The sequence below is a fragment of the Cyprinodon tularosa genome, unplaced genomic scaffold (assembly GCF_016077235.1).
Source record: "Cyprinodon tularosa strain WSP-4 unplaced genomic scaffold, ASM1607723v1 ctg362, whole genome shotgun sequence".
Lineage (NCBI taxonomy): Eukaryota > Metazoa > Chordata > Actinopteri > Cyprinodontiformes > Cyprinodontidae > Cyprinodon > Cyprinodon tularosa.
The window spans coordinates 1,280-65,000 of NW_024039077.1; the positions used below are offsets into that span (position 1 = coordinate 1,280).

General features: G+C 39.1%; 1 protein-coding gene across 1 annotated transcript; it reads left to right on the forward strand.

Annotated features, from left to right (window-relative positions):
- Positions 1–13,100: 13,100 nt before the first annotated feature.
- Positions 13,101–60,616, forward strand: xirp2a (xin actin binding repeat containing 2a). Its single transcript, XM_038295884.1, has 9 exons — positions 13,101–13,267; positions 26,854–26,993; positions 36,840–36,977; positions 42,891–42,971; positions 43,116–43,185; positions 43,542–43,645; positions 48,285–57,516; positions 60,238–60,371; positions 60,474–60,616. Exons 2-8 carry the CDS (start codon positions 26,940–26,942, stop codon positions 60,330–60,332), a joined length of 9,774 nt encoding a protein of 3,257 aa, XP_038151812.1. The 5' UTR covers positions 13,101–13,267; positions 26,854–26,939; the 3' UTR covers positions 60,333–60,371; positions 60,474–60,616.
- The last annotated feature ends 3,105 nt before the right edge of the window (positions 60,617–63,721 follow it).

The window sequence follows — 63,721 nt, forward strand, 5'->3', positions numbered from 1 at the left end:
TAACATAGAAACACAGATGGGGTTAAGGTAAGGTAAGTTCCACCATGTCCGATCCTGCAGCCTAACAAAAGGGAGCATCTTAACACATCATTGAACAGCAGCCGCCTTTGTTCACGTGCATCAGTGGAGAAACCAGCAAGATGTTCAAGATACACTTTCCTCCTGCTGTCGGTCATACTTAAGCTACATGGGCGCTATCAGAGAGAGACCTGTTGAGCATTTATAAACACTTCATATCTACACTCACCGGTCACTTTATTAGGTACACCTGTCCAACTGCTTGTTAACACTTAATTTCTAAGCAGCCAATCACATGGCGGCAACTCAGTGCATTTAGGCATGTAGACATGGTCAAGACAATCTCCTGCAGTTCAAACCGAGCATCAGTATGGGGAAGAAAGGTGATTTGAGTGACTTTGAACGTGGCATGATTGTTGGTGCCAGAAGGGCTGGTCTGAGTATTTCAGAAACTGCTGATCTACTGGGATTTTCACGCACAACCATCTCTAGGGTTTACAGAGAATGGTCCGAAAAAGAAAAAACATCCAGTGAGCGGCAGTTCTGGGGGCAGAAATGCCTTGTTGATGCCAGAGGTCAGAGGAGAATGGCCAGACTGGTTCGAGCTGATAGAAGGGCAACAGTGACTCAAATAACCACCCGTTACAACCAAGGTGGGCAGAAGAGCATCTCTGAACGCACAGTACGTCGAACTTTGAGGCAGATGGGCTACAACAGCAGAAGACCACACCGGGTGCCACTCCTTTCAGCTAAGAACAGGAAACTGAGGCTACAATTTGCACAAGCTCATCGAAATTGGACAATAGAAGATTCGAAGAGTCTCGATTTCTGCTGCGACATTCAGATGGTAGGGTCAGAATTTGGCGTCTACAACATGAAAGCATGGATCCATCCTGCCTTGTATCAACGGTTCAGGCTGGTGGTGGTGGTGTCATGGTGTGGGGAATATTTTCTTGGCACTCTTTGGGCCCCTTGGTACCAATTGAGCATTGTTGCAACGCCACAGCCTACCTGAGTATTGTTGCTGACCATGTCCATCCCTTTATGACCACAATGTACCCAACTTCTGATGGCTACTTTCAGCAGGATAATGCGCCATGTCATAAAGCTGGAATCATCTCAGACTGGTTTCTTGAACATGACAATGAGTTCACTGTACTCAAATGGCCTCCACAGTCACCAGATCTCAATCCAATAGAGCATCTTTGGGATGTGGTGGAACGGGAGATTCGCATCATGGATGTGCAGCCGACAAATCTGCGGCAACTGTGTGATGCCATCATGTCAATATGGACCAAACTCCCTGAGGAATGCTTCCAGCACCTTGTTGAATCTATGCCACCAAGAATTGAGGCAGTTCTGAAGGCAAAAGGGGGTCCAACCCGTTACTAGCATGGGGTACCCAATAAAGTGGCCGGTGAGTGTACATTCATATTTTATTAGATATTTTTATTTGGCATAAATCTAAATTAGTTAGACAGGGAAGAGGAATCTAATCGCTCTCAGAGAGGGGCGACACCAAAGTGGACTTCTCCATCTCCAGTATCAAAAACTCCTTATGGTAGAAAAAAAAACTCAACTCTGCCACTTAAAAATCAAGTTGTAAAACAAAAACAGAACAGAACAGAACTGACTTGGATTAATCCTCTAAAAACGTGTTAATCCGGGAAATCCAGTGAATTTTTGGATTAAACTGATATAATACGGCTCTGATCAGATATTATATATATATATATTTCTCTGTCATTTCTTCTGTTCCTTTATTTTCTAGTGATATTTGCTATACAGTAAAGACCAGCTCTTTCTGCTTGCTATATCTGGAGTATTTTTAACAAAATGCTCACCCCTAAATGTATGTCGAAGTATGATGAGTTTTTAGGTCTGGCTTTTATAGATTAGAGGAAAAGAAGAAATAGATGCATAAAATTCTTGGTTTGTTTGATGCACGGGAAATTGCCTGCTGAGCTTTCAGCCTGTATTGAATTGAAAGTCTTCCTGCTGAGGGAAAACTTAAATATTTCCTTTTAAAGAACCATAACTTTGCTCTGGAAGTGAATCGAAGCTTTGGGTTGAGCAGCAAGGCTTCGCTGAAGGCAGGGATATAATTTCAGTTTTAATTAACACTGAGAAGGGAACTTACAACACAGCTCACATGTATCCTGCTGACTACAGCTAGAAATGCACCAAATATACACAGGATAGATAGATTGTGCTCTACTTTTACACATCAGGCCATACTTCCAAGCATATTGTGGACTTTAAATATGAATGTGACAATTAATATGAAATCAGAAGGATTTTCTTAAAATAATTTAACCTTTATATCTCTATTTATAAAATCTGCAGGTGGAATGATAGGGAAAAATAAAGATGTATATATCACCATAGTAGAGAAATTTGTTCATTGTTCAATGTGGTTTATTTCATACCTCCATGAAAACCCTACCAGATAACATAAAAATCATCAGCTAAATGCTTCATGCAGTTTGGACATATGTTAGTAAGAAAAAAAATCAATTTAGAGCATCATCTATCATTTCGTAGTATGTTCTATGAAGGATTTTCTATTATAATCTGACGGTCGGCATTTTCATTCATTCTAAGAGGGGCTTCAAATGGTTTGAATTCATCGTGCATAGGAAGGAAGATTTTTTTAAATTTAATTCTTAGAGTTTCATGTAAGTTTATGAGAGTGAACTTGGCAGTTAAACTATAGGGAAGCAACAGAGGTTATCACAAGAGGAAGTTCTATATTTTATATGTAACAATGCTGCATGTGTTTGTGGAGGCTATGGACTAAAGCTGCAACAGCACCAGAATAGAAACATGGTGGTAAAATGATCATTTAAATAAACAAACTAATGAAATTGAAGGAAAGAGGAACCAGGAGGACAGAGAACAGAGAAAAGAACAAATAGAAACCTAAATACAAATGGGAAGGGATGGGCTACATGGAAAACAGCTGTGGATTATGACCGTAACCCTCTGAGGGTGGATAATAGATTCCCCAATGAGTTCATTAAAAACAAGTGAGAAAAATAAAATAGATGCACTGATCCAGTTTTTTAGGATTCAATGGGATGGGCTGATATCTGATCCAACTATGGAATAAATGAACCACACGTCTTGCCATGTGAGTGAAGGATTTAGCCTTGACATAAACATTGTTAAAAAAGGGAACAATTTAGCAGACATATAAATATAATTTTTATTGATTGACTTTATTGATCTCACAGTGGAGAAATGAACTTGTTACATCAGCTCAAATAGTCATAGGATATATACTGTACATATAGTGCATCCATAGATTTTTTTTATAGTAAGATTATTCTACAGGGTTATTGCATAGGGTGTTAACATGGGTATATATATATATATATATATATATATATATATATATATATATATATATATATATATATATATATATATATATATATATATATAATTTATGCACTGGGTGTCAAATATAGACAAACAGGTTATTGCACAGGGTATCAAATAGTAAATGCACATTATACATTGCACAATTTATTGCTGTTATAGTGTTGCATTGTAGAGTCTGGTTGCAGCAGGGATGAATGACCTGCAGTAGCGCTCCTTTTTACAAACGGGGTGTAAAAGACTTCCACTAAAGGAGCTGCTCAGCTCCTCTACAGTCTGGTGCAGAGGGTGGAAGGTGTCCGTGATGGATGGAAGCTTGGTCAGCATCCTCCTCTCAGCCACTTCCTCCACTGAGTCCAGAGCGCAGCCTAGGACAGAAGCGGCCTTTCTCACCAGTCTGTTCAGTCTCTTTCTGTCCCGCTCTGCGCTGCCAGGGACCCAGCAGACGACAGCGTAGAGGAGGGCTGATGCCACCACAGAGTCATAGAGGTATTAAGGAGGGGACTGCTCACTCCATAGGACCTCAGCATCATCAGGAGGCTCTGGCCCTTGACATGAACACCAAGGTATTTGAAACGTATAAACAAAAAAAGTGTACATTAACATAAAAACTAAATAAATAAAAAGAAATAACAGGTCCATGTAAAGCGCATTGGATTGCCGATATCCAATTCAGCTGATCAGTCACTAGTAGAGCCGATATCCGATCCATGAATCTCTAAGAAAACCAAAAAGACCAACCCACACTTTCACATTTCATTTCATTTGCCCAGAAACAATTTTTACTTGCCCAGTATAATGTTTGATAAATATAGTTCCTATTATTCATTTTTGTATATATATCAATGAAACATGTTTGTTTTTTAAATGTTTTTTTGTAATTCAGTATTTTTTAAGTTTACAGGTTCCTGGTGTGTATATGCATGCCTCAGATAATGAACTCAAGCCTTCATTACTGTGTTAACATGCTTTTCAATCCTTCCTGCACATTCTTTTCAAACTAAATTTGCTTTAAACTGTTGTATGCTTGGAAAAATATAAATTGTAATGTTAAAAATCTAAAAAAAACTTGACAGGTTAGAAACTTAAGGTAAATCACAAGATAGAAGTCAATTTCACAAATGAATAACTTTTATTTTAGAGTCACGGTATGTTTATACAAGATAAAACTATTAATATAATGTGACTTTTCTAGAGAATCATTATACATAGTTATTTTATACAGGGTTTCCATAGTCTTACATCATTTCAGAATTCCCTGACTTTTAACTGACTCAGGATTAGTTTTCCCTGACAAAATAAATGCAGCCGCTTGTCGTTTTCGTAACTACATCAAAATTACCGCTAGGTGGACAAAAATCTGCGATCTGGTAGAAAATCACCCGGCTTTTTCAAATCACGTGCCTTTTTCAAATCACGCGAGTATGTGTACGAAACAGCAAAAATGGCGCCGACAACGCTTCTGGGTCGTTTTTATACAATGTCTGTGATTTTAAAGTAATTTTGAGTGATAAATAATTTTTTTTTGCGATAATTGCACTTGCCCGGCGGGCAAATGCAATGAAATTTGTACTCTCCCAACAATAAAAACTACTTGCCCCGGGAGATCGGGCAATGGTTAAGCTGATGAGTTTAGGACTGGAATATATGGTGGGATTAACGTGAACATCATCAGATATGTGTGTGCTAAGCAATAGAGATGCATCTTCGCTCCTTTCGGAAGAAGCCTGCCCCCTAGTGCAGACCAGAGATATAGCAGTTGTAATATGTTAAAAGTGATTTAGGAAAAATCATGCGCAGTATCTGTCAAGGTCATGGCGTCATTGTCTTAATCTTTTTAGGACGTACCTTTGTGGTCATAAGGACATTCTGAAAGGAAGTGTAGAAAGGCAACCCTGCAGGTGAAAGGTCAAACCTGTGGCATTCCCAATACTAGTTTCTCAATTTCACAGTGTGAAATATAAATGAAATAAGAACAATTCTGAGGATAAGAATGTGAAATATTGACATATTGATGAGTCTTAATTCCACACCTGAACCCATAGTTATGAATTCAACCAGTTATAAAGGCATTTATCATATTTATACATACTGGCTGGTCTCCTTCTCATCTGCCTGGGATCCATTAAGCCCTCTTGTAGCCCTCCCCGACTCCAAACCCAAACTACCATCTAAAATTAGAGCTCATTGATGATCCCCAGCCTTGTCCTGACTGAGCGACAGCTTTCGTCTTGCCTGACGAGCCGACAGGGAAAACAGTGTGTAATCTCTACCAGGCGGGAATGACTGACAGGAAAAGCAGAGGATCGGAGCAGTACAGAGCTGCTTTCATCAGACCCACAACGTTTAAATAAAGCACCAGTGTGGAGTAACTGCACTTTAAACAGATGCAAAGCTCAATCCTAAATCTCCGTGCTGTGGCTCCTTCATAGCGGGCGTCCTTGTTTACATGCTTCTGCTCGCTTTACACCAGAATAACAGCATGAAACCATAGCCGGCTTTGTGGCAACCTCTGCTGCACCATGTAAATCTAATTTTGTTTATTCTATCATTTAGGAGTTATTAGTTTTTTTTTCCTCCTAAACAATTTTTCAGTGTCTGGAATCTGACAGTTGGAGACAGATTTGCCAAGTGGCTGTTTCTGTTTTGATTAATTTCCTGCCAGACTGACCTGCCAAATGATGATGTCTTTTTAACATGGATCCTGGGGAAAACAATGATTTTTATGGCTGCTAATTTCAGACATGATCCTCTTAGAAGCTTTTATGGGATATAAATGATCCCATTGCAAATAAAGGTTTGGAAATTGAAAATTGACTTCATTGTGTGTCGATGCGAGGCTGCAAAATGTTTGCATGTTGTCTTATTTGAGTCTCACAATCAGGGCCGGCTGGTGGAGTTTTCTCCAGGGGGATTATAATTTAAAATTAGATATTTACCAACAAACAATAAAATCTATACTAAGTTATCACACAAGTTTATTTATATGAATACCAGCAACAAAAAAACATTATAAACATACTTTATGAAAACAAAACATAATTTTATATACAGGTTTACTTTTTGTACAAATCTGGGTTTAGTTTAATAATGGAGAAGCTATTATCCAGCTTTATATTTTCATTTGTATATTTATAAATGTATTTTATATATTGTCGGGTTCATAAAATGTAGGTTTTTGCAAAAAAAGAACTGAAATACACAATTATGGATAAAATTTCTGCAGAAAGGAGAGACAGTTGAACCCCAGACTGAAACACACTGTCCTGTGACTGTGACGACTGAACCTCCTCCACAGAGCATTTTATTAACAGAACATGATACATGGTTACAAACAGAGTATTGTTCTGACGGAACAATTGATCAGTTCATGAAGACAGAATGCTCCATCAGAATGACAAGGCAGGATGGTCTCCTGACAGAATCATGACACAGGAGTGGAGCATCCCCTCGCACAAATGTTTCATAAACACACATTGATTTTATAATCATCATTGAATAAACCTAACATATATATATATATATATATATATATATATATATATATTTAAAAAAATGTAGAACTGTAAATTTACAGTAATTTTTTACTATTTTTCAAGGCTGCACTTTAAAAAAAAACAAATTGTCCAGTGAACTGTTTCCAAACAAAATTTATTTTTGTTTTACACATGTGTAAACAAAATGACAAATAAAATCTGTCTAAAGTCTAAAGTCATATGTAAAAACTATTTTCTGAGAACGTGTTTATTTAAGAGCAACTATATAATTAACAAAAATCTAGAAAAAGTGCATTATATATATATTATATTATTTTCCATGTAAATCCCAGATTGTTCATTCTTCTTTGCCTTTTCTAAAAAGTGCTTTAAATCAGTCCTACGTGTCTTTATCCTTGCTGGGTCCGATCCTGACGTTCGGAAAAGGAGGCAGCGTAAGCAGAATAAAGCGTTAGCCTTGCTGCATGCAGTTAGCCGAGCCTTGTAGCTAAACCAGGTCATGGGAAAAGACCAAGTGTACCGTCTCCATCTGTCTTTGGACTGCTGGTTAATTTTGATGCTGATCAGGTCCAAACATTTTCACCTCCATCTTCTCTTGGTAAGTTTGCTTTAAGGGACTTCACTTGCGCCATTTGTCTCTCTCTCCCACAGTCGTCTCAAACTTCCCCAATCCCCCAATCGACCTGTCAATCAGCCGCACTACGACTTTGACGACAATTCCCGTCAGTACTGGGCGTAGCTCTCCTGCGCCCTGGGATCTCATGTCCTTATTCATTGCAGAGGAGCTGATGCGCATGTACAACTTTTAACGAGAGTCACTGGCCAAAGATTTCTGCACGGTAGTGGGGAAACACGTCACCAATCTGACGACGAACAAAACAAAACGACGATTAAATATTTATTTTGCACATCTAAAGAATATATTAATATATAATTTAATATTTAAATTTAAAATTCAATTTTTAATTGTTTATTTATGTCTTAATCAAGGTCATTGGGTGGTTGGAGCGGCGCCCTAGCGCCCTCTATTGGACAGCCGCCACTGCCTACAAGACCAGTAAATGGGAGGGAAAGTCTTGATGACTTGGAGTATAACTTGCTGTCATAGCCATAAACTACAGCCTCTGCTTTAATATTGAGCATTTCTAACAGCAAGTATTTGAATTCTTACTTTAAAAGACAAAAAAATGTCTTAACACAGAAAGCTTAGGTGTAAATACAACATATTTTGATGCATTTTTATTCATTATCTTTTACTATTTTAACCTAACTATAACTCATTGCCTCTATGGGTTATAAAAACAGAAACCCAACCTTCAGGGCACAGCAACCTTTTTAAGGCTGAGAGCTTCCTCATGGGTACCGAGTCATAGAAAGGGCTACAAATACTGACATATCAATAGAGGAGTCAGTGTTCACCCAAACGTCCCGCATAATAAACATATTTTAATTGTTCTTATTATTATTATTATTAATAATAAGAACTTATTATTGTTAATATTTTAATTTTTCAAATCTCCATAAATGCCTAAATGCTCTCTATAATTGGTGTGATGACAATCTTTATAAATGATAACAAAAAGAGCAGCAGAATGAAATAACATTTCAAACTTGGCCCACTTGTGAGACGCTAAGGGCCTCCCATGTGGACCTTGAGGGCCCCTTGGTGACCCCTGATTTAAACATCTTATGGAGCGCAGTTAAGTCAAATTTTTCAAAGAGTATAAAACAACGGCAGCCCAAGAGAACATTAATCTGAGAAGCACAAAGATGTGCATTAAAACTCTGGAGGAGCTGCAGAGAGCCATCACTCAGGCAGGACGACTGGTAGTCATGTACTCCACAGATCTGACTTTTCTTCACGAAGAAAGTTACTAAAATAAAAGAGCGTGACTTGTTTGAATCTGGACAGCAGAAAATGAAATGGCTTGGATGCGTTTCTCTACTGAGCAAAATCAGATCAGCTTTAATGTGAGAAATGTGAGTATTTCACCGCATTAAACATGCAGATCTTAGTCATTGATTTTCCGAGATATTCCGTAAAATCCGAATCTCTGTATCTTAACTTAGGGATCTCAACAAACCCTTTCATGAAAAATTGTTTTGAGAAAATGTATTTTCCCCTTAGGAGAAGCAGATCAATGCTAAATTTCAGTGGAGCGATCAACATAGGGCGGCTGCCTCTATAATGGCTCAATATCCACATTTTTCTCTCTTCATGGAGCTTTGACAGGTTCTCTATGTGGGGTGGGGGCTTATAGACAATTCATGAGACAAGTTTGACATATAGAACATATGAACATTACATTTAATTGTTCAGAGAAGTCTCTCTAGATGGAAAGGATCAAATAAACTAGACAATACCCAGGGAGGATCTGATTTATTGCTGTTTGCCTTAGGGCGGTGTGTTCAAAATCCGTTTCAATTTTCTGATATATAGTTGTTTTTTTCTTTTTCTGTCTCTGAGACATGTTTAAAGACCATTTGATCGTAGAACGTAGAAAGATTTCACCTCCAGAGGTTCACGATTCATGCTGTCAAAAGTTTTAAATAATTAACTGCAGTCAAATATTTCAGGCTTGACAAGCTTGTATAAGCAGTAAATATTTGAGCATGCCAACCATTGAATTAATATTGATATTAATTGAATAATTTTCATTTAGGAAACAACATGTTTTAGACGCTGACCATACAGGCGTCCATATTAATGCTTTATGGCTAGTCCAAATTGGTGAGTTCATGTCTTAATATGCAGTGGGCAGCCATATTGAATTTTTCGCTTAGTTTTGATAATTGATTAACTTAAATTCAAGATTTTTTTAAAAATAAAAAATGGAAAACTGCATGCCTTTGGATAGTATTGCAGAAATCAGTCGATAGAGAAAGAGAATCAGCAGAAAGTAACCTTTGAGTCTGTTTTTCATTGATAGTTCTTTAATCGCATTAATATGTTTCTGGCATGCCGCTTTAGATTGATGTTGTCATGAAAAGATGAGTATTTTTTAGTCAAAAGAAAAAAAAAGATTGAAACTTTTTATGATTTTATAAAAATATTTTGGTTTTAGTTCATATGGATGTGGTCAACAAACTGCATTCTACATGAAAAGGTCAGCTGAGCTTCCTATCATCTGGAAACAGTGGATTAAACTTCACAGTGATATATTTATCAGGAAAATCTTTTAAATTGTTTTTCTTTAGGTGGATACCTACATTTTAACCAGAGAGAGAGGGAGACTAATGTTAAGAAAAATATAATTTTTTACCTTTGTTCATTAATCTAGGTTATCCCATGACTGGTACAGTAGTAGCCATTTAAAATTTCCCCACTTTGCTTTATTGGCCCTTGGATGGTCCTTTGTAATTCCTTTTTAAACATTTTTTCCACTAAAATATTTTTTCTGTCATGATTTGTGGACATTAAGACCTAAAGGGAAGCGTCATCCTCTGGTAAGATCCTGTAATTCAGTGAAAGGGTGGAGTCAGATTAAAAAAAATGCCAGAGGCTGGAAGTTGGAGGGGATTTTGCTGGAAGCTGCAGGGAAGTGGGCTGAAATTCGGCTGGTGTTCGACTGGAAAAGGCTGCTACTGTAAGCACACTTTTCTAATCTAATATATAATCATAGCAGAAAGTGGACTTTGAGATATTTACATCCTGCTGTAACTCCCGTGTCTTAACTTTCCATACAATGTTTACCTTTCTAGTTCTGGCTAATCTTGTAATCAAAGTCTTATAATTAGATTCTTCAGCTCAAAAAGCTCAATAGCAAAATCAATACCAGAGATGCATCTGTATGATAACTATGGAACTAGCAGCAATTTAGCCCACTTTAGTAAACTAAGGGGATAGAAAAAAAACAAATTCTATTATAGAAATTGAAATTTTGCAGTGATTTATCCAGAGAAACCAATTTATGATGGGAAACAAGACTAGAAGTTGTAAATCTTGATAGATGGCATAAAGATTTATGTACAGCGAACCACATTACAGAGAAGTTAATTTGTGCTGTGAGACACACAAATGAATGGGGTGGAAGCAGGCTCGGACTGGGAACGATTTTCGGCCCTGGCATTTTTCCGCGTATGCCCCCCCTCCTGAAAAAAAAATAGAAGCACAGTCATACACGTGCGTCTCAAATGTGAAACACAATACAAATACACATTGTGGATTAACTGACCTATCTTCAAGCATCACACGACAACCATCACCAAGACTTCTATAATGCGGTTTTACTGGCTTTGGTTATTAACACAGACGTGACAGTGACTGCTGTTACATAACGCCCACACTCACCACATCAGCAGGGTTGTCAGATGTCACTGACTCATGTTTTCCAGCTCAAAAAGTGTTCGTAAACCACCTGGATATACGAAATTGCGCCCAATTTGCACCAAAGTCTTTAGATATCTTAGGCCATAGATCTAAAGAAAAACATTTTTTTACCTATAAACGGTCATCCTAAACTGCCGGATTGGGAAACATCCCAACCTGGCAACAATGCACGTAAGACGGTAATCGTTAGCCTTTAGATGCAAAACTCAGCAACATATTTTTGCAAAATATTCAAACATAAAGTCGCCAAATATAAGAGGAACATCATAGTTTGGTTTAAAGAAAGCATTTAAGTTTTATTATAATTTAGTCTGTTGAAAGGATTTTACTGTTTGAAGAAATAGAAAATGACACCATATGCCAACTGTCACAAGGATGTGCATGACAAGGAAGGGCTATATCATGCACCATGAATCAGTTAGGTAGTTAACATTGTATTAGTTCTTAAGCTCCTTGGGTTATTTACTGTCACAGGTAGGAGCTTCGGCCTGAGAGTAAGTGTTGGGGACGGTGTGATTTAAGGAGGGACGGCCCTCGCACGCTGAGATTAAGACCGACCCACCAGGCAAATGCCCGCTATCACAGATTACCAGTCCCAGCCTGGGTGGAAATCAGATTTTATTTTAATTCTAAATAAAAGTTTCAGTCAGGATAAAGGTCTCAGAACTTTAATTACTTCCAGCGTAATATGCCGTGATATCCTTAAATTACAATCATTAAAAGATTGCCACAAAACCTCCAGCAAGCAGTTTGTCTGGCGCTGTTACCCTGGATACAGTAATGCTGGGTGGAGGTAGCATTATCCTGAGGGGACAAGGCAATTCAAGAAGAAAAGATTTGAAGCCATAGATTAGAGACTAGAGCAGAGGTGGTACTACTATTATAAAATGACCTAGTCAAAGTGTAGGCCTAGTGTCAGTTGGTAATATATTTCCCATATCAGTTAGTCTTGACACAGATCCGATTTATTGCAGCCTGTATCTGGTCTATTAATGACAGTCTGAGCAACACAGATCTGATTATTTCAAATGCGACTCAGGCCACTTGGTTATGTAGTCCTAATTCCGATACGTTTCATTCATCCGACCGAAACATCATTAAAACTCAACTTCCTATTCTGCATTTTGCAACACAGAAACGGGAAGAAAAACAACCCATAGCGGACGATAATACTGAGGGCATTCTTTATTTTGTACCTTCGTGAAAAGATTGTTAATGCGCTGGCTTCAGTTGGAAAAGAAATGAAAGATGGCTAGATGCACTCAAGCACTACCTTCCATGTTTACCTCCGTAAACATAGAGCAAACTCGCTACTTGCGACGTCATTGCATCTTCTAGTGCGCAAGTAAGTCACTTAAGTCGTATGAATAAAATTCACTGAAGAGATCGCATAGAAATGGCAAATATTTGCAAATATGAACGACCAAGGAAAACGGTGAGATTTTCCACAAAAAATCGCAATAGAGCATCAAGGTCTGAACTGTTAAGTCTTTTTTTATTTCATTTTGTAGGATATTTCATGAGCTAAATATCACATAGAATTCATTGAGAATGTGGGATTTTGGCACATTTATACCAGGAAGTTTGTGTATATTCTTAACAACAACTGCTAACAGGAAGAAATTACCAACGCTAAATGTTTATGCCATCTATAAATAAGAGCTGTACTAATCTCATGCTTTAGTAGCTCGTAAAGTGGTGTGTCCATATCTATAAGACTACCATGAGATAGGGTTGAAGGAATGTAGGGTACCTCCAGGCTTGGCACTAAAAAAAGCAAGCCCACCTCCACTTACCCTCTCCCAGAAGTCCATCCCTTTTTTTTTTTTTAAGAAGGGGGGCTTCTAAAATAAAGTCAGCTGTCACTAGACGCCTGGGCCCCACTGAGCTGCACTGTTGGAGCTGGTCTCCAATCCACGCTTTCTTTCTTTCCAGGACTTTGTTTTTGGTTTTGGATCAATTTTATTTTTCTTACAACCCAAATCTCTCTTCTGTCTGGTTGGATTATATCTATTTTGACTGAAAGAACATCTTGAAGGTAAGAGATTTTAGCAGCCTATGATTTAAGGGTTGACCCTGCGGTTGCTACCTCATGTCTTCCTCCTTTTTAACATGACTCAAAAGTGGTGTAAAAGAAATTATTTAAAGTAGTAGGGGTGTTTTTTGTGGCTCGTTTCCACCATTCCGCAAGGATTTGTGCATTATCATAAAAAATGCATGAGCCGTTTCCTGTTTCCTTCCATCAGACATCCCCAGCAGCAGTCTGACCCGGAATATTCTGAAAAACAGAGCTAATCGGAGCCTAAGTGCAAAGCTCGGCATAAGAAAGTGCTGGAGGACAATTCAATCTCCTTGTAAAGGAGTTATTTTGATAGATTTGACAGCTTAATTATTGTGCCTGTTTTACTTTGCCAGTGAGGAAGAAATCCTCCTCCCTGGGTTGACATTTCAATTAGTGTAACTCTCTTTACTTTCTTGTCAAACCTCACCAGGCAAAAGGTTTGGTAAGTGAGTACAGAAAAGAAAATTGCGTGGCCGAAGGCTTTTATTGTGAGCAAAGGGACACCTCTGCGATGTGTTTATAGCTTCGTCTATGATCCTTTAACTTTCTTTGTGCTGCCAAGCCTTACTGCCTCTCAGGTCCTCAAAGACTGATATTACAGTCTCATTCTGGGCATCTCGGCATTATGGATCCCTTCTTTCACTCTTCACCTTTCCACCCTTTTCCTTTTGCCTCCAAACTAGCCAGTCTAGAGTGGAACAACTCACAGTCGGCCCCTTTGGAGGAGGCATCGCGGGGAGGCAGGGCCTAGAGGTCAATGGGCTTTAGCCGAGCTCAATATAGCCGCTGAGTAGTGTATGCTGTCAGCAGCACGGCCTCCCTTGTTGACTTATCACGGCCTTTCACATTTCTATTACAGCCAGTGTTATTACCTTTGTTTGTTGTGCTTTGAAGGAAGATACATCTAAGAAGAAAGATTGTCCACGTCTGATTCTATGCGCTTTAAAAGAGCAACTTTAGACCATAAAAGTAGCTTTTATAGCTTTTAAATAGAGGTTAGAGGGAGAATGAATATGGCCACATATTGAATGCTTTAGACCTGCCATAATACTAATGGTTGAGTTTTTTTTTGTTTAGCTGGAATTTTTTTGTATCCTTCTTTGGGCAATATAACGGCACTCAAGCAAGCTGAGCCTATTAACCCTAAACCAGTCACTGCCAATGATGAAAGAATTAACACCTAGATGATTCCCCACCAAGTATTAACAATAGATTTAATCTCTTGTTTGTAGAAATGTTTTAATTCAGCCACATTAAAGGATTTTGAAGCTTGAACAGACTGTTTAGGGTCTCCCAACAGGGCTTTAATCTTCCTTTAGTATCAACTCTAACTGAGCCACCTTTAAAGGCATACTATGCAACATTTTTCAGTTAATTAATGTGTTCCATAACGTTTTGGATGATTAAATGAGTCATTTCAGGTCGAACAAAGGTTTTCTCGGCCGCCCTGGTGGTCTGTAGGGGAAATACCGTACTTGCAATTGCAGGAGCCCTCGGCCCGCACCCACAGGCTCAGAAGTCTCGTGCATCGCGAGAGTCGGTCTTGCTTTACGGCGAGAAATGCTACATGCCCCCAGTGAAAGACATGCTCGTTGCTAGCGCAGTGGCGATATTTGTGCAGTTATCATGGCGGAACCAGCGAGAAAACAGCGAAAGCCCATGTCGGAGCAGGCAAGAAAGAGGAAAAGGGCTCTGGACAGAGAGAGGAGTCGTACACGGGTGAACATCGGGCAAGCTTTTTCCGAATGGCGGGAGCTAAAGGAAAAAGAATGCTGCAAGGCTTGACGGAGAAACCAGGAGAACAGCTGAGCATATTTACGACAGTGCACTTTTACTTTCGCCCTCTGGGGGGAGCCTCACTGGAAAATCAACACCAGTTGAATAGTATACCTTTAAAAACCATCATTTTGTTTATTTGAGTCATAAAACAAGCAGCAAAGGATGTCCTGACCATTGCACCGCTGCCACCATGCCTGACTGTCTGCATGATGTTCACTTTGGACGATAAGTAAATACCGGCGGTCAAACAGTCATCCATAAAATAGTTTGTTTGATAATCATGATGCTCTTGGCAATGTGGCAAAGCAAGTTTATTTATAGAGCATAATTTAGTACAAAGACAAATAAAAAGGAAGGCAAATAAAAGAAACAAAGATCAAAACAAGATCGTTCGACCAAAAAAATTGGACTAATTATAGACATTTAGAGACATTTCAATGAGTTGCTGTTTTTTGCTCAGCAGTTGATTGTGGTTCTGGGTTCATTTGTGGCCTCCTGGGTGGGTCTTTAAAGTGAGCTCTTAAGTAATTTCCTCTGGTCAACAAATCCTAGAAAGGCTCATTACTCTTCCATGTTTTCTCAGTTTGGGAATAATGGCTGTCACTGTGGTTCACTGGATTCCCAAAGCCTCAGAATTTACCTTCCTCACCCCTACATGTCAACAACTGCGTCTCAATTAGGGTTCCTCCATTCCAGAACAATGTTTATTTATGAGACCCTTTAAACTACTTGTTGTTTTCAGGCAGGTTGCATTTCCGTGATTTCTTACCTCTACAAGCCTGATAATCAGTACTGTGAAGAAAAAAAAAACTTAATCACAGTGTTTCATGATTAGACAGGCAAGTAGTTCTTCACAGCATTTAAGTTTGGCAGGAAAGCGTTTCCCCATAATGAATGGAGTCCTCAATAAAACTGTTTTTGTATTTATTCGCATTTTTTTAACTATGAAAAGTGATTTAATGACAAAAAAAAGCAAAAATAGAAGAAATTAATTATTGCATATATATATATATATATATTGTATTTTATTTATGTCCCCTAATCCCAAACCGTGTTTTTACACAACAAAAAATGCCTTCTAAAAAATAAGAAAAAAATTATAGTGTTTTAAGTGAATTATTGCTTATTTTTAGCAAAATAATCTGCCGGTACAGCAAGCAAATGAGACTTGGTAAGATTTCTTAAAACAAGAACATAATATCCAAGTAGTAAGCATCCAAAAAAACTTTAATCAAATATAAAAATCAATTTTTTCTTTTACTCGTTAAGATTTTTAAGATGTACTCACAGTCTAAATGTTAACGCGACTCAGTCCACAATGTGTGCTATTTTAAGAAAAAAGCTGCTCAGAATTAGTTGTATTATCTAGTTAGGATTAAAACAATGAATTTTCTTAAAACAAGTCAAATAATCTTACCAATATTCAGTCTTACTAAGAAAATACACTGAAAAACAAGTGTAATAAGACCAAAATGCTGAATTCAAGTTTATTACAGTTGTATAGATTTTCCTTTTTTGCAGTGTATTTTATTTTTGCACAACCATATTAACAAAATCACATTAACAGATAGGTATCTAACTAATCCTACAGAAGAGGATTAGGGCCACTGAAAAAAAAAGAAGTTAACTGATTTTTTAATTTTATTTCAGTTTAACATGGGGAAAAAAGTCAGAATTCTGACTTTTTTCTCAGAATTCTGACTTTTTTCTCAGAATTCTGACTTGAGAAAAAAGTCAGAATTCTGACTTTTTTCCCATACTAAACTGAAAAAAAAAATATTTAAAAATCAGTTAACTTTTTTTTTTTTTCCCCAGTGGCCCTAATCCTCTTCAGTATAATCCAGTCAGTTGAGTATCTTATAAATGTTTGCTGAAGGGAAAGTTTGAGCTGTTATGGTTACAGCGACATGATTGGATGCATTCTTGCAGCTGGTTTTACCGGTGAGCGTTTCCAACCAAACTGCACCCAGACACTTTACCCTTTTTATCCTGAGACGCATGAAGCATGAGGCGACGCATGAATGCTAATATTACAGACAATTAATAATGAACTGATCTTAAATCTGATTAGTAAACATGCTGAGTACCATGAAGACTTTCACATCTTAAAAAATAGGTCCTTTAATTTCATGTTCCCAGATGCTCACTCCCACACACTTCCTCTCTGTGAAGCTCCCCTGTTACGAGGGAACATGACGCTGCAGACAGAGCCGGTTTATAAAAAGGCAGGGTTTATTTTTTTCCTCCAGTCAACCCCCCCCCCCCCCCCCCCCTCCCTGTAAAGCCATCTTACATCAACCCTGTGGTATGGCAGCTCTACATATGACCTGTCATTCTAAAAAGCAGGAGATATCCAAAGAGCTGTTGTCATCGCACGCAGTGTTTGAAACCTTCCCGCAGTCCACCCGTGTCTGACGGCTCCAGACCATGACGTGAACATTAATCTGAAGTGATAAATGGGGGAATAATCCTTGTGTTTCTGTCGTCAGGCCATTATTAGGCCTCGGCAAAGCCTCAGGTGTAGGATTTCTGACTCCCCCCGCTGGGTCATTGCTATCATTGATGCTGAAAGTAGCAAAAACCTAAATCTGGCGTCATGAGATGTTTTTAACACATGACATGAATGAAAGCACAGAACCATGTGGCCTCTGGAACTTTCTCTTAGTGTCCTTTTAAGAAAATACAGCACGTTGAAAATATTTTCTTACATTTTTTTCCACATTTTGTAAAGCAACAATAATAGAAATCTAAATAAGTCATATTTTCTTAAAATAAGTGCATTTTGTCTTGAATGGAGAAGCTAAGTGAGATAGTTTGCCTTTGGAACAAGACTATTTACATTTAAAATGAGAAAAAGCAACTGCATTGTCTTAATACAAGCCCATATTATCTAATTATTTCAACTCATTTTGCAAATAATCTTATCTACTTACTAAAATTAAGGGTAAATACGCCTTATTTAAGAATTTTTTTTACTTATTTCTAGATTGCTTTTTGCGTTAACAAAAAAGTCTACACTGCAAAAATGATCTAGAAATAAGTACAACTGTCTTGAATCAAGTGTATTTACCCTTAATTTTAGTAGTTAATTGGCATGGTTTGCCGATGGAATTAGTATTTTACTCTTAAAATAAGATAATTAGATAATATGCACTTGTAATAAGACATTGCGATTGGTTTTTTCTTATTTTAAATATAAATAGTCTTGTTCCATTGGCAGTAAGTGCCTCACTTACCTCCTCAATTCAAGATAAAACACACTTATTTAAAAAAAAATTACTTATTGAGATTTAAATTTTTGCAGTGTACTTCTAAAATTATGTGCAAGAAGAAATTGATTGAAGGAATTGATCTGTCAGGCTCCTGTTTTGCAGAGTCCTAACTTTTCCAAGCTATTTATTGTTTAAGTTGTAGCTTCAAATGTTGGTCTTGGAGCTCAGGAAGAAGCTGGTGAAGAAAAAAACGTCCTTTTCTTAAGTAAAAAGCTGTTTGACCGGGAGAAAAAGTACTCCACAGTAGAAAAAGAAGGACTTGCGATAAAGTGGGCTTTGGACTCTTTCAAATATTATCTCCTGGGAAGGGAGTTTACTTTGCAAACCGATCATAGACCTCTGAAGTGGATGCACTCCAAGCAGCATCAGAATTCACAGATATTTCGTTGGTGCCTTGCCCTTCAGCCATACCGGTTCGCCATACAGCATTGTCCAGGTAAGAAAAACCTTATTGCTGACCACCTTTCTCGTTTGCATGAGTTTTGTGAACCAGAGGGGGGAGGAAGTGAGTAAATGTTAAGAAACAATAAGTAGTTATGTTATGAGATGAGCCGAGGTTTCGAGGCGTGTGTCGAGTAATGGAGGGGGCGTTTCCCTGAAGCGTGTGTCGAGGTGTGATTCATTTAGAGGAGGGGCCAAAATTGATGACTGTAATACCACGTGACCGCTTCGGGAAGTGGTTCAGAAAGCGTAAGAATTTTGAAAGGCATCTAAACAGCCTCAGTGTTCAGTCAAGATGTCGGTGTTTGGAGGAGAGATGCTCTCAGCTGGATAAAGTTTGGATAGATTCTAAAAATAGATTGGTTGTTTTTCCAACCAATCTAGTTGCTTAAAGCTAATTTGGTTAGAATAAACAATGTAATGATCAAAATTTGAGCAAACCACTGGACAAAGCCAGTGTTAAGACGTCAGTATTTTCCCCCAACTATGGTTACTGTATCTACACAGGTGGCCTCATCTGTAAGAGACAGGTTCCCACTCTAGAGGTTGATGGTTTAAGACCTGTCTTTAACTTTTAAAAGTTGCGATTAAACTTAATTGTTTTGGCTGATGAGACTAATTTGCATTGTTTTGCCCGAGTAAAAATATAGATTGGGTAAATTAGGTCGGTTTAGCCAAAAGATTGATTGAACACAACTTCCAACCTGATTAAAAACAAAAAAAACGTGGAAAAAATGTTTGAATAAAAATGACTAACACCTTTCATTTTGCTCATCATTGCCAAATTTTCACAAACAATTTCACTGTCTGCTTGAGTTTATTTCACTCAAATGGCAAAAAAAACTACACCTTAAATGATTGTTCTAAGAAATTTTACACTTAAAAAAACTTACAAAAGATTTTATTACACACACCAACCATTAATAATTTCAAGGGAACTTAAAAGAAAAACGGTTGCAAAAAAAAAATCACATATTTTATTACAAACTAATTTTTTTTTTAGACATGATCCCCTCCAGATATCACCAAACCCCCCACCCCATCACAGAGGAACGAGGGACCTACCCGCTCCAGCCGGTGAACAATACCTCCTTAACGACCGACTCTTAACAATCATAGACAAGTTTCAGGTATTACAGGAGACAATCCCCCCCTTAACGGCAATCCCCCCCCTTTAACGACCGACCCTCAGAATCATAGACAGGTTTCAGATATTACAGGCTAACGATGGAACCAAATGACCCATTCATCGGTTACCATTTGCATGTTTCCAAGCGATACAAGGCTTCGTCTATATAAGACTCAAACTCACTGCGGATACAGACATTTGAATTGAGAAAGCTTCCTTGAGAGAGGTGGCAAAACGTCTTCAAATCTTGGAAACCAAGTCCAGTGGATATTTTTTGAATTTTTATGGAATGACTATGACCTGGATGACTGAGAACCTTCATCAGCAAACTGTAATTTTGCACTCCGCCAGTAGGTGGTGACATGTTCACATGAAGCATCATGAACTGTGGGGATCGTTGAAGCAATTTGGCCAAACGGTTCAATACCTCATGAGTCTTCATCTCACCATCACTAGCAATAAGATTTTCTATAATGTTCGGGTTCTAGAATGTGTGTGTGTATATTATCCTTTTGTTTTTGAATTGTTTGTTACCTTTGTGGGTGTTTCCTTTTTAGAAGCCATCTTGGAGCCTTGCTAACGAAGAGGCCCGCCTCAAACCCAGCTCTCTTATAGAGGGAGCTGAACTTTGATTGGCTGAGGGTAAATTGAGAAGGCGGGGGTAACCGTATATAGGTGGACTGCTGGCTGTAGTAAGGGTCTGATGGGAAAGCTCCCATTTTGATCTAAGTATAACCATGCTCTGATGAAGGAGACCTAATAAATCGCCTTTTGTTTTTGCTCCAACCAACTTTGCTGAATTTTTGCTTCCACACCACACCTCGCAGCGCAACAGCCGTGTAGGAGAGCTAAGGAAACGTATTGTTGTAACTTCATCTTTGTATAAACAGCTGTTTTAGCCTCTGGGCTTTGTTGGAGAATATTAGTTAACATAATGAACCCCAAAGAACTCACTGTTTACATAAAATGAAAACTCCCCTCTTTAGTTTACCACACAGAAAATGATCAGAACACTGTAGCTGTTTGAAGTAAACCTCTTCGTGCACTAAAACCCTTCAGAATATTCTAGATTGAAAATAAAGTCAGCACATGCTAATGCAGGAGGACTCTTAATCAGAATATTCTTTGCATTCATGCTGCTTTGTCTACTAACTTTAGTTTGGAGTGCAGCAGACAAGTAGGCGATGGTGTTCATGTCTGATTAGACTGAGATTCAGCTTTTTGATCTATTAGCAGAACACCGTGAGTGAAGAATGACTATCACTGCAAACAAATATGATTAAAGGGTGACGGCATAATGCTGTTATAATGCTTTTCATCAGCAGAGATTTGGAAGCTGGTTAGAGTTGATTGGATGGAGCTAAATACAGAGAAATTCATAAAAAGAAAAAACTTAATTTGAGATTGTGCGTTTAGTAAAATGACCCTAGGCATAAAACCAGAGCATCATTGTGTATTATAATGGCCTAGTCAAAGTCTAGGTCTAAATCCTAATCAGAATACTGATGTTCAGAGACAGTGCTAAAAAAACTGTGATCTCTAATTGCTCAGTTATTAAATCTTGGGGAAAAATATTATTTACTATTAATGAAATACAAATCTATGTGTGAATTACAGATTTGATTGGTCATCATGCATTGTTTTCCTCTGTTCTGCTGTGTCAGTATGGCTTTCAAAGAGCGAACTGCTCTATTAGAGAAAGATGACAAACCAAAGTCACGTTTTCAGAACTGGGTCATACATTCTACTCCAGTTAGACCCTGTTGGACACATTTTAAATCCCTTTAATTAGGTGATTTAGTGAAGAAAAAGGTTGAATAAGGAACAACATTATTATCAGTCTTTAAGAAAAGATGACATTCATCCAAACACACACAGAGGTTCAGTTGTTTTCATCTCATTACATCAGCTGAGAAAGTGATGCTGGCGGTCTCTCAGTGATGATGGAAAATAAGAAGAAAACAACTTTTTCAGTGTTTTATAAAACAAAGAAAGCTCATCGCTTTATAGCTACCAATTACTGTTAAGAATATCAATTTCTCAGGAAAAACAGACTGTAAATCTGAGCAAACCCCTGAAATGAGTTTTAACATTAATCTTTGTTGACTTGATTTAGTTATTACTCATCGATGGGGATTCACTGAACACACTGTAAAAATCATCTGGTTTAGTTGGTGCTTCGGTATAACAGCGACAAAAAACCCAGCTTTCTACATTACAGTTAAAATATGTTAGAAAAAACCTCCAACAATCTAAACGGCTCATTGGACACGAATGGATGCATTGATGCACTTCACTGAGTTTGATAAGATTAACATCAAGCAACTGGTTGGCACGTCAGTTTCACAGATAATGGACAGTTTCCCCCAAACGGTGTATTTGATCAGCAGTGCACATGCCATGATCGAAGAAGCATCATTGCATTTTTAAATAAGCTTATGAGAAAGTATAAAACCTGCTTGTACCATCCCACAACGTTATGCCTGTATGGAAATCCAACCGCTTCATCTGTCCCATATGTAGGCCACCAAAATAAAGTCCTGATAATTTGGCATTGTTTGATAATTGTCTCACTTAGAAGAAACCATCGCTTTGACGACTTGAAAGCAATGTTTTAACTGTACAATCTAACTCCAATCAGTAATGATTCCATCTTATCCCTTGTTAGCATGTTTAGTGTTGTTTTGCAAGACACTTGATCAGAGAAAAGCCTCCCCATAGCATAATTCTACCACCTCCATGTTTTCCAGAGGGGATGTAGGAGCAGAGCTAGAATGGGGGATAGAGGTGGCCATGTGTCGGGTTCATAAAATGTAGGTTTTTGCAGAAGAAGAACTGAAATACACCATTATGGATACGATTTCTGCAGAAAGGAGAGACGGTTGAACCCCAGACTCAAACGCACTGGACCTCCTCCGCAGAGCGTTTATTAACAGAACATGATACATGGTTACAAACAGAGTATTGTTCTGACAGAACAATTGATCAGTTCATAAAGACAGAATGCTCCATCAGAATGACAAGGCAGGATGGTCTCCTGACTGAATCATGAGATAGGAGTGGAGCATCCCCTCGCACAAATGTTTCATAAACACACATTAATTTTATAATCATCATTGAATAAACCTAGCACCATGATTCCTCTAATTTTAATGTCCTAACTATTCTAGCTTTTTAATTATTAGTATATTAACCATTAAACTGGTGAGAGAAACGGAATAATCATAGTTAATTAAAAGGTATAGTGGAGGATTTTTCCAGAAATTTGTGTGAAGGAATCTCCCAATATATACTGTTTTCCGTAAAAGTTTTAAGAAAAACAATCCACTGGACTTGGTTTCCAAGGTTTGAAGACGTTTCGCTTCCCATCCAGGAAGCTTTCTCAATTCCTTCCAGGTATCACCATAACCCCCACCCCATCACAGAGGAACAAAGTACCTCCTCCCATCAGCCAGGTGAACAATCGCTCCTTTAACACCGACTTTTCACAATCTTGCGTCATGTCCGTCTGGCTGCACATCGCGATTCACACTCCATTCCAGTATTTGGTGGTAATGCCCCTCCAGAAACAGAAGAAGAACAACTTCTTCTTCAACTATAAACAACAATCGAAATCTTCTCCACGCAGCATTTTAAATAATGGCATTAAAAAAAAAACAACACAGAACTACAGCAACTTTCTGAATGTGACGGGCGCCGCCATTTTGATTTGCTTGAATCCCTCCTTCTTCGTCTTCTTCTTGTGTTTTATGGCAGTTGGCAAACAACTTTTGGTGCATTACCGCCACCAACTGCTTGATTTCCTCCCTCAATACTGGCAGTAATACTGCAGATCGTCACTAGGAGGCGAGGAGTCGAGGAGCCAAGATAGCGTGATGTGTAAATGGTCGACAGAACCGAGCTCGGCCTGGTTAACTGATCCGAGCTTGGACTGGTCTCGGCATGGATCGGTTTTTCAAGGGTAGCGTAAATGGGGCTATAGACAGGTTTCAGAACGACGACCCGCTCGTCAGTTTCAATTTGCATGTTTCCAAGCAATACAAGGCCTTGTCTAAATAAAGCCTCAAACTCGATGCGAATCCAGACATTTTGAAATGAGAAAGCTTCCTGGATGGGAAGCGAAACGTCTTCAAACCTTGGAAACCAAGTCCAGTGGTTGTTTTTTAAACATTTACGAAATGACTATGACCTGGATGACAGAGAATCTTCACCAGCATATAGTGTTTTTTATTTTCTTTCTGCTGAGACCTTCACCTTTTTTTAAATTTTTTTATTGTAAACGCATAAGGATGTTTGCTTCTTTTGCTTCTTGTGAATCTCTGTGGAGGTGTAGCCAGAACATTTTTATAGGGCTGGTCATGCAGGAACCAATATGCCCTGATGGGTGGCTGAAAGCGGACAGGCGCCAGAACCTCAAGGTCAATCCACTCTGTTCCAACAAGAAAATACAGGAACACATTATCCATATTTTCTTAATAAAGACAAACTATTTTAATCTTTTTCTTCAATATATCTTCACATTTGTGCTGTCTAAGTAAAGGTAAAGTAGATAATCATGATTCAGCTTTAAGTTCTGGGGGGAACATCTTATTTGCTGTTATTTCTTACCAACTTTTCTGGGAAATAAAATGTCCACTATTATCAATAATTGTTCTACATTATATTAATATTAAATATAGAAACACCTCCATTTAATGGATTTAGTTGTTATTCATCTCTGATCCACTAAAGACTCGTAGATGAGTGACAGAGACACATACGTTTCTGTATTTATTATCTTTAATGTTATTATATTTAGTTTAGTTTAGTTTTATTAGGATCCCCATTAGCTGCTAAATAAATGGCCACTAATCTTCCTGGGGTCCTCACATAAAAAAATTACATTACATTTTGAACAAACCATTAAAAAAATTGCACAAGTTGCACATTAGGAAATAATCGGAACATGAAAAAAAGTAGAAATATACAACATAAATACGCAGGTCAGTTCATCATATCATCTGCAGTAGTTCTGAAGACAGTATCATTTTGAAGCTTGTTCTGTTCTGGACTCTTCGTGTGGTTATTGGCAGTTGGTTCCAGTGATAAATGGCTCTATAATACACTGTGGATTTTAGATTTTGTTAGGTTTGTTCTGGGTCGAGGGAGTTTAATGTCTCCACCTAGTGCCCGCCTTGTTAAATAGGACTAAATGTTCAGCAAAAAGTGAAGGCTGTTTTTTAAAGCAAACATTCCATATACATAGGAGAATGCCTCTGCACTCAATTGGATAGACCTACAACCAATAAGAGCAACGGAGTGTGTGACGTATGTTAAGCGACGCATAGTTGTTGTCAACAAAAATCAAAGCGTGCAGTTGCACGCCTAGAATAAGAAGATGAGCCTTGATCGAGTTTCTCTGTTCCTCTTTTAAAATTTATTTGCTGTCGATATCTTGTAGAACAGACCTAGTAGCAGAATCTACTCACCTCAACTCTCCAGCGGCAGCCATTGTTTTTGTCACCCAAGCGCGCTTTGGTCACATGGTTGATTATGTTACTGTTGATCCTCTGTCCATCATCGTATAAAGCCCGCCCTGACAATTTGATTGGATCGCCAGATATTGTGCTAGCATACTCGCGCTACTACTGAGCAATGCCAGACCGAATTTCCCGACCTCAAACGTTGTGGGCGGGACTAAGTTCGGAATGGCACCCAGGCTAAGCCACCGCTGGCCCCCCTTCTAGCTCCACCCCTGAATCTCTGCCATTTTCAAATATATAGTGAGAGCAGCAGAGCTAACGGCTGAAACCAAAGCTAACTGGATAAATACTAGAAGTGCGCATGCACAGCAAGAGCATTTTACAAAGATTGGCATGTGGGGCAACCAATAGATGAGGAGATCCACAGGGAAATTTAAGCTGAAGGAAGATCGTCCCTTAAAACTTTAATTTGGACATTATGGATGTTTAAATAAATAATTTTTTATTAGTTTGGGCTTTAGGAAAGTTTTGTCTGTGTTCTCCTGTCGGTATAGTCTAGTCTGATCACAATGTTTTGAAATAATTCCAAATTTATTTACAAGAGAAGGGAAGGAAGCTGCTGTCTGCTCTTTGTGATCTTTATTTTTTTTATGTATTTTACTGCTAAAAGGAGGAAAATTTACTTTTTCAACTAGAAAATATACATGTTGGAAAAATATGAAAAAAAAATTCATGCTAACCGTGGAGGAGGATTTTGAGTGAGTCAAAAGGTTACAGGGTGAGTTCACGAATCATTTCTATTTAGGGGCCTCTTTCATCCCAGGGAGCTGCTGCTCAGAGTGAGATAGCATGCCAAGAGCTAAGAGGTTCAGTGTGGGTGGAGGTTGAGCCTTAACAGGCTTCTCTGGTGCCTAACAATGCTTTGCAGCTTCAAAAAGTCGAACGTAAAAATCAACGCTTTTGTTTAATTGCTTCTCTGCAGGGATTTTTAGAACCATAAAAGAAACGTAGACTCGTTTTTTTTTTTTTTGCCTGATAATTTTTTTGTCTATATCTCTTATTGTGTTTGGACAATGTGTGTATTTATGAAATTCCAGCTCCTGGTGTCAAATAAAAGGCAATATTTTTTCCCCCTTTTTTCGTATGAAGTTTTAGAAATCTCTGACTGTGTGAGTAATGATTAGGTAAGGATGCAGCTTGTTTTTAAAAAAAGAAAACAATTTATTTGATTGATTCTGCATGTCTTATTTTGTTAAAAAAAAAGAAGCCTTTTGTAGAAAATGGTCCCCGAGGAGTAATTATTAGCTGGAAAGCTCATTTACAGCTTTCCCTGATGTGCCAAAAGAGTAATGAGTGGGAAGCAAATATCAGCAAATCCCAGGAGGAATCAAAGCGGTCATGTTAAGTCTAACTTCTAACTGTAGGGCTGAATATTTTTAATACATGTTTAAATCCTATTGTATGTCTGTGTGCATGTAGGTGCAAACAGATCCAGATCGGGGCGTTGTGAGGAGAGGGCCGGCAGCCAGGAGACCGAGTTGGTTTCGGTGAAAGAGCGGCTGGCGATGTATCAGGCGGCCGTGTCCGGCAAGGAAAGCAGCAGCTCCTCCTCTGCAGTGGTAAGACGATAACTTCCACTTGCATGTAACTGGAGATGGAGCTGCGGATGCAGAGAGCAGCCGGGAAGGATTGGGTCACTTTAAATTTGTCACAAGACTGGAAACTGAGATATTCATCCCATTAGAACTTCCTTATTATTAGATGATATCAATGAAATTAATACATAAAGAATCCGAAAAGTAGGTAGAAATATGCTAGTGTTCAGGCCTGTTAACTTTAATTCCCCTAAATAAACTTCAGAGAAACTTCAAACTTGGCTTAATCAGCAAATATAACCTTCACATTTGTAATTAATTCCCTGTTCCCATATAAAATGCAAAAATGTAGGAGAAGGATTTCTAGTCAGACTAAATGTGAACTCTTTGGCCTAGATCTAAAACAGTTGTAAAATCTAACACTTCATGTAACTCTCGTTCAGGGGCGGATCTAGAAAAATATTTATGGGGTGGCGAAAGGGGGGCAGGAATTTTTGAGGGGTGGCAACATATGGCATTTGTTTACACTGAATTTAATCACAGTTATCACAGTTTGGTGAGAATAGTATGTACAGTAAGGGCCGGATTTATCAAGATCCAATTTTGCGTGCAGGAATTCGCGCTCGCAAACTGGAATTTTGCGCGAGGTGCTGAACCATGGTTTGGGGGTGATTTAACAAGAGTGATTGCGTAACTGGTGGCAGGTGCAAAACTGTTGGAGACGCCCTATTTAAATGATGGTTTTGCACGTTTTGTGGTTTGCGGCAAAGTAGTTTGTAGTATGTACAAACTGGTGCATTAAGAAATGTAAATCTTACAGTGACACCCCCACCCCCTCCAAAAAAAAAAAAAAAAAAATATATATATATATATATATATATATATATATATATATATATATATATATATATATATAAACTTTGGCAACCTTTATTCCCTAAGGTGGTATGTGGCTGAATTTCTACTTCACTGCAGTAAAAAAACAAACAAAACAAAAAAAGGTGTTTTGTATTGGCCTGTAGAAAAATGCACATACCAAATGGCTCACAACGTCGGACAGCACTTCTGAAAAACGAGATTGGGAGATCCCAGCTCTCGCTGCAACCGTACGCTAGAATGACCCAGATGCAAAAAAGTGCAACGTTGCAAGGAGTTCTGTGATATCTGGTATTGCGTGGGTCCTCCTTGTGGCTGGCTCCAAATCCATTCGGAGTTCCCCCAACAGCTCCAAAGTGGCAATGCTGGATAAACGAGATGTTTTGATTATGTTTCCTCGTTCATTCCAAAAATATTCACACGGAGTGAAAAAATGCGTTCTCTGCGTCTCCTTGCTTCATTTCGATGTCTCCTTCTTGCGACAATAACCTCTGCCATGTGTGCGCAATTACGCATACAGACCATTTGCACCTTCTTTTGAAACGTGTTAAATATAGAGTCAGATACCGTTAGCAAAATTGCTTTCAGGTTTAATAAATCACTTAGCGAGTGCTAAATTAATATATTTACATGTTCTCCTCCCACAAGACGCACTTTTGCGTGTAAACGCCCCATATTGCATATTCATTGCAGAAAAAGTACTAAATGGATAAGAGGCGCTATTTAGCACGTTTTAAAGACCAAATCCTTTTAGCACGCTGTTGATAGATCAGTTTGTACATTTTTTAGCGTGCGCAGTGAAATAGCTCACGTTTTTATACACGCAAACCTTTGATAGATCCGGCCCTAAGTGTTTCATGTGAAGCAGTTCATATTAGAAATACATCGTACAATGTGATCTCACTTAATGGGAGATAGAAGAATGATAACACTACTTCTAGAGGGGCATTATCACAGGAAAGGTTTTAAGGTAAGACACAGATGCTGAGTCGCAGATGTGTGAGATTGACTGTCAGAGAGGCAGCATTTGCACAAGAAGAAACTACAGAAAGAAAAAGTTACGCATCAGAGATCTATGGACTGAGCTGTACTAAAGTGATCATAACTACACAGTAGAAATAAATGGGTCAAGGCACCCAAACAAGGTACTGGACATTTATGTATTGTTTACCCTGAACACACATATACCCCATTTGTTCCTCAGTAACTTGACATACAGCAGTTAAGGCAACATGAAAGGGACATTTCATGCATGTAAATATGCTGTAGATAGAGCTGCTGTGTCAACAAATCAACAAAAATGCAGGTAGTGTATGTTACATCAAAATCTCCACAAATCTGAAAAGAAGCAACATAAAAATACATTTTGCTTCCAGTCTGGAAAAAGTACAAAACATTTTGTGAGTAGGTTCATTCAGGTCATTTCTGGATAGTTTCATACTATGTATACAAAAAAAAGAAACAACAACACTGCTTCATATTAAGCAGGATTTACACCAGTATCACATTTTTAACTTTACTTTTAACACTTTTGGTTTTATTAAAGGAAATATCAGATTTTCTCAGGTGCCAAAACAAAATGTAGCAGCTCTGTAAAGGCTCACCAGAGAGCATAACAAAGTTGACATGAATCTGGCGATTTCCATGTTGCTCAGCAAAATGCTTCACACATTTATCTAGATCCAATGCCTTTGTGCGTTTTGATTTGAGTACAACCAAACTTGATAGTCTCTTTTCTGTCATAGTTGACCGCAAATATGTCTTTATGAGCCTGAGACGTCGGGCCTAACTAACATCATAGTTAGACTGCCAACTGGGGTGGCAGCAGGGGTGGCAAGGCTGTCCATTTAGGGTGGCCAACCCAGTAGATCCGCCTATGCTCTCATTATCTACTGTAAAGCACGGTGATGGCAGCATTATACAGTGGGGATGGATGGAGAGGAATCCTAGGCAACATGTTTATGTCGGTCTCTCTTGGCTTTACCAACTAAACTTGCATCGTTGAACACAGTTGGGTAGGTTTTAATTGGTCGGAATTAGATTGAAAGAAAACCAGTTTATGTCATCAACCCATGCAGGACTCAAAGTTCTTTTTTTTTTTACAATAATTTGCCATGGATCCAACCTCATAGCAGGGAGCTATTATGCAATCTGTGGAAGTCTATTGTAGGGCTAATTTTAAGCCCATTTCACACCCACCCATATGGGTCCAACATTGAACTGTTGGCTGGAATACTTTGCAATCTTGAAAAGAAGAATCTTAGAGGCTGTAAAACCCTCATTGGTCCTCCAAGAACAACCGCATTCCTAAAAACTCGAATGGATCAGATCATCATTGGCCGATTTGTGTTGTTCTGTTGCAAAACATTGCTTTAAAATAATTGAAATGTGCAGATGCAATGATAATAGCTGGAAAGTGGAGGGTGACTGGAGACTGAAGTGTTGTAGAGCTCTACATTTTAATGTGTGTAGCAGTTTTCAGCTTTGAGTTTTTTTTTAAATGACAGAAATTCTGTCTTAATTGGGCCATCGTGTGAGTAGCTGTTTGCTTCACTCCCTCATGAGAATCTCGGATTTTCCAAACTCAGATAGCTTTGTCCACAGTCTGCTCCCAATATGCTGCTAACGGTTTAGAAGTACTCCACACCAAAGCGCTTTTAAAAATCTGAACCGTTCCCTTAATGACATGAGGGATTTAGAGAAATTCTGTCTGGCTGTATTTCATCTTATTGGAAGAAAACGTCTGCTGTGTTTATGAGGCTCAGGCATGAATATTGATGAAGCTTAAAAAAAAAAAATAATGAAGCATTCTCAAAACAACATAGATTATTAAACCTTTTTAAACTGTTGCATACATTTTCATCAGTACTCACCAAAAGACATGAATTAATTGAAATATTAGATACTATTTGAGTTGATATATTTCAACAGTGTTTACTTCTGCTGAACATCTCAAAGATTTTTTAGCATAATGTAGCTATAACCCATCCTGTACATCGAGAGGTCTTCAAACGTGAACAAGCAAACAGCAGAAGTCATTTTTTATCATCAAGGATGAGAGACTCGTTCTTAGTGGCCTGGTAGAGATAAAAATGTTCCCCATTAGAGCATCCTGCATCTCTTCATGTGCTGGTGTTTAAGCATTAGTAAAGCATCTATCTGGCCTCATTGGCATGTTTACAGACGTCGACCTTCAACCCTGTTGGAGTCTGTGACCATGAGGCAGTTGCTACAGCCCGTCTCCTGGAGCCTTAAACTATAAAATAACCCTAAATACCTGTTGAAGGGGTCAAACTTACCAGCTGACAGGTTTCTGCTTTAGTATTAGGACATAATAAATACATCAGATTCTCTTTGTCAGATCTGGAGCTTCTAAAGATAGAAAAAGGTTTCCTTTTTGGTAGATTCTACACCGCAAAAATGACCAAGAAATAAGCAAAAATGTTTTCAATTAAGTGTATTTACCCTTAATTTGAGTAGGTTAATAAGATGATTTACCAATGGAATAAGTATTTTTACTCTTAAAATGAGATAATTGCATAATATCCACTTGAAACAAGACAATGTGAGTATTTTTTTTATTTATTTTAAATGTTAATTGTTTTTTTTGTTCCATTGGCAAAGTGTCTCACTTACCTCCTGTATAATAAGGACAAAAGGTGTTCAAAATTTGAAAAAACTTTCATTTAATAGTGTCAGAAATAGTTAACAAAGGCTCAAAAGCAATACAAAATAACTTAAATAATAAATAACATGGATCTGGGCCCAACTTAACTGAGGTCAACTAAGGAACCAACTGACCTCCAAACAGAGAACTAAAGGGATGGAGTAACCCAAGTCTAACACATGAGGGAGGCACGACATGACAAAAAAACCAATAAATACAAAATTAACTAAAGCATTCTATGAAACAAATAAAGCAAAACTAACTTTTACTTAGCAGAAACAATAATAAGTGAGTATTTAAGTGACAAGATTAACTAATTAAAAACAACTTGAAGCAAGTCTCCCCCGTCAGTCTTTCAAAAAAAAAACCCGAATGGTATGCTCCAGGTTTCCTCCTCCAGCTGGTTTGTATCAGCAGCACCTCAAACAAAAAACGTGTAAATAAACCATTCAGACACCCATTAGAAAATACCTGTCCAAAAGAAATAACCAACTTAAACATAAACTGTAATATAATATAAAGCAAGAAAATAATTACTAACACAATGTGGTGGGAGGTTCATCCATCACACCTCCTCAATTAAAAACAAATAACTTATTTATATTTACATTTTTTGTAGTGTCCTCCTGTAATCAATAATATGGGAGTATAGTCTATATTTCTAAAGCTTCATCATCATTTACAGCAATGTTGTGGTGCTGCCTTTAGTAGAGAAGCACCAGTTGAGGCATGGTGGTGGAGGAATGATGATATGGGATTGTTTTACTCCCATAGAAACAGTGCAAAGGTTGAACATTTTCATTAACAAAGCAGATTAAATAAACATCTTTAACAGGAAACTCTTTGATTTGGTAAACTGACCTGTAGGAGGCAGAAATCTGGCTGTGTGGCCATCAAACTGCTATCAGTAGAAGGGGTGGTTTATATGTGGTGTTTTGGTTTTTCAATGTATTTTATAGAAGGTGACTGATCCAAATAGAGATCTGAAATACAATCAATCAAAATAGGATTTTCTTTATAGTAAGAATCGGTTTTATGTGTCTTCTTTATCTGTTCTAGGGGGTTTTGTCTCCATAGTTAGGGCAAAATAAATGAAACTGCGATACTTGAGCCTGGCCAAGGACCAGTTTAGATTCCCTCCTCTGCTGGGCGCCTTGTAGTCATGAGTCAGCCATGAGACTTTCTGTTCTGATATCTGAAACCTGCTCTAATCTGGGTCATAAAACATGATAATGAAAGACCAAATTCCCAGCTTTGCTACAGCCTAGTCAAAGTCCAGCCATCAGCCTGGTTATAATGCCACGTACAGAGGTTTGTCAATTGAAAACGACTAATTGCTAAAAAAAAAAAAAACAATGTAGAAATTCCTTCACAATGGTTTATTTTTAGTAGAAGTCTTTTCAGACAAAGTTAAGTCTGAAATATGCTTTTTCAAGATTGTGGCATCTAGTTAAAAAATTACCGACTCCAAAGGCAGTTTTAGCCATGGTTTACCAGTATCACCTACCAGTTCCTCCTTAAGTGACTCACTGCTTTTTATAAATAGCTGTTGTGCAAAAAGATCTTTTAAATAGCAGCCATAAATCCAGTGCATCTTAAAATACAAACTTAGCCAACAAGCCCCACCCTTCAAAGCATCTTCTAGAAGGACTGGCTGATGAACCCCCGCTGAATTCTGTCCGTGTGGCAGTGCTGAAAACTCCACAGCCGAAGCAGAATGTTGAAGTCTGTAACCTATATGTGTAAAGCTAGTTTTGAAAACAGGAAGGGTCAGACAGAATGAGTATGAGGTCATGGTTTTTACTGAAAACAGCTGAGTCTAAGCTAGGCTTCATTGTAATGTGTGGTGATGGAAACTGTGGGCATGTTATTCCATCTTAATGAATCTGCATTTCTGTCAACATCATGTGTAGAAATAAGGTTGGATTATTTAACCTATTTTATAATTTACTATTCACGTTTCAGGGCTTTTAAAGCGGCTTTCAATTAAGTAGCTATTCTAAGCTAAACCTAAATCATCTCAGTTTTTTTGCCCACTTCTTCTTAATTCCATCCTTTATCCATTTTGGAGGTGATGTTCATGTCTCCCTTTAAAATGTGAGCAATGCAGCAATTCGGGGTTCACGTTTTCACAGAGCTTTTTTTATCCAAATAACTGTTAATATGCTGAAAAGCAACTTTCTCATATATTAAAATTCAGCTCATTGCCTCATTTTAGTATAGTTTATATGCTTTGAAGTGCTGAGGTGCGCCAGACACCCTAACCCAGATGTCAATCAGAGGGCCGTAACCTTATATCAAATTAGCATTGCGGCCTGAATTTCAGCATAGCAGAGCAAATTAGAGAGGATTTATCAGCTACGTTGAAATACGCTGGAAAGAACCCTGACAATTTGTTCCACGATTTTTAAAATAAAGAGTCAAATTTTTTGTTTCACTTTAATCAGATTTAGACATTTATCCACATTTGGTAAAAATACATTTCAAACTGTATAATTTGGGTTAATTTCCCACAATCCTTTGCTGGAATTCTGGCCCATTTGGCAGGAAGATTTATCAAATTTGCGATAAAATTCAAAATGGTAAAATCTCAACTTCAAAATTGAATACGATTTTTTTGTCATGTTACATTCAATGAGAGTAAGACAGGATTCCACACAGGCCTTTAGGGGGCAGTACTACTGCTTCCTAAAGGCAGTTCTAAAGTGGGTTTGCTGCCTTAATGAAATGCATATGAGTTGCAGCTTAGCCATGCATGCAAGCTAGGAGGAAGTATTTTTCCACTTAAGAGTAAAGTCCTGCAGGGCATGTAGGAGGCGCAGTGGTTAGCACGCACGACCCATGTACAGAGTCCTTAACGCGGCCGACCGAGGTTCGCATCCGTCATGTGTTCCTTTGCCCCATGGCTCTTCCCCTTCGCTTACTGTATACCCCCTTTCTTGCCAGCCTACTGTTGAAAAAACAAGCCACCAGTGCCGTAAAAACTCAACAACAAAAAAAAGGACTCTGGACAAAAGAGCATTCAATAATAAGAAGACATTAAAACTGTTTGCTGCTCTGCTTTTATTTTCAACAAGGACTAATTTTAGCTCAGTAAGCTATTCTCTGACTCAAAAACATTCGGATCAAAAGCAAAACCTGCTCAGTTTCTTGCTTTAATTAGACTTCCAACTGCAAAACTTTAGGCTGCAAACTTTATGACGGGAGTGCTCAAGTCCAGCCCTCAAGTGCTACTATCCTGCAACTTTTTGATGCGCCCCATTTTTAACACCCCTGAATCAGATCAGTGGCTCGTTACCATGCCTCTGTTGGGCTAAATGAGAGGATTGAGCCTTTTGATTCAGGTGTGTTAGAGAAGAGATGCATCTAAGGCACACTGCAGGCCTTGATGCTCAATTCAGTTTTTTTTTTTACGTTGCCGTTCACATTTCCAAATACATGTAGCTTGTATGTGATCTCCTGTGTGAACTGCATTCATACAACCTAAGTGTCCCGCATGCACAGTACAGGACGCAATGACGTCACAAACAAGCGTGCTCTGTGTTAACGAAAGTAAACATAGATGGTAGAAAATCTAGCGATCTTTTCCAACCTTAAAAACAAAATCTTTCCAAGATGATTAAACATAAATACGGCACTCTGCATCATCTGCACCATGGTTGTTGTTTTTCTTGCCACTTCTGCGTAGCAAGAAGCTGAAGAGTGAGGTTTGTCGGGTATTAATGGCGTTCAGTTCGGATGAATGCGACTGGGCCGTTCAGACACAGGTCGCATTTGAAAAGATCAGATTCGTATCGGATTCAGGACCACATAGCCAAGTGGCCTGGGTTGCATTGGAAAAAATCGGATCTGTGTTGTTCAGACAGCCATGAAAACATCAGATCCAGGTCGCATATGGGCAAAAAAAATCAGATTTTGGTCACTTCAGGCTGCGGTGTGAACTTAGCCTAAAAGTCACAGGATGGTAGCTCTTGAGGACTGGATTTGAGCACCCCTGCTTTAGGGTATCATTGTTGGCTGTGGTCACTGCCGAAGATAATCAAAATAAAGCCACATTTTAGTTAATTGAAACCGTAATTAAGATTTTTTGGCAAAAGCACACAGACCTAATCCCTCTTGACAGTTTGGGTGTAAACGGGGGAGGTTTATAGGGCGCCTTGCTCACACATACCTTTACAGCTTTGTCCACGAATGCTTCCTGGGACCAATTGGGGCTTTGTTCGCATGTCCTCCAGAAATCATTGGAAAAAGGGCCACTTTTAGACACACTACGGCTGAAATCCAGAACATGGCATTAATCTCCTCTGAGATACTTTTTCCCTTCACTAGTGAAACATCAATAGTGTGACACCCTGCTCTAAAACGTCCTGCTCTGCCTTAATGCACAAATAAAAAAAGGTTTATTTCCTTGTATAAAAGGAGATATATTCATATAGAGCTAAGGCGTTTCATATAAAGTCTCATATGTATTCCACTTTCCTTGCAGCAAAAGCAGAAGCCTTCACATACATCTTTTATCAGGGCTGTAATTGACTTTACCAAAAGGAGATTATTGTATCAAATAGAGTGCATTATTGCCCACGTCTCACAGGGAAAGGATTGCTTCCTCCATACCAAAGCCAACTTCAATTCTTCAACATATTTCCTGGCTGCGAGACCCAACTCTACATGCTCTATAATATGAACTAAAAAGAGCGGTTTGGGAGCATTTTAGGGCTGTAAAAGGAACGATGCATGTGGATAAAGTGCTTCTATTGTTCATTTTAGTTTGAGTTTGTTGCATCAGGTTTTTCGTAATGTCTATCTAGATATCGATCTAGGTAATTGTGAATTAAGTGATTGGTTTATAACATAGCCTCTTTTAAATGAGAACCATCAATAGTGCTGTGAAAAACTAATTACCCCGCAGTGATCTAAAGCCGACCTGAAGGTCCTGCTCTAAATGGCTGAAAATAACTGAGACGTTGGGGGTTGGTTTAGGTAAAATCCAAACTAAAATTTCACGACATGCTTCTTTCAATGATGAAAGTAATTGTCCTTCAATAAGAGTGGGACAGATTCTTCAAAAGTAATAGGGGAAAAAAACACATTACTACTTATTACAATGCTATTAAAAGTTGCACAACCAGATTTTCGGTATATAGAGGGAACTATTCTTTCGTTTTTTGTTTTTGGAACTGGTTTTATTCATTTATTCAGGCTATCCTGGTTTGTTGTTGATATTAAACCTAATTTTGAAACTACCCACTGCTTTTTTAAATAAAACTAAGGCTTTTGGGTTTCAAAGTGTTTTGGGGTTAATTCCTGGTCTGTGTTTTTGCTGACAGGTGATGGATGAGGCTGAGGCCTGCTCCCTGCCTGGTGGTCTGGCCACTGTGAAGAGGCAGTTTGAAAGCCAGGAGTTCACCTCTTCTTCCTCCCAATCGACTGTCACCCAGGTTCATGTTCAGAGGAGATCGGTCCAGGTGAGATATACCGTGTGTGTTTATCAGGACTTCTTTATCTTCTTTTGAAGCCATTCTTTATTAAAGTGAAAGAGTACTTGGACTGACTAAGGTATTAAAAACATATCTTAGCTTTCTACCAATCAGTTTTGAATATTTTCAAACTCTTCTTATGGAATTTTGCACCCAAATTGTATTTACCTCATTATCTGGACTATAGAACGCACCACACTATAGAATAGAAAATCTCTTTATTGTCCCAGAATGGGGGGAAATTCTGGTGTTTACAGCAGCAAAAAGATTATAGAAAAAATTGTCGCTCAAATCTGGTCCTTAAAAATATATATAAGAATAACATACTAGTGAAGATTTAAAAATACTGTACTGTAAAGTGGTTTAACTACTCTATGGACATTTTTACAGTAATGGATATTTGAAAATAGCAGCGACATCAGAGATGTGCAAAATGAAAGCAGCAGGTTATTTAACTGACTAAGGTAGAAACTGTGCAAAATCAGCATGAATGGAACAACTAATTGATGTTTTTGGGAACAGTGGTATTTATAAAGTCTTCCAGCTGCTGGGAAAGGATGAAGGAGGAAGGATCTGTGATAATGCTCCCTGGTGCATTTAAGGTGCAGCAGGCTGTCACTGAAGGAGCTCTCCAGTTCTGAAACAGCTTCATGCATGGGGTGGGAGAAATTATCCAACAGAAATGTTAATTTAGTTAGGATCCTTTTGTTTCCCACCTCCTGCACCAAGTCCAGAGGTCATCCAATCATAGAGCTGGCCTTCCTCATCAGCTAATCCAGCCGCTTTCTCTCAGCAACAGATAAGCCACTGCTGCAACAGACAGCTCCATAGAAGATGGCTGATGCCACAACAGAGTCATAGCGGCTCAGTGCTGTGAGTCCAGTCCAGCTTGTTATTCAGATGAACACCAAGACAAGTTATGTCTGTTTTCTAGCTTCAGCTCCTGCCGAAACTTGATAAACGGCTGGTCATCACCAAGAACGACGCTAGGCACAACTCAAATCCTTTTCCATTGTGTTTTTATTTGGGATCTAGGTTTGGGATTTCGGTTTTCAAACAAATTGACAAACAGAAGTGTATTAGTTCAAAACAAACCATTTTAAATCAAACATTTTTACTGTGGCTCACCCATAAGCACAATACAAACTGAATATTACCAGGCCACAAGCCATACTACAGTATTCTCTCACTCAGCTTCTATCTTTTAATAAAGTTGTGTATCTGGTGATTAGATAATGAGCTGAAACCTGCTTGGCTGGGAGCCAGTCTCTTCCTTTGTCTGCCAAAACTGCCACACAGGGTCGTGCAGGTGTTTCAATGACAGGAAGTCCCAACCCCCCAACACAAGCTCACTCCTCTTTTCTCCTACCCTTCTTCTTTTTTGACACGACAGTACTTATCAGAGTCCACTCTCTCAAAGTCTGTTCCCTGGATGTTCACCGGTGTCAGAGGGCTGGATCTGCTTCTGCGAACTCCTTGGTTTTCCCTGCATTAATCAGAAGGTTTATTTACCATACATATTAGCTGCATTGGGCTATAAGCCACTGATATCTACTGAACTGTCTTCCATGTTAGTTTGTTTGCTTACAGCAGTTAGAGCTTCTACTGGAAGATGGGGCTTAATCAGCTCTTTATTTCAGCTCTGCAGAAGTTAAGCCCAGTCTCTTCATTGGTTCCACAGATTTCGGGATATTTGTTCTCCATCCTGTTTGCTAGTACAAATTTCCTATACTAAATGAAAATTATCCCTTTATTCTTTCATTTCCAACTTTGACTTCCCCATCTGGCGGTTAGGAAAAATCCACAGAAAAATTGCACCTTCTTATAAGCCGCATGGTTCAAAACGTAGCGGCTTATGTTGCGAAAAATACGGTATATTCTGGGCGCTTATGGCCTTATTTCCTGGTCTTTGCATGAGTACAACCTTTATACCCGGACACAGTTTCATCCTTTTTTGCTTCTTTCCAAACTGTGGATTTAGAATTTATATGAAAAATCACAGACGGTTTGTTTAAGGACAGACAAACCTTATTTCATATTCACTGTAATTAATGTCATTTATCTATTCAAATAGAGGGAATGCTTCATTTGAAAAAAATATTATAGACATATAAAGAATTTTATAGATGTGCACTCTATTTCTGCCTGTTTGATTTAAATTTGTTTTTCATTTAGATGGTTTTTCTATTCTTTACTTTGCAAAAACCCAACCTTTTTACTAAGCCTTAGTCCTCATATGTGATATAAGGATTATTAGGATTCACAGACTCCGTTTCCATAAACAGTAAATAGTTTATTGTTGATTGCAAGTAAGAGTGAGATATTTTTCTTTCTCCTCTTTCAAGTCAAGAAAACCAGGAAGAGAGAATAACTGCTCTCCTTTCTTGTCATGAGCTCTGAGTGAAATGACAGGGATATGAATGATTTACATTCAACTGTAGCTCTTTATTGCTAAATCTTGGCAGAGGCCTTCCAGCAGGTCAGCTCAAAGAGGGCACCTTGAACTTAGCCCGTCTGTGTGAATCTGTCATCTTGCGCGTGAGGAAAATGCCAGAACGCGTTAGCAGCAGCCTTGGACTCCTGCCAGATTTTTTTTTTTTTTTTTGGAGTGAGGTCAGTTCCACCCCGCCTCACATTTCCATCAATTTGCTTATTCAGGCAGAGAAGCAGACTGGATTCATCCAGTGTAAAAAAAACCTAGCTGAATCTGGAATTTTACATCAGGGTTCAGAAGAGGAAACGTCCAAACGCGTTTGATCAGTTCTGTGCTTCTTTCACAGCTACTGGAAGTGCCTTTCCACAGGTGGATAATGCAAACCGTGTTCCACATCAGGATAGATATTAACGGGCTGCCCTTGGTTTGAGAAGAACAAGCACCCCCACCCTCCATGTATCTTTCATGTTAACAGCATTCATACAAGCTGAAATACATTTCTCTCTCAACTCCTTCGAATTGCAGGAATCTCAGAGGAGGAAATGCCTGATTCGGTTTTGTGCGTTTTTTTGTAATCGACTGCTGTTTCTCTCCAGCACTGAAATCCTCCTTTGGCAGAATTCAAACTTAGCGGCTCCCTTGGAAGCGGCACAGTAATGGAAAAACATTTGTTACCAGCCGCAGAAGGGATTTTATTAAGCTTCTCCACAATACAAAAATGACTTACCCGCCCACTGTTTCTTACAGCTCGCTGTCAGGAGGAGGTAAAACATCGTTGGTTGCTTTTGTGTGCATAGTTCTCTGTCAGAACAACCTTTCTGCTGCATTTTACTGAACATCTCCTCCCTTCTGATACCTGGTTCACCTTACTTCTATAATTTTATACGAATCAGTAGTGTTGATTGGGCTTACATTTCAATTCTCCTAACCCATTTAATCTCCTCCAAACAGTTATAAACTAATCCCCAAAACAATCAGTTTTTTTTTATTAATTTCACTGCACAGAAACTCCTTAACTAGAATTTTATCTTACATTTTAATGTCACCTAAAAGACAACGCAGGTCTATCTAGCGGAGTTCCCCAAAGATGTGTTGTGGGCCCCTTTTTTTTTTTACTTAATTTTATATATTTCACCTAAACAGATTATATGGCACCACCTTTATGTCTGCTCAGTTTCAACATCCAGTTTAATGTAATTTAAGCAATATTCAAAATAGTCCAATTAAAAATAAATTTAATCACTTAAGGAAAGTATCTAAATTATTGATGTCTTTACCTTGACTGAAGGTGATTATCAACTATTTTCCCTTCCATCAGGTTCATATTTTAGTAAATAATTTTGCTAGGATTTTAATTGGAACAAATTACAAAGCCAATATCAATTCCATCATATTTGCTCCCCTGAACTGTGATTTCCAGTTGGATAGAACGCATTTCTGGGTGACTCAGCCTTATGTCTCCACCTTCGCTCCCAGGTTGCTGACTTCCTTGGGTTAGAATTAAACAACCTTCTTCTTAAATCTTGAATTAAATCATTTGAAGATCTCAAAAAGCTACAATTATTACTACATTTTTTATTTTCTTAAATAAATAGGTTTTTAATCCCAGGTTAATATTTATATGTGATGACCAGGCTCGGACTGGTAATCTGTGATACGGCTAGTCCTAATTTCAGTGTGCGAGGGCCGGCCCTCCTTAAATTATACCGGCCCCAACACTTACTCTCCGGCCAAAGCACCTACAAAAAACAGTAAATAACTCAAGGAGCTCAAGAATTATTCCAATGTTAACTACCTGAATGATGCATGCAGTATATATAGCCCTTCCTTGTCATGCACATCCTTGTGACGGTTGGCATATGGTGTAATTTTCTATTTCTTCAAACTGTAAAATCCTTGCAACGAACTAAATTATAATAAAACTAAAGTGCTTTCTTTAAACCAAACTACGATGTTCCTCGTATATTTGGTGAATTTATGTTTGAATATTTTGCTAAAATACGTTGCAGTGCATGATGGGGTTTTGCATCTAAAGGCTAACGTTTCCCGTCTTACCTGCATTGTTGCCAGGTTGGGATGTTTCCCAATCTGGCAGTTTAGAATGGCCGTTTATGGGTAAAATATGTTTTTTCTTTAGATTTATAGATTAGATTTTTTTTTTACATCTGGCAACCCTGCTGATGTAGTGAGTGTGGACGTTACACAGCAGCAGTCACTGTCACGTCCATGTTAATAACCAAAGCCAGTAAAGCCGCATTATAGAAGTCTTGATGATGGTTGTCATGTGATGCTTGAAGATAGGTCGGTTAATCCACAATGTGTATTCGTATTCACATTTGAGACGTACGCGTTTACCTGTGCTTTTATTTTTATTTCTTCTTTTGGGTGGCGGGGGTTTAGATGGGCCGGTGTAGATGGAAAAAAGCCGAAAATTGTTCCCAGACCGAGCTTGGTGATGTCCATCAGATTCAATATGAACAGTTCATGAACCCTCCCACGCAGACTGACGATGTAGATCTCACACAACAGGGTTATATTTACAGCAGGAATGTTATACAGTTATGAAGTTATTGAGCTGTTGGAACCAAAATAATATCACGATCACATTATAACGATATAAAAACGTAAGTTAAACCAATTCAATTCAATTTCAATTCAGTTTATTTATATAGCGCCAAATTCACAACACATGTCATCTCAAGGCACTTTACAGTTCAACCAGATCATACAGTCAAATTGATACAAAGTTTTCTATCTAAGGAAAACCAGTTGATTGCATCGACTCATTGACTCGAATGCAATCCCTCACACTAAGCATGCTTGTAGCGACAGTGGAGAGGAAAAACTCCCCTTTAACAGGAAGAAACCTCCAGCAGAACCAGGCTCAGTGTGAGCGGCCATCTGCTGAGGCCGACTGGGGTTCAAGGAGACAGAAGCAGAGACGAACCAGAGAACAACGATTACCAGTGTTACTTTGTGGAATAGATACTGCAGGGATGTGCAGTCATTTGGGCAAGGATGTGTCAGATAAAAGCAACATGAATGTTCAGTCTGCTCTGAAAACTACAGGATATATGTCTCATTAGATACAAATATTGAAGAGGCAGAATTCTGGTTTTCTTAGAAGAGAAAATATCTGAATCAAGCTGTTCAGACCACCTTAAAAAAAAAAATCAAATATTGGTTGTATATAGTCATAACAATGTGGCTTAGGCTGCATCAGCTCAAACGACAACAGCTAAAACTCTCTATGTCCGACTTTTTCCAGTTTTCGTCAGTTTTCAAGACTCAAAAATAAGAGGCAAAAAAAATAAAAAATCTGAAAGTTCCAATGGTTAAAAGCATCCTTTTCGTCCTATAAGGCGGACATTAGGTTTAAAACTCTTTTACTCATATTGTTTACTTTCCTCCATGTGTGGTCACCGTAGGAACTGGTCCAGTTGATCCTTTTTCTTTGTATTCAACAGGAAATATCCAGCTCCTCAGAGGTGACGGTTAAAAGCAGCTCCAGAGATTCAATCCCGGCAACAGGTTTTTCTCGACAAGAGGTATTTGTTAGAAGATATATCTACATCACTAAAACCTACATCCCTTTAAAGATTATTATGATATGAACATAAACCTTAACCATTCATGCCTGACTGATTGGAAACAGGCTGAAGTTTTAATGATTTGCTGTCATCCCTTCCCAGGTGATCCATGATCAAGGAGTCCACCATAACAATGTGGCTGCCGGTTATGGGACCCATTACAATGAAACAGGTTATTCTGCTCATGCCTTTTATATTGTAATTTGGGGCGTTTTTTATCGCGGCGCTGCCTGTGGTCCTGTATGTTAATGACCGTTCCACTCTCCGGGTTGAATAAGGGATGAGCTCCCAAAGCAAGTCGGAGTGCAGATGATTCTCTATTCAGTGCATGGGAGCAAATCTAATCAGGGCAAAGCCAGGGAGGTAAAATATTGGAATTTGGAAATTGGGCAATCACTGCAGCATAGTTTCAGAAAATGAAAACTACTCAGGTTTTTAATGAAATGATTTATTTCTCTTCCCCATTCCCGTGAGCCTCCTCAATTCGAATGACTTAATGAGGCTGCCTTCTTCTTATGTCTAATTCAGTTACGCTTGTCGGCGGAGAGGACCTACCAAAGGTTTCCACTCAGGCTTTGAAGCAACAGTATGAAAAAACGATTGAGGGAGCAGCACCAGCGAAGGAAATCAAGGTAATGATCATGTCTTTTTATTTAAGCCGATCATACTTTTCCTTTTTTCTTTGGGAATCCACATATAGATGAAGTTAGTTCACTAAATGATCTAAAGTAAATTGGACTGATTCAATTATTTCTGATAGAGAACATGAAGCTCTCTTTACCCCTGTTTAAAGTAGAATCTTTCAAAGCATTGAAACAAAAGTAACTGGTCTCAACAAATTGTAAATGTGTAAAAATTACAGGAAAAAATAAACACAAACCTCTATGATTCAGAATGCTAATGTATTTCATTGGGATTTTATGTGATAAACAGAAAGAAGTACCTGGTCCTGGTCATGGGCTTGAACTTTTGACATCAGCAACTGGATTTAAGTTCCCCAGAATGAATATGGATATAGAAAAGTTGAAATTAGACATATTTGTTTGAAAGCAATTTTCCACTAAATTAAAACTGAATCGAATGATGATGATGAAACTGAATAAAATGTTATTTTAGGCCTCTTCAATTCCAGCACTCAAGGTCCAGTGTCCGGCACATTTTAGATATGTCTCTACTTCCACACCTGAATCAACTATATGAGATAACCGCATTACCTCCTTAGCAGGCAGCCAGGTTCTGCATAGTCCTGCTAATCACTTCATTATTCGACTCAGGTGTGATGAAGCAGAGACACGTCTAAGGCTACGTTCACACTGCAGGCCTTGATGCTCAATTCCGATTTTTTTTTGTGAAATCCGATTTTTTTGCGTTGCCGTTCACATTTCCAAATGTATGCGACTTGTATGTGATCTCCTGTGTGAACTGCAGTCATACAACGCAAGTGTCCCGCATGCCAGTAGAGGATGCAATGACATCACAGGCCAGCGTGCTCTGTGTTTATGGAAGTAAACATGGATGGTAGCTCTGGTGTGCATCTAGCGATCTTTCCCAACCATAAAAAGTCGATCTTTCCAAGATGGTTAAACATACATATTACTCTCCGCATTATCGTCGACCATGGTTGTTTTTCTTCCCACTTCTGCATAGCAAGAAGCAAAATAGTGACCTTTGTCGGGTATTAATGGCATTCAGGTAAGATGAATGCGACCTGGCCGTTCACACGCAGGTCGCATTTGAAAAGATTAGATTCGTATCGAATTCATGACCACATAGACAAGCGGCCTGGGTTGGATTTGAAAAAATCGGATATGTGTTCTTCGGACAGCCATGAAAAGTTCAGAACCAGTTTGCATATGGGCCCAAAAAAATCGGATTTGGGTCACTTCAGGCTGCGGTTTGAACGTAGCCAAACGGGTGGATGAACACCAGACCTCGAGGGCTTGAACCAAAGAAGCCTGCTTTATCTAATCATTTGAAACTAAACTAATTTGCTATTAAACTGTATTATATTTAATTAGAAATCCCACTTTCCTGGAATTCAATTTCAGTTCTAGTATTCTGATTTCCTTGTGCCACACATCACAGTCAGAGCCACATACCTAACCTCAACATCTGCAAAACACAAATCTGTGCTCCATTACTCTGGTCTCTCTTAAGGAACCAGATGTCTATCTAGGGCTGGGCGATATAGAAAAAAAGCTTATCAATAAAAGAAAATGCATATTGATCGATATCGATAATTATTGAAAAGATTTGAAACCATATTTTATGTGCAGCTCTGCCTGGACATTTTATGATATTGCTAAATGATTTAATTTTAATAAAGAACACAAACACAGACTTCCAATTAAATCTGTATTTAACCAACTTTTTTAACCATAACAGAATTGTTTTAAAGAAAAACAACTTAAGAGACATGAGTTATGTTATTAAATACTGACAAAGAATAAACTAAAGTGACCAAAAAAGTGACCAAAATAAATATAACAAATAAATGGAACACACGTCTATCGATCGATATATATCGTTATTGAATTATCGCCCAGCCCTATGTCTATCCGTCTTCTCCTGTTTATTCAATCAGGGTTGCAGTAGGGCCACTGCCTAACTCTGGCATTATATGGGCGAGAGGTGGGGTAAACCCTGAACATGTTGCCAGTCTGTCGCCGGTTTTACATACAGTTTGCACATTAATAAATAACTTTCATTGGAGTGAAGTTCAGTTACAAACCAATACATTAGATTTTGAATTTTCAATTCAAATTCAGTTTCTGATCGCATACGTTTCTGCTCATAGAAGATTGTTGTAGGGTTTTATGGTACTATATTTTTTGTCAATGAGCTGATTTGTAGAAACTGTTTATCAGAAATGGTGAGATGTTTCCTCAACCCAATTTTTTGGAAAATAGGCTTTGTGTAAACTCTGCAATTCCAGTCTTAATTTCAACTAGATATGCTTGACCATAGATATATAAAACTTTCTTTATACTTTTTCTTTTTTATTGAAACCGAATCCCAACGTTTATTTATATAAGACTGATCTTTTGATCATATTGTACAGATGTATGCAAGGGTTACTTGTTTCCATGTAGAAAATTAGTCCACTAAGATATATTACAATGTATTTTAATCTATATTTTAAATTATTTTAATTCCAACCGTAGTCAGCACATCTGTAAAGATGCCTTATTACTGAATTTAAGTCTAATTTTTAACTTGTACCTATTTGAGTTCTCTTAAAATCCCCAGGTTGGGAACCTTTGATGTAAAACAATTCACTGTAGCTCTCAAATGTTTAGTGCCTTCTTACCTTTAGATGAGTTTATTTGGGAAAAGTTTTGAGAACTTTTCCTTTGTAGTGATTTATTTTATATTTGTACTTTATTTTCATATGTTGTATCATATAAAATCCCTCTAAAATATATTAATGTTTTTAAACATGTCAAATTTTAGTAAGTTGGGTAAAAAAAAAAAAAAATTATTGAATATAAAGGACTATATTGATGTCTTGCTTACTGGTTTCCAAATTGTGTATCAGCTTATACAGGTGCTGGTCATAAAATTAGAATATCATGAAAAAGTAGATTGATTTCAGTAATTCCATTTAAAAAGTGAAACTTGTATATTATATTCATACATTACATACAAACTCATATATTTCAGATGTTTATTTTGTTTAATTTTGATGATTACAAATGACAACAAATGAAAATCTCAAATTCATCATATCAGAAAATTAGAATATTACTGAAGACCAATAAAAACAAAGGATTTATAGAAATGTTGGCCAACTGAAAAGTATGAACATGAAAAGTATGAGCATGTACAGCACTCAGTATTTAGTTGGGCCTCCTTTGGCCTGTATTACTGCAGCAATGCGGCGTGGCATGGAGTCGATCAGTCTGTGGCACTGCTCAGGTGTTATGATAGCCCAGGTTGCTCTAATAGTGGCTTTTAGCTCTTCTGAATTGTTGGGTCTGGTGTATTGCATCTTCTTCTTCACAATACCCCATAGATTTTCTATGGGGTTAAGGTCAGGAGAGTTTGCTGGCCAATTAAGAACAGGGATACCATGGTCCTTCAACCAGGTACTGGTAGCTTTGGCACTGTGTGCAGGTGCCAAGTCCTGTTGGAAAATGAAATCTGCATCTCCAAAAAGTTGGTCAGCTGCAGGAAGCATGAAGTGCTCTAAAACTTCCTGGTATGTGGCTGCGTTGACCCTGGACCTCAGAAAACACAATGGACCAACACCAGCAGATGACATGGCACCCCAAACCATCACTGACTGTGGAAACTTTACACTGGACTTCAAGCAACGTGGATGAAGTGCCTCTCTTCTTTTCCTCCAGACTCTGGGACCTTGATTTCCAAAGGAAATGCAAAATTTACTTTCATCAGAGAACATGACTTTGGACCACTCACCAGCAGTCCAGTCCTGTTTCTCTTTAGCCCAGGCAAGACGCTTCTGACGCTGTCTGTGGTTCAAGAGTGGCTTGACACAAGGAATGCGACAGCAGAAACCCATGTCTTTCATACGTCTGTGTGTGGTGGTTCTTGAAGCACTCACTCCAGCTGCAGTCCACTCTTTGTGAATCTCCCCCACATTTTTGAATGGGTTTTGTTTCACAATCCTCTCCAGGGTGCGGTTATCTCTCTTGCTTGTACACTTTTTTCGACCACATCTTTTCCTTCCCTTCGCCTCTCTATTAATGTGCTTGGACACTGAGCTCTGTGAACAGCCAGCCTCTTTAGCGATGACCTTTTGTGTCTTGCCCTCCTTGTGCAAGGTGTCGATGGTCGTCTTTTGGACAACTGTCAAGTCAGCAGTCTTCCCCATGATTGTGTAGCCTATAGAACTAGACTGAAAGACCATTTAAAGGCTTTTGCAGGTGGTTTGAGTTAATTAGCTGATTAGAGTGTGGCACCAGGGGCCATCAATTTTGAACCTTTTCACAATATTCTAATTTTCTGATATGATGAATTTGAGATTTTCATTTGTTGTCATTTGTAATCATCAAAATTAAACAAAATAAACATCTGAAATATATGAGTTTGTATGTAATGTATGAATATAATATACAAGTTTCACTTTTTAAATGGAATTACTGAAATCAATCTACTTTTTCATGATATTCTAATTTTATGACCAGCACCTGTATTTAGTTGTTTTCTCTCTGTTCTCTCTGTTATGTCACTTGAGAAATCTTCTCTAATTTTCCTATTCTTCTACTTTCCCCTCTTTCCATTAATGAAATAATTAATGAACCACAGGTAGATGTTGATTTCAACCAGTTTCAGTGGGCGCCAGGAAACCAGTCATCCAAAACTTCAACTGTAACAAGTTATGATTCATCTTCCACTGTAAAAGCTGCTTCTGCAGTTGCATCAAGCTCATCAGTGGCCTTTAAGGCAACAGAACAATTTCCTCCACCACCCGAAAACCTGGTGCAGGTAACACAAGAACATAACATCTCTCCCCAGTCCAAAAAGACAGGCTCTCAACAAAAGGTTATCCATGATAAGAAACAGTACTTCAAACACAAGAGCATGGCCGAGCTGAAGCGCCTCTACAAGCACATACATCCAGAAGTGCGCAAGAACCTGGAGGAAGACTTTATGAGTCAACTTACAGAGGCAGAGAAAGCGGCGTTGGAAAGCATGGAAATAGTAGGAGACGTCCAGCAGACATGTCATATGTTTGAAAATGATGGCAGCAGCTCCAGTGGATGCTCAAGCCCTGATAGAGAATACCTTGAGTGGGAGGAAATCCTTAAAGGGGAAGTGCAGTCAATGCGTTGGATGTTTGAAAATAAGCCACTTGATGCAATTAAAGATGACTCCCCAGATGAAAGTGAGGAGAAGAATATTACCCAGCAGGAAATCATAGCAGGCAAAGATGTTAGATACACAGCTTGGATGTTTGAGACTCAACCTATGGACGCCCTGGGGGCTGAGACTGAGAATGCAAGCCAAGAATCAGAGAAACAGACTGATCTCGCACGAGGGGATGTCCGCACTGCAACCTGGCTTTTCGAAACCCAGCCACTGGATTGCCTAAATAGGATCCACCAAGAAGAACACGAGAATGAGAGTGTTGTCACCAAAGAAATCTCTGGCGGAGATGTGAAAACTGCCAGGTACCTCTTTGAGACCCAACATTTAGATTCTCTGGGTAAAACAGAAACCATCGAAGAGAGTTACTTCCTGAACTTGAAGTCTGAGCTTGAAGAGATAAAGGGGGATGTGAAGACAACCACTCGTATGTTCGAGACACAGCCTATGTGTGTCATCAGGGGGGACTCTGGTGAAATGCTGGAAATTACCACCATCCGCCGGGAGGAAACTGAGAAAGGAGATGTGACGACATCTCGATGGATGTTTGAGACCCAGCCTCTGGATATGATAAACAAAGATCCTGCTAAAGTAAAGTTGATATGTGGCATTTCCATGGAGGACAACATTCAAGGTGGAGTGAACAAAGGCAGGTGGCTTTTCGAGACAAAGACTCTTGATACCATTAAGGATGAGGAATGGGAGATCTCCAAATATCAGAGGGAGCAAATAATTGGAGCAGATGTTAAGAGACATTGTCTTGTTTTTGAAACACAGCCAATGGATACTCTGAAAGACAATGCCAATGCCCGACCTTTGACCCCAGAGCAGATTGTAGGTGGAGATGTGCAATCAACCAAACATCGATTTGAAACGGTACCTATGGAAAATTTAAAAGAGCTCCCTGAAGTAGGTAAACTTAAGAAAATGATTGCTTCTGAGGAAGAGAAGGGTGATGTGAGGCATCAAAGATGGGTTTTTGAAAGCCAGCCGCTGGAGAGCATACAGGAGGAAAAGAAGGAGATAACAAGAACTGTGAACATCGAAGCCCATGACAAAGTAGATGTGACAAACTTCAAAGAGATCTTTGAAACTTTAGATTTGAGTAAATGTGAAGGATCACAGAAAATTCAAGTAGAAGGCGTCCCAAGTGGATCAGTTAAATCCAACAGAGTCCTGTTTGAAACCACTCCAATGTATGCAATGCAGGACAGCTCGGGTCACTACCATGAGGTAAGGACAGTGAGGCGTGAAGAAATTGTGAAGGGAGATGTGCGCAGCTGCAGGTGGATGTTCGAAACTCGCCCGATTGACGAGTTTGACGAAAGCATTAATAAATTCCAGATCATAAAAGGGATTTCCAAGCAAGAGATTGAGTCAGGAGATGTCAAAACAGCCAAGTGGTTGTTTGAAACACAGCCTCTGGATGCTATAAAATATTTCAGTAACTTTGAGGATGAAGAAAATAAGACAAAGGAAAATATTAAAATTGAAAAGGGGGATGTCAAAACTTGTAGGTGGCTGTTTGAGACCCAACCGATGGATGTTCTGTATGAAAAGGTAGAAAAGAGTGAAGCAGAGGTGGAGGCAATGCAAAAAGGTGATGTGAAAACATGCACTTGGCTCTTTGAGACCCAAACGCTCGACAACATTCGGGATCACACCGAGTCAGAAACGGAGACAATTATAAAGACCTGCACAGTAAAGCAAGAGGACATTCAAGGGAAGGACGTGAAGATGGCTCGATTTCTGTTTGAAACAGAGAATCTTGAAAACATCACAGGTGAGGACAATAGTTCTTTTAGGAGGGTCACTGAGATCAACATCCAGTCTGGAGATGTTTCCAGGATGAAGTACATCTTTGAAAATCGCTCTTCTGATATAATGAGCTCTACGTCAGAAGAAACTATGCTAAAGCTGAAGAAGCAGCAGGCTGAGGACATTCAAAAAGGAAATGTGGGCAACTGTACCTGGATGTTTGAGAACCAGCCAATGGATGCCATCTGTGACGACAGCACAAAGACGAGGGAGATTCGGACTATAACAGATGTTAAGGGAGGCGACGTTGACAAGGGCCGCTTCATTTTTGAGACATACTCTCTGGATCAAATCAAAGATGAGTCCACCGAGACAAATATTTCAACATTCTCTAATATATTTGGAGATGAAATTGTAAAAGGAGATGTGAAAAATTACACAATGATGTTTGAAACTCAGCCACTATATGCCATTCGTGATAAGGAGGGCCACTATCATGAGGTGACAACTGTAACTAAAGAGGAAATCATGAGGGGAGATGTGGTGGGGGCTCGGTGGCTGTTTGAGACAAAACCCTTGGATTCAATTAGAGATTCAGAGGAGGTCTATATTATCAAAGCTGTGACTGAAGAAGGCATTAATAAAGGAGATGTAACCTCTGCTCGGTGGAAATTTGAAACTCAACCTCTAGATGAAATTACAGAGGAAATAAAAGTCAGATCAAAAACAGTTGCAGATATCCAAGGGGGTGATGTAAAGACAAACAAACAACGATTTGAGACAGATGAGTTGTCCAAAAAGTACATCAGAACTGTAAGTGTGAGTGAAATTCAGAAGGGCGACGTCAGATCTGCGACTTGGATGTTTGAAACCCGCACAATCGATGAGATCCGCAGTGATAGTGAAGAGTATGATGCAATGGAGAGAGTGACAAAGGAGGAAGTGATGAAAGGGGATGTTAAACAGTCTGTGTGGCTCTTTGAGAGGCATCCCCTAGACAGAATCAAAGAGACTGATGGCACAGAGCCTGCTGTGGTTAAAGAGCAAATCCCACAAGCAGATGTGAAGACAACTACATGGCTGTTTGAAACCACTCCATTTCATGAATTCAATGAAAGCAGTGTGGAAAAGACAGAGATAATTGGAAAGAGTATCACGGAGACACTTCAAGAACTTTACTGCCAAAAAATGGTTGACTCCCAGGGTATTCTAATTGAGGCAGATGAAATCGGTGATGTACGCATGGCAAAGTACAAACTCATGAACCAGGAGGTTCCACAAATCCAAAAGGAGGATATCATTAGAGGAGATTTGAGTAATATAATGATGAACCTTCTGAATCGCACAGACACAGTTGAAAGAGTTATAACTATTGATAAAGAGGAACGAGGAGATATCAACAACACAGTGAAACAGCTGTTCCAGGAGAAAGGAACAAGTGTTCAAAAAGAGGTAGTTATCCGTGGTGATATTCAAGAGGCAATTAACAACCTGCTCAAGAAAGAAGGTTCCTCCAAGCGTGGCATTCTTATTCAAGAAGATGAGAAAGGAGATGTTAAGATGACTATCTATTCTCTACTTAATAAAGAGGAGCAGTCTAGTATGGCGAAAGAGGATATAATTCAAGGGAATGTCAGCAAAACTCTTCACCGTCTTCTGTCAAACTCAGGAGAAGAGGACTCTAAAAAGATAAGAATTGGGGAGACGGAAAGGGGTAATGTCAGCTTTTATACAACATGCATTGAGTCTGGAGCCCTTGACTACCTCAAACAGCTTAAGTCTGAATCTGAAGAGGTTCATGAAGAGGTGCAAAAGGAGAGCATCATTGGCGGGGACATTGAGGAGACCAAACTGTTGTTGCGAAGAAGTCAGCAGCAGATTGGTCGCACGGTGGCAGAAGATGACATAGTACCAGGTGATGTTCACAGCATTGTTAAAGTGTTTATGACAGAGCCCACTGAGGCCTATAAAAACTTGGAGGAAAAGGACATTGTAAAAGGCGATCTCACTGCGGCTCTTGATTTATTGACTCAAGCCATCAATCAAAAAGTGGTAGTTGAAAAAGAGGAGGTAGTTAAGGGGGATATTCCTAACACTTTGAAATCTCTTGAGGAGGCCAAAACTCAAGCCAAGGAAATGGAAAAGCCTGAAATCATCAAGGGTAACATAAGAGGTGCTCTTGAATCACTGGAGAAATCTTCCACCTCGAAAACAGAAGCAACTGTTGATGATTTAGTTCCTGGTGATGTCAAAGGTACTCTGAAATGCCTAGAGGAGGCTAAGCAAGCTGTTAAAGAGCTAGAGAAAGAGGAGATCCTTAGAGGAGACATTTATAGCGCCATGCAAAATTTGCATGAAGCATCAAGTGAGAAAAAAACCTACCAACATCAAGTGAGTAAGCAAGGGGATGTTAAAGCCACAATTCAGCTGCTGCTGGAGCCGACCACCTCTCCAAAATTACAACGCAGAGGAAGCGTTGAAGGAGATGTGAAAACATCCATAAAATCTCTTTATGAAGGCCAAGAGGCGATGAACGTGGAAAAAGAAGAGGTTGTTAAGGGTGATGTTCAAGGGGCAATAAAGTCTCTGATGCAAAGAAAACAGTATTCAAACAAGAAACGAATGCATCATACCAAGAAAGCAAAAGTGCCTATGAAAAATCCATCAAGTGTAAAGCAAGTGGAGCATGAAAGCTCACATGAAGCCATGAGTGAGGATGTTGCACTCACTCCAACTACCACTGTGAAAAACCTCTCTCAGAACAGTGAGTCACAGAGGCACACACAGAGGCACCATGAAAGCAAATCGCTGAAAACGCAGGTAATAACCCAAGAGGACCACTCTGTTGCTGTAGTCAAAACAGACAATTCTGCTGGGGCCTCTCATCAGAAGAGCATAACAGAACAAAAAGACAAAGTGCTGCCCCCACACAAAACACAAGCTCCTAAGCCTATTATGATAAAGAATATGCAGAAGACTATTAATGATCAAACAGAGAATAAAGCTGCGGAAGTGACTACGATGAAAGAAGTGCAAAACATAGCACAGATGAATATTTCAAACAAGCAAATATGTGAGACAAAAACAATCAAACAGGTGCAAACTACAGTGACTGAGAAGACCAGCATGCATAAACAAAATGTAATGGTATCAGAGCAACAATCGCTGAAACAAATGGAGAACAAGGCCATAGGACAAAAGCAGAATTTTAAAAGTTTAAAGGGTGATCACAGAAACCTCGACATCAAAGGGAAAGGAGTCATCAAAAAGTCAAAGCCAGAGATTCACTTCCCTCCTCCCCCCACCTCACCCCCTCCACCCTCAGAGTCTGAGTTCTCCCTGCCTCCACCACCATCACCAGTGACAGAAAACCCAGCAACACCCAGTTCCCGGCCTCACATGATGAGGCAGGACAGCGACCTGCCACCTCCACCCCCTCCACCTCCGGTGGATTGCATTAAGTCTGATGCTGAATTTTTCCCCCCGCCTCCCCCTCCTTCAGCTCTATCGTCTGTTGGAGGACAAGATTTTCTTCCTCCACCTCCATCACAGCAAGAACTCAATGGATTGCCTCAACTTCCCCCGGCAAAGCAATCAAAGCCTGCTGGAAGACCTTTATTTAAAGTTCCCAAGCAACCTGAACCACAGAAACAACCCATTCAAGTTAAACCCAAGTGGCAGAAAAAACAACCAAACCCTCCACCCCCTTCACCTCAGGTTCCTCCCAGTCATGAAACAGCAATGTCAGCTGTCTGTAAAGAAGAAATTAAAGCTCAAGATACAAAACTGGAAGCAGTCCATCAGATGGAAGCAAGGAGCCAGCCTAAAACAGATGCAGTTTCATCAGCAAGAATTTCAAGCATTCCAGTTATAAAACCAGAGCAAAAGCAAAGTCCACAGCCACCCAAAAAGGTGTTTGTCCCTCCTATTAGACTGCCTCCAACTCCAGAGCCTGCTCCAACACAGAAGGACCGGCCATATGCTCGAAAATTTAAAACCCCTTTAATGCTTGCGGAGGAAAGATACCGCCAGCAAAGGCAGGAAAAAGAAGAGGAAGAAAGAGTTAAAGTCTTGACTCCAACTTCCCCACAGATAAAAATGCCACCCTCAGCTACAAGTGCAGAAATCTCTGCATCAGAGAGCACTAAAATGGAAGAGTCTTTGCAAGTAACAAAATCCAAGAATGAGGAAGAACTTAAGGTTCAAGACTCCCCTGCCAAGAAAACCCCCTCCCAAATTCCTCTGAGCAAAGCGTCAATCTCTGTAATAAATAAAAAGCCAGCCCATTTATCCTCAAATGTGTCCTTAGATAAAAAGCAAGTTTCTAGCTCTGAAGCCATTGAAAAGGCCCTTACCTCAGTGGATAACTTTGTGTCTCAGTCTCATCACAAGGCCATAGAAAAACAAATCCAGTCATGCTCAAATGCTGTCTCAGTCACGGAGCAGCAGCAGTTTATTAAGAAATCCAGCAGCATGTCTGTCGCTACCACACAGAGCGCTGTCCGGGATAATGTAAATCTTCAAAGCCAGGCAGCAGTCACATTGAAAACAGACGATGTAAAGAATATTAATGTTCCTCTGCCACAGGAGGGAAAAATTAGTCCCTCTCAGCCAACTAAAATTCCAAAGGTATCTCCAAGTTTCAAAGTGAAGACATTTAAAATGCCAACAGACAAGACAGAGGAGAGGTCTGAATGTTTGGGGCAAAAGGAAATAATGAAAACCGAAACTCATTCACAAAGAGAGAAAAGTCAGGTGTCACAGAGAGTTGAATCAAAGGTGCATTTGGAGAGCAACCAGCTTACCTCAGCAAGAACTGAGATGAAAACAGAAGTGAAAGAGAATAAAAATCAGGTGCCGCCACCCATGAAGGAGTTCGAAGTGAAGGTTCACAAGAAGAAAGCAGGAAAGCAGGCAGGAAAAAATGAGCCTGAAGTAAAGTTGTCACCATCAGTTAGTGTTTCGGCACCTGTGGTGGCTATGGTAACACCTGTGCCAACCCATCAAGGACAAAGCCTGGTGTCAGTCTCCCATAACCAGCAGAGCATGAAGACAGAGCACGTTCAAACACGCAAAGAGGTTGTAGTGTCTGAGACAGTGGTACAGCAGGAACTCAAGAAGAAAGAGGCGGTTCACATGAAACAGCAAACGAAGCTACAATTAACAGATACTGCTAAAATCCAGGGAAAGGCAGGAAAGTCAAAGGATGATTCAAGGGAATTGTTAACTGACAGTGTAAGTAGAATATCTCACAAAGCTGAAGCTCAGCCTAAAGAGATTACAGATTCAGAGAAATGCATTGTGATCCAGAAACTGGTTGCTAGAATAAAAGAAATGGAAGGTGTATCAAGCAAAGTGGATTCTAACTCTGTGAGAGCAGTTATAGACGAAGTTCCTGAATGGGCCATGAGCTCAGATGAGAAAAAGAATATTAGTGAACTTGCTAAACAGCAAAGCAAGAAGAAGCTTAAAGAGATGATGGCTTATGTGAAACATGTCATTCAGACAAAACTCACAGTTTTGGAGAAAAGCTTGACAACTGTAGAAAAGAAAGTGAAAGTTGAAAAAGACAACCCCAACGTTCCTCCAACAGTTCCTTCACCAGTGCCTCCACCTGTGGCTCCAAAGCCAGACATGAAGGTCCTCAGTGGGGCAACTGTGAAGTTGTCAAAGGCTAGCAGTGGTTTGTTCAAAACAGAAAAGAAAATGGTGGAAGAGAAAAAGTCGGTCCAAGAAAGCAGAGTCCATCAGGATCTGAGTGAAATGACCGACTATAGAATGTCTTCCCCCTTAGCAAGCATTCGTACACCGTCACCTACTTTTATCACAATTGAATCAAGGAGAGTGGACTCACCGCTTGGAGTGACACCTTCTCCTCCGCCCTACAAGTCAGTTGGGACACCGCCGCCCCCTCCTCGCAGAACTTACACTCCTACGTCCACTTTCAGCAGAGCCACGCCATCTCCAACCCTTAGCCGCTCCGAAAAGCTCATGAAATTGAGGGATACCACCTCAAAACTTTCACGTGGAATGACGCCACCTCCTCCCATGCCCTTACCAGAGTATTTTACCTCCGAAAGAGAGCGCACATCCTCGCTCAGTGACACCGAGACTGTTGTTGACAGAAGTGAACAAGGAGTGATGGATGTAACGGAGATGGTGGATTCCATGATGACTGTTAGGGACAAAAAGTCTTTCTTTGAGGATGCACAAAAGTCTGAAGTGAACAAGATGTATACCAGAAAGGATCCTATTGACATCCCAGAACGTTTGGGACCTGATACTGAGGACACTCCTGAGGCTGTAACCATAGACCTTCTGAAAGAAGATCTACCAAGAGTTGATTTATCCAAGCTGGTGAACAAATTTGAGTCTCCTCAGCCTAAGATTTACGCAAGGAAGGATCCTATTGTCATTTCAGACAGACTGGGGAGTGATACCGAGGATGCAGAAGCTGAAGTACACACTCCAAGAACTGAAGAAATCCCTACTTTAAACGTCAAAGCAATAAAAGACGTGTTTGAGACGGGAGAGCATGGTTCCCAAGCAGCCCGAGAGCTCAGAGAACAAATAGAACGTCGAGAACCTCAGCCACTGGGGCAAGCTGAAACGACTTCGGTCACTGAGCAGTTCTGCAGTGTTGATGACTTTGGTAACATCACCAGAGAGACGAGGAGTGAAATGCATTCTGGGAGTTTGCTGACTCGCGGGAACCCTCCTTCCTATGCTGATGTGGTGAGGGGTAGAGTCCCAACTGTCTCTGTGCCCGCCGAGGCGTCCACAGAGGAAATGCTTAAAAACTTCCAGCAGTCATGGGCTGAGAGCCAAGGAGTCTTCCAGAACCTGGGTTTTAGTGTCACAGAGCAGAGGACCTCCCAAACTATAACACACCAGCAGGAGACTGTTGTGACGGGTAAACGGAACATCCCAGCATGGGAATACTAAAAAGGCCTGGTGTGTTAAGTTCTTTGAGACATTACTTACACTGAGTGAAAGGAGTTGAAGCATTAACATTTGTCTTAAATACTTTTTTATGGGATTATGTTGTTTGTGTCGCTTGTTTTTTTTCTCCCTTTTCATTGCTCTTAAAATTGGAGCAGCACACAGTTTGGCAACTGACAGTTTCAAAGCTTTTTGTATTCAGCGGTTGCACTCGGTTCTGTTTATTCATGCCTCTGATGTGTGAAGCAGGCATAGTCTGACATATTCAGCTAATAATTCTGCCTCCTCAGTGTGCTATGCTGATTTCTCTGAATGAAAGAGAAGACTGCATGAAGAAAACCATCATTTTTATTCATGTTTTTTTTTATACTGAGCCACTGGCCTTCTGGACATTTTTAAGCAATTAAGAAAATTGGGTGTATATGTGCTATAACTCGGATACTAATATGATTGAATTACTAAAACAGTTGACATAATTACCACCCGTAAAAAAAATTGCTTTACTCTCACAAAATGCTTTTTTTTTTTTCTTTTGATGTTGAATTAATCACTAAAACTGAAATGAGAAATATTCTGGGCAGAGATCATTAATGTTTTGCTTTATCAGTTAATTTTTTTTAATTTTCAGGCCAAATTTTAATAAAAATAATTCACATAGATATGCAAAATATCAAATCCATTTGCTATTTACAGCTAATGTTGGAAATTTCAGATAAAACAAGGTTCAAAAGTAAAAGTTCCAATTTAGTCTGTTGCCAAAATGTAAATAGCCGTTGAACATGTTTTTGTCTGTATTATTTTTGGCTTTTAAGATAGAGAAACACAAAGTACCTCAGTCAGATTAATAAGCATAGAAACTGATGCTTACATACAGACACTCAGGTCCAACCTTCAGCAAGAACAATGACCACCAGTTTTTTAAATTCTCTGACGAAAAGAACAACCTTTAATGTTGCCAAAATCAGCAATAGTCCCTCAGGTACTAAACAGATTATTTAACTTAAATTATCTTTAAGCTATAAAAGATGTGTAAAATAGAAATAAGTTTAAATGTTGCAAGAAAATATGACGATGTTGCTTAAGTTTTATGGTCACAATAGAAGAACTAGTTGTTCTGAAGAAGATAATAGGTCCTTTAAATATTTTTTACCTGCCATCCAGGGCAAAATATAAGCAAAAAAAAAAACACAAACATCCACAACTTTATAAAATAAAGAAGTGGAAATTAAGAGCTTATACAGAAAGTGAATTTTCCCGTCCTCAAGTTGAAGTAAATTGTTAGAAGAAATATTGCTTTTTAAGAAATTCAGTGTCATCTCATGCCACAGAATATCCTCTTAAAGTAGGGTTTTTTTGCAGCAGTATTATAGAAATAATATTTGTCCTGTGTGAAAATTAAAACAATGAAGGAACAATGATATGAAAAACAGTCTCATTGTAATCTGCCATTTTTAAACACCGAATTTTAAACACTGAATTTTTTTTAACTCCGAATTTTAAACACTACATTTTTTTAGACATTGAATTCCTTACACTCAATTTTAATCCGGTAAAAATTCACCAGAAAAAAATTCACCTGCAAAAATTTAGCTGCAAAAAATTCAGCTGCAAAAAAATTCAGCCGCAAAAATTCAGCTGCAAAAAAATTCAGCAGCAAAAAAATTCACCTCCAAAAATTCAGCTGCAAAAATTCAGCTGCAAAAAAATTCAGCCGCAAAAAAATTCACCTCCAAAAATTCAGCTGCAAAAATTCAGCTGCAAAAAAATTCAGCCGCAAAAAAATTCAGCTGCAAAAATTCAGCTGCAAATGTGTTGAACTTTTGGTGAACTTAAGCCAAAGCAATCTACACTTGATCTTGGTTTGATCCGGAAGAAGCGGCCGGCGGCAAACCGGCTGTTGGCCGAAATGAAGAAGAAAAAAAGCTGCTTGACTCTATTGAGTGTAGATTGCTTTGGCTTAAGTTCACCAAAAGGTCAACACATTTGCAGCTAAATTTTTGCAGCTGGTGAATTTTTACTAGATAAAAATTGAGTGTAAGGAATTCAATGTCTAAAAAAAATGTAGTGCTTAAAATTCGGTGTTAAAAAGATTCAGTGTTTAAAATTCGGTGTTAAAAAAAAGGCAGATTCCAATTATTGATCTGAGTGGCTCCAACTGTAGGGAACCTGGCCTACTTTCTGATCAATTCAGCTTATAATTATGTCGACTATTTAGGGGCACTCATAAACATTCCGCCATACATTTCTAGAAAAAGAATAATATGATTGCATAACGACCTAAGTGAAGCAACTATCCATTAAAAGTAAAACATAGTGTTGAAGCCAAGACTACATCAATCAAGGAGTATGGAGACAAGGCCAACACCTTTAGAGGCCAGGACTAAGACCTTGGTCTCGTTGGGGGCTTAACTACAGTACTTGAAAAACACAAGACAAATAAAAGAAAAGGAAAAAACAGAGACACATACTACAGATATGACAGGACTTAGTTCACACCAAGTAGGATGTGTTTTTATTTATTGCTGCAGTGTCACAAAATGAGAGAGCAGTTTAGGGTTTTGGTTTTTCCTTAAAGTGGAATACCCCTTTCAGTTTATAGAACAGTTTTTTCCTGTTCTACCCAGAATATTAATCATGGTTTTCTAAATAATTCATATGTGTGGAAAAATTAATGCTATTATTTTCTTTTCAGAAAATTCGAATTCCAGAGTCCGAGCTGTGCAGGGTGTGTCGGAAGAGGGTGTACCCCATGGAATCTCTGATCGCAGACAAACAAAACTTCCATAAAAGCTGCTTTCGCTGTGAACACTGCAAAGGCAAACTAAGGTGGTGTTAAGTCACATTGCAAAAGATTTTTACAGTATGTTTTTTTTTTTTGTTATGAGTTAACTGTTGTCCTTTTTTTTTTTTTTTATCGTTTTGAAATAGTCTCGGTAACTACGCCTCTCTCCATGGACGAATGTTCTGCAAGCCACATTACAAGCAACTCTTCAAGTCCAAAGGAAATTATGATGAAGGATTTGGACAAAAGCCACACAAAGAACTTTGGAATAATAAAAACCAGAAGAATTCACCAACGAAATCACCAACACCTGAGAAGAAAGCCGTAAATTCCAGATATCCCTCTACGCAGACGACTGTCGGTAAATTAGTAGAGGAAAACAAAAGGCCCGCGAGCAAGATATCAGTGGTTTGGCCTCCGCAGACGGACTCTCCAAAGAAAACCTTCACCGTTGAGGAGGAGTTGAAGTTATTGAAACCTTCATGGCCCCCTTCGGAGGTATCGCATCAAGAAAATTACCTCCCAAATGACCCTACCATACCTCCATTAATTGAGGCTTCTGTTCAAGAACAAAACGGACCCCAGGAAGCTGATAGTGAGTGTTTAAAAGTAGAGTCTACAACATCCTCCTCTGCTGCAGCATCTTTCAAGGAACCTGCACCTAATACTCACACTCATGAGAGAAAGGAATCAAACAGTCTCTCTGATACTATTCAACAAGTGGGCTCAGAAATGCACTCTGAAGTGCAGGTTGGAGTGGAGAAAAAAGAAGAAAGCAAAGAGAATGTCAGCAAAGGCGAGGGAAGCATGGAGGTGCTGGAGGCAAATGAAGAGAAGAGTGCAGAGAAGGTGGAAAGTATGGCTTTTAAAAAGGAGGAACAGGAGGAGGTAGAGAAAGGAAATAATGACATCGTGAGCAACAGGGAGACAGTAAAGGTCACAACAATAGATGAGGACACAGCAGTAAGACAGGAGCAAAATGGAAATTCCAATAATAACAATAATAATGACGGTGATAATAGTCAGAGCTTGTATGACCTGAAACTCCTGGGTCAAAGCTTTAATGAGGACGAGCGGAGTCTTTCTGATTCCCCTCAAGCTAATCCCTGTAACGACCTGGAATGGATACCCAGTGAAGTGCTTCATTTGTTGCAGAGGGACGACGCTTTTGTGCCCTCAGACGCCAAACATACCGAAGCCACAAGCTCCCCATCAGACACGTATTTCCTCACAGGCGTGGGAGAGCTTGCTTTCCAACACACAGCCTCGGAGCAAAAGATTGGCACATCGAGCTTCCTTGAGGATATTTCCGCCGACCCAGGTACAAGCAGCAGCTCTGATTTGCTATCTGATTTCAAATCCGACGTTTTCAGTCCATCTGCCGGGGAGAGTTCAGCAGTGTCTGCGTTAGATGACCTTTTGGATTTCGGGCTAGGAACAAGAGATGAGAGGAGGGAAGATGAAGAGAAAGAGAGCGGCGTTTTCTCTGCTGCTGACCAGAGTGTAGAGAAGCGGGAAAATTGTGTCTGGGCAGAGGAGGAAGAAGGCCTGACAGTGGAGGAGATCATCAAGAGGAACAGATGCTATGATAGCGAGGATAGCTCTTGAATTTGGCCGATTCAGCTAACAATCAGGCATTGCTTGACAATATGTAATTTCCCATCTGTGTCCATGGAGAGACGAGCTGCTCTGAAATTACTGTTTTGTACTGATGTTAAAATGGCTCTTTTATTCATTATCTTGCTTTGTTTGATGCTGACTGAAAGCACCTGGTGTGCACCTTGTACGTTACGTAGTTTCATCAGCTTTCTTTGTGTCTGAATAAAAACTTTCACCTCTTTTCCTTTTTTTTTTGTGTCTTTCTTGTGTTTTAAAATTAAAGTCTCACATTTGACTATGTAACATGAGGCCTAAAGGCTGATTTATACTCAGAAACCAGGTCGTCTGCTTCTGCGTTGCAGAAACATTTTTCGAAAATTTGAGCTTTCAATTCATATAGGGGCATCTGGCTGCTTTTTTTTAAGCTTACTTTATACTTTTATACTTTAAGTAGTTTTTGGATCACATACTTTTTCAGTTTTACTTGAGTAAAGAGGTCAAGTTGATACTTCAACTTTTACCAGAGCGTTTATAAACTGCAGTATCTATACTTCTACCAAAGTGACATGTGTGTACTGTACTTTTGACACCACTGCTGCTTATATAGTGACCAATATTATTGTCATGTTAACAGCTTAAAAAGGAATTTAAAGCCCCAAAGCTGAAGAAACTTCCCACATTCTTTTCTTTCCGCATTAACATCTTTAATAGCGTACACTGCCTTGAAAACTTTATTACCTTTTTTGTAATTTCTCTTCCACAAATAACTAATTCCCATATATTCTGTTTATTTCATGTGACAAACCAGCAGAAATAGATTTAAATAACTATAATAATTTTTTTGTTATTTCGTCATGAAGTCACCCAACTTTAACACCCCAAAATAAAGTTTGGTATAACTACCTTTGTCATTATATTTCAGTATAAAATATGGGTGGCATTTAGCATAACGTGTATTGCTGTCATGATAAATTTATTGTCATAACAATTTTGGATTTATTGCCTAAGCAATAAATTATAATTAGCAATGTTGAAAAAACAAACAAAAAAAATGGATGAGTTTTGAATTTGTATTTTTTAATATTTCTTTCTTCATTTTTTTCATTTGCGGCATTGGCAAATTCAAAGAATATGGACTTAAATTTAGTTATAATCACTTTTATGTTACTGGTGTCTTCAAAAAACCTATTTTAAATAGTTATCTTTTCTTTTTGGAGCATTATTTGTAATTGTGGGGCTATGATTGCTGTGATATGGAGCCAAAGCTAAACAGTTACCTGAGAAGAACTTCAAAGATTAATGTGTGTTTTTGTCAATTTTATCGCTGTGGCGTTAGAACCACAAAATACTGTGATGAGGTTTTAAGTCCTTATTTGTTTTATTTTATGGGTACCTAAATAAAAGGGGCTAAATACAACCTTGCTAGTCAGGTTTTCTTCTATCCATCCATCCATCTTCCTCCGCTTATCCGGGGTCGGGTCGCGGGGGCAGCAGCTTAAGAAGGGAGGCCCAGACTTCCCTCTCCCCAGCCACTTCTTCCAGCTCTTCAGGAGGAACCCCAAGGCGTTCCCAGGCCAGCCGAGAAACATAGTCTCTCCAGCGTGTCCTGGGTCTTCCCCGGGGCCTCCCCCCGGTGGGACGTGCCCGGAACACCTCACCAGGGAGGCGTCCAGGAGGCATCCTAAACAGATGCCCAAGCCACCTCAACTGGCTCCTCTCGACGTGGAGGAGCAGCGGCTCTACTCCGAGTCCCTCCCGGATGACCGAGCTTCTCACCCTATCTCTAAGGGAGAGC

Coding starts and splice junctions, on each gene's coding strand:
- xirp2a (XM_038295884.1), top strand. CDS start 26,940: ATGTATCAGGCGGCCGTGTCCGGCAAGGAAAGCAGCAGCTCCTCCTCT. Junction 36,978..42,890: donor TTCAGAGGAGATCGGTCCAG/GTGAGATATACC, acceptor TGTATTCAACAG/GAAATATCCAGCTCCTCAGA. Junction 57,517..60,237: donor GCAGGAGACTGTTGTGACGG/GTAAACGGAACA, acceptor TTTTCTTTTCAG/AAAATTCGAATTCCAGAGTC.